Source organism: Aegilops tauschii, chromosome 2, assembly GCF_002575655.3.
Source record: "Aegilops tauschii subsp. strangulata cultivar AL8/78 chromosome 2, Aet v6.0, whole genome shotgun sequence".
In the NCBI taxonomy this organism is placed as follows: Eukaryota; Viridiplantae; Streptophyta; class Magnoliopsida; order Poales; family Poaceae; genus Aegilops; species Aegilops tauschii.
The window spans coordinates 575427807-575488751 of NC_053036.3; the positions used below are offsets into that span (position 1 = coordinate 575427807).

Genomic DNA, 60945 nt, shown 5'->3' on the forward strand with positions numbered 1-60945 from the left:
ATCCATTTGGTGCCAATGACATTGTGCTTACGAGGATCAGGACGCTTGACCAATTCCCATACATTGTTCAACTCAAACTGTTGAAGCTCTTCCTGCATAGCTTGAATCCATTCAGGTTCCATGAAGGCTTCAGCAACTTTCTTGGGTTCAGATATAGAGACAAATGCAAAGTGCCCACAGAAATTTGCCAGTTGCGTTGCTCTTGAATGAGTGAGTGGACCAGGTGCATTGATACTATCAATTATCTTCTCAATCTGTACTTCATTTGCAACACGAGGATGAACTGGATGAAGATTTTGCTCTTGCTGATCATTGTCTTCGTTTTGTGCATTGACTTCAGACTGAGCATTGTCTTCAGGTCGATCAGGTGCAGAAATGATAAGTTCCTCTTCAGCCTGTGCTTCAGACGGTATGATTTCTCTAGTTCCCATGAGCTTGATGGATTCACTAGGTGGAACTTCATCTAGCACATTTGGCAGGTGCTCTCTTTGCGAGCCGTTAGTCTCATCGAACCGCACATCTACAGTTTCAACCACTTTATAGTGAAAGAGGTTGAAGACTCTGTAGGAGTGCGAATCCTTTCTGTAACCAAGCATAAAACCTTCATGTGCTTTTGGTGCAAATTTTGAAGTGTGATGTGGCCTTGATCCAGCACCTAGCACCAAATACTCTGAAGTAACTGACGTTTGGCTTCTTACTAGTTAGGAGCTCATAGGATGTCTTCTTCAGAAGCTTGTGAAGATAAACACGGTTGATGACATGGCATGCAGTATCAATGGCTTCAGGCCAGAACTTCCTTGGTGTCTTATATTCGTCAAGCATCGTCTGAGCCATCTCAATGAGTGTCCTGTTCTTGCACTCCACGATGCCATTCTGCTGAGGTGTGTATGGAGCAGAGAACTCATGAGTGATACCCAGCATATCAAGATAAGTGTCAAGGCCTGTGTTCTTGAACTTTGTGTCATTGTCACTTCTGATGTGCTTGATCTTGATGCCATAGTTCATCATGGCACGATTTGCAAAGTGTCTGAAGACATCCTGCACTTCATTCTTGTAGAGGATTATATGCACCCATGTATATCTTGAATAATCATCAACAATGACGAAGCCATAGAGGCAAGCAGTGGTAGTAAGAGTAGAGTAGTGAGTAGGGCCAAATAAGTCCATGTGTAGCAGCTCGAAGGGTTGAGATGTCATCATGATTGTCTTCGAGGGATGCTTGGCCCTAGTCATCTTGCCAGCTTCGCAGGCACCACACAGATGATCTTTCTTGAACTTGACGCCCTCGATGTCTATGACATGTTTCTTCTTCGCAAGAGTGTATAGGTTCCTCATGCCAGCATGCCCTAGCCTCCGATGCCAGAGCCAGCACTCTGAAGCTTTTGCTAGAAGACATACGGCTAACTGTGGTCCTGCTGAGAAATCTACCATATATAGATCATCTTTCCGGTACCCTTCAAAGACTAGAGACTTGTCAGATTCCATTAGAACAAGGCAACGATATTTTCCAAATATCACAATCATGTTCAAGTCACAAAGCATTGAGACAGACATTAAGTTGAACCAAGGGATTCAACAAGCATAACTTTATCCATGTGCTGATCCGTTGAGATTGCAACTCTACCTAGACCCAATACCTTGCTTTTACCAGTGTCAGCAAATGTGATGTGACTCTTGTCAGATGGACGTAAGGTTGAGTCCATGAGAAGACTTTGATCACCAGTCATGTGATTAGTGCATCCACTATCCATAATCCATTCTGAAACATATGGTGTCATACCCTACAGTACAGTTAGGGGGATAGGCTTCACCAAGAGTATTGTGAAGCATAAACATTTGACGGACAAGAGGATTATCAAAGCTCAGATCAAGGTTAGGGCTGATAGGATGATTGGCAAGTGATTCAGGAACAAAATACATAGTAAGACCATTTGGGCATTTTATCTTGTGCCCCACAAGATGTTTTAGGTCCCCAGCATAAGCATCGGAGGCCTTTGATTTCCAGCTGGAGACCTTTCCCTACAAAGGAAAGTTAATTTTTCTTAACCACCCACATCTTCAGGGGTGGCTTAGAAGCAATGAGTCTAAGTGCAGCATCTGAGAACTTTGGCTTTGGAGCCCTAGCAAATAGCCTTGCAGGAGCTGAATAATACTCATATGAATAAGCAGAATAGTTCTTAGTCTTATGAACATAGCGGTTTGATGATATGCGCTCATATTCATAAGATTGAGTATGATTTCCCTGCAAAACATTGGCGTTAGGGTGACTCTTGTGAGTCCCCTGTCTGTATGAAGCCTTTGGACCATATGAAGCCTTTGGTCTGGGGTTTGTCTTCTTCCCTTGCGGTGTCATGATGACATTCACAGGAAGATTCTCAAGACACCTTTTGGGCACCCAGATCTTCTTCATAGGTGGTCCATTCCTGCAGTTAGTACCAATATACCTGGCAAACACTTCACCGTTCTGATTCTTAAACAGTTTATAGTTTGCATCAAAGGATTCATCAATGACAATCGGGTTAGCACAGGTGAAGCCAGATAAGGTGGATGGGTCCACTGAAGGTCCCTTTGCAGCAACCCATGTGGTTTTGGGGTACTGCTCAGGCTTCCAGTAAGAACCATCAACATTCATTTTCCTCTCGAACCCGACACCCTCTTTTCTAGGGTTTCGGTTGAGAATCTGCTTTTTGAGGACATCACATAGTGTCTGATGCCCTTTGAGACTTTTGTACATCCCAGTCTCAAGCAATGTCTTCAACCTAGCATTTTCATCAGCAATAGTAGTGGTATCCTCAGCGGAGGGGTTAATTACCACATCAGCAGTTGAAGATATTGTGACAGCAGTAGCAGTAGAACATTCAGCAACAGAAGTAGCGTTATCACGCTCAAGGAATTTTAGACATGGTGGTTCAAATCCTTCCTGAGCGGGACTGATCTATTGAGCGCGAAGTGACTCGTTCTCTTTTTGAAGATCTTCATGAACTGCTCTCAATTTCTTGCTTCCTTTGAAGATAATCATAGGAAAGCTTTTCATGAGTTGTTGAGAGCGTTTCATGACGACTTTCTAGTTCCTCATACTTAACATGAAGATTTTTTATGTCTTCAATTAAGGACTGAGATCGGGTCATTTCCGCGTCCAACAGGTCATCGCTTTTGTCTAACAGTTTTTGAATATGTTCCATACCTTTCTGTTGTTCAGTTGCAATTTTAGCAAGTGTTTTGTAGCTGGGTTTGGATTCACAATCAGAGTCATCTTCACTTGATGTTTGAAAGTAAGCATCGCGTGAGTTTACCTTGGCACCACGTGCCATGAAGTAGTAGGTGGGGGCAGAGTCGTCCTTGTCATTAGCATCAGCGTTGGTGAAGGAGCCATTGTCTTCAGTGTTGAAGATGGACTTGGCAACATAGGCTATGGCTAGAGCCAGACTTGCAACACCAGAGTCGGACTCCTCCTCAGACTCCACCTCTGCCTCTTCAGAAGCAGACTCCTCCTCTGAATCCATTTCCTTGCCAACAAAAGCACGAGCCTTGCTAGATGAGCTCTTCTTATGTGATGAAGACTTGGAGGAAGACTTGGAAGAAGACTCTGAGGATATCGTCTTCTTCTTGTCATCAGAATCATATTCCTTGCTCTTCTTCTTCTTGTTGTTCTCATTGTCCCACTGAGGACACTCAGAGATAGTGACCAGGTTTCTTGCACTTGTGGCATGTTCTCTTCTTGTGGTCATGAGTGGAAGCTTCATCATTTCTTGAGCTGGATCTTGAAGACCTTCTGAAGCCTTTCTTCTTGGTGAATTTCTTGAACTTCTTCACAAGCATAGCAAGCTCCTTTCCAATGTCTTCAGGATCCCCAGAACTGCAGTCAGATTCTTCTTCAGATGAGGAAAAACTTTTGCCTTCAAAGCGCGAGTACGTCCATAGCTAGAACCATAGATCTCTCTTTTCTCAGATAACTGTAACTCATGTGTGTTGAGGCTCTCAAGTATGTCAGACGGATCGAGAGTCTTGAAGTCAGGGCGTTCTTGGATCATTAAGGCTAGGGTGTCAAACGAGCTGTCAAGTGATCTCAGGAGTGTCTTGACGATTTCATGCTTGGTGATCTCTGTGGCGCCAAGAGCATGAAGCTCATTTGTGATGTCAGTGAGGCGATCAAACGTGAGCTCGACATTCTCATTGTCGTTTCTCTTGAAGCGGTTGAAGAGGTTGCGAAGAACACTGATCCTTGAGTCTCTCTGGGTTGAGACGCCTTCGTTGACCTTGGACAGCCAGTCCCAGACTACTCCCTCCGTTCCAAATTATTGGTCAAAGAAATGGATGTATTTAGAACTAAAATACATCTAGATACATCCATACATGCGACAAGTAATTCGGAACGGAGGGAGTAGCTTCCAAGTTTCCAGAGCACTCACACGGCCATACTGTCCTTTGGTCAGATGACCATAGATGATGTTCTTGGCAGTAGAGTCCAGTTGAATGAACTTCTTGACATCGGCAGGGGCGACACCTTCACCGCCCTTGGGAACGCCATTCTTGACGACGTACCAGAGGTCGACATCAATGGCTTCAAGATGCATACGCATCTTATTCTTCCAATAGGGGCAATCAGTGCCATCGAAGACAGGGCACGCAGCGGAGACTTTGATTATCCCTGCAGTCGACATAGCTAAAACTCCATGTGGTTAAACTGAATCACACAGAACAAGGGAGTACCTTGCTCTGATACCAATTGAAAGTGCTAGTATCGACTAGAGGGGGTGAATAGGCGATTTTTATGAAAGTCTTCAAAACATGGGAGTTTCGAAAACAAATGATAGAAATGAACCTATAGACATGCAGCGGAAGGTAGACTACCCTAGACAAGCCATAGTCAAGCAAGTAATGAAGCTAAAGCATGAAGACTATTAGCAACTAGGTAGTATGGATCAAGATGGAAGATAGTGTGAAGCCAAACAACAATAGTCGTCACACAGTGAAGTCAAACAGATAAGTCAACCAAGCAAAAGACTTCACGAAGACAAACTGTAAATAAGTGAAGGAAGAGATAGAACTAGTTGCTTGATGAAGACACGTGATTTGTTGGACCAGTTCCAGTTGTGTGACAACTGTACGTCTGGTTAGGGAGGCTGAGCTTTAACTCAGAAGACCGCGTCTTCACCTTATTCCCCTTGAGCTAAGGACACTTAGTCCTTGCCCAATCACTCTGGTAAGTCTTCAAGGTAGACTTCCAAACCTTCATAGAGTTCGTTCACCGGCAATCCACAATGACTCTTGGATGCTCAGAACGCGACGCCTAACCGGCTGGAGGATTCACAGTTCTCAAGTGTAACAAGTCTTCAGGTCACGCGGACAGAAAGACTTCAGTGATGCCTAACACTCTTTCGCTCTGGGTGTTTTGGGCTTTGTCCTCGCAAGGATCTTTCTCTCAAAGGCTTCGAGGTGGGTTGCTCTCAAACAACAAAAGCCGTGCACTAACTCTGAGCAGCCACCAATTTATGGTGTAGGGGGTGGGCTATTTATAGCCACTAGGCAACCCGACCTAATTTGTTCGAAATGACCCTGGGTCACTACGGAACTGACACGTGTTCCAACGGTCAGATTTCAAACACACGCGGCAGCTTAACTTGGGCTACAAGTAAGGCTGACTCATCCAGCTTTGGATAAGATTTGCTCTCATTGTCTTCGCTCGAAGACTTAGGATTTGGTTGAGCATCACTTCAGTCACTCTGACTTTGTTCACTTGGACCCCACTTAACAGTACGGTGGTTCCTATGACTCAACAAAGAAGAAAGGAAACTACGAAACAGCTACGTCTTCGCACTCCATAGTCTTCACGTGAATGTCTTCTCGAGTCATAATCTTCATTGTGAATATCTTCACATACCATCATTGTCTTCAATGTCTTCATACATTTTTAGGGGTCATCTCCGGTAGGTAAACCGAATCAATGAGGGACTACTACCTGTGTTATCCTGCAATTCTCACAAACACATTAGTCCCTCAACCAGGTTTGTCGTCAATACTCCAAAACCAACTAGGGGTGGCACTAGATGCACTTACAATTTGTCATCAAGAAAGCAATAGCAATAAACTGAATGATTAATATGCTAAGCTAACGGATGGGTCTTGTCCATCACATCATTCTCCTAATGATGTGATCCCGTTATCAAATGACAACACATGTCTATGGTTAGGAAACCTTAACCATTTTTTATCAGCGAGCTAGTCTAGTAGAGGCTTAGTAGGGACACGGTATTTGTTTATGTATTCACACATGTATTTAAGTTTTTGATCAATACAATTCTAGCATGAATAATAAACCTTTATCATGCATAAGTAAATATAAAATAACAACTTTATTATTGCCTCTAGGGCATTTTTTTTAGTTTCCCACTTGCACTAGAGTCAATAATCTAGATTACATTGTAATGAATCTAACACCCATGGAGTCTTGGTGCTGATCATGTTTTGCTCGCGGATGAGGCTTAGTCAACGGGTCTGCTACATTCAGATCCGTATGTGTTTTGCAGACTTCTATGTCTCCATCCTTGACCTTTTCATGAATGGAGTCGAAGCGTCTCTTGATGTGTTTGGTTCTCTTGTGAAATCTGGATTCTTTCGCTCTAGTGTTGTCACAAAATGATTTTCATTGGACCCGATGCACTGGGTATCACACCCAGATCGGATATGAACTCCTTCATCCAGACTACGTCATCAAGTTCTACTTTCCTCCCACTCACTTCTTTCGAGAGAAACTCCTTCTTTAGAAAGGATCCATTCTTGGCAACAAAGATCTTGCCGTCGGATCTGTGGTATAAGGTGTACCCAATTGTTTTCTTAGAGTATTCTATGAAGACGCACTTCTCTGATTTGGGTTCGAGCTTATCAGGCTGAAGCCTTTTGACATAAGTGTCGCAACCCCAAACTTTAAGAAACAACAACTTAGGTTTCTTGCCAAACCATAGTTCATACGATGTCATCTCAATGGATTTAGATGGTGCCCTATTTAACGTGAATGCAGCTGTCTCTAATGCACAACCCCAAAACGATTGTGGTAAATCGATAAGAGACATCATAGAACGCACCATATCGAATAAAGTATGGTTACGACGTTCAGACACACCATTACGCTGTGGTGTTCTAGGTAGCATGAGTTGTGAAACTATTTCACATTGTTTTAATGTAGGCCAAACTCGTAACTCAAATATTCGCCTCCGCGATCAGATCGTAAGAACTTTATTTTTTTTGTTACAATGATTCTCCACATTGCTCTGAAATTCTTTGTTTCGGTCAATTTGTGAAGGCTAGCGATAGGCACCGGGCGCCCTGCCGAAGTTTCGGTGACGGACGGTCACCTGTGCCCGTGAGGGGTAGGAGGTGAAGGAGGAGGCGACCATGCATGGCGGCGAGCATTGGGGAAAGGAGGCGCCATGGTGGCAAGCGTCAAGGGAGTTCGCAGCAGAGGGGAAAGAGATAAGAACGAAGAGAAGAGATGTGTGTGGGGCCACATGGACGATGTGTTGCCCTAGCATTGGTGGGTACAGCTGCGCGTGGGCCGCTTCGGTACCCCCCCCCCCCCCCCCCCCCAACACATTAACGGATGAGATCTTTCTATACCCCTTCATAACAAAGGGTATGATGGTCTTTACGCTGGTGACAATTTTCTTTTGAGACAGCCCGCGAAAATAAACAGTGGCTAACAATAGCCTGGCCCGGCCCAACAGCAAGTCGTCTATCTGAAACACTGGAAAATCCTAAAAAGATATGCATGCGACAGGTATTTTGAACACAAGACCTTGCACTCTCAGGCATATGAGCCAACTACTACACTGACCCAACTATAATGACAAAAGAGCAGCGCGGTGTCTTAAGACTATTAACAGCGACATAGCTGAACAATTTTTTAGAAATTTGAACGTGACTTTTTTGAACACAAAAGAAATTGAAAATTGATTTTTTTTTTGCGAACGACAAAATTGATTTTTTTAACATGCATACAAATTTTCCGAAAAGTAGAACTGATTTTAAACTCTGAATAAATTTTGAAAACCGAGATTTTTTTCGAAATTCTGAATAATATTTGAAAACACAAACAATTAAAAAAACTGATTTTTTTCTGAAAATGCGACCATTTTTTGATACTTTCAAACTTTTTGAAAAATATGAATAAATAAATAAATATGCTGGACATTTTGTAACATTGCGATTTTGAAAAAAAAAACCGAGTAACCTTCTAAAAGGTTCCAGACTGGAAAACTGGCCTGGTATGAACAGTTAGGGAATTCTTTTCAAATCATAGTTCTCGCCACCCTTTATGCCATCAGGTGTGTGCACGTCATCGTAAGGGAAATCTTTTTTAGGAAATCTATCATCGCACGTCATCGTGAGGGATTTTTTTTAGGAAATCTATCAACACATTCTCTTCTTCTTCTTCTTCTTCTTTCATGTTACCGGGTTTGTACGACACACCGTCTTTATTCAATCTCTTTATTACTCTCTACGTTGTTGAATGTGTAAAAAAGTGTTATGGGACGGACTCTTCCGACTTAACCAAAAACTCTATGTTGTACATGACGTACTTGTGGACTTTCCTTAAATATACTCAAATTTTGCAGGCAACTGGGCATTGTCATCCTAGCACTCGTCGCAAAATTTGAATGAATTCGGACACCAAACACACGTTGGGTCACGTTCGATCAGTATTTTAGGCATTATTCACCGGGAAAACCCTAGAAAATGTGCGAAATGTCAAAAATAGATGAAACTTGGTTTGGATGCTTTCCATGAAGATAGAATGATGTGAAAAAAATTGGGTCCATTTGATGAATATGTAACAAAAAGTGCTATGGGACGGACTCTTTTGACTTAACCGAAACCCCTATGTTGTACATGATGTACTTGTGGACTTCCATAAAATATACCCAAATTTTTTAGGTTGCTGGGCATGGTCATCCTAGTACCCCACACAAAATTTGGACGAATTCGTACACAAAACACACGTTGCGTCATGTCTGGTCAGCATTTTAGGAATTTTTCATGCAGAAACTGTAGAAATTGCATGAAATCTAGAAAATAGATGAAATGTGGCGTGGACGCTTGCCATGATGATAGTATTCTGTGGAAAAAAATTGGGTCCATTTGATGAATATGTAAAAAAAGGTGCTATGGGACGGACTCTTCCAACTTAACCGAAACCCCTATGTTGTATATGATGTACTTGTGGACTTTAATAAAATATACCCAAATTTTGCAAGTAGCTGGTGGGCATGGTCATCCTAGTACTTCACGCAAAATTTGAACGGATTCAGACACCATACACACGTTGTGTCACATCTGGTCGGTATTTTACGGATTTTTCACCAGGAAAACCCTAAAAATGCATTAAATGTAAAAAGTCGATGAAACTTGGCATGGATGGTTGCCATGATGATAGAATGTTGTGGAAATTTTTTGGGTCTATTGGATGAATGTGTAAAAAAAGTGCTATGGGACGGACTCTTCTGACTTAACCGAAACCCCTACCTTGTACATGATGTACTTGTGGACTTTCACAACATACACCCAAATTTTGCACGCAGCTGGGCATGGTCACCCTAGTACTCCATGCAAAAATTGAACGAATTGGTAAACATACGCTGCGTCACGTCCGGTAAGTATTTTAGGGATTTTTCACTGAGAAAACCCTAGAAAATGCATAAAATAACAAAAAATAATAAAACTTGACATGGATGCTTGCCATGATGATAGAATACTACGAAAAAAATGGATCCACTTGATGGATGTGAAAAAAATGCTACGTGACAAAAAATGCGTCACGGGACGAATAATACAAGAACCAAAAAAGGCTTAATTTTAAAACAATACAACAGTCATGAATGCTCTCATTTTGAAGAATATGAACTGTTTGTATGAACCATCCTAGTTCGGACTAGTGAATATTCATGGTAGCAGTCCATATCCTAAACAAATAGTACATTGAAGACCGACGCTTATGACAAGCAGAGGAAATGACTATTTTCTTCTGGTTCGTCTTTCCTCTCGCTCGGACATAGATTGTTCACATGAGTTTTTGGAAAAAGTCACGGGTTTTAGAAAAAGTTTGTAAAAATTGAGACACGTTCGTGGATCTGAAAATCGTTCATGTATTTTAAAAAAAAAACACTGATTTGAGAAAAAGTTCACAAGTTTAAGATATTAGACACGGACTTGAAACACAGTTCACAAATTTATGAAAATTTCAGGATTTTAGAAAAATTTCATGAATTTTAGAAAGGAAAAGAAAAAAAAATGAAAAAAAGAGAAGGAGATCGAGAAAATTAAAAAATATATTAATGGGCCGACCCTCATACGTACGGCCTGTGCGGACGAAAATGGATATGATGAGTGAAAAGACTATATTGCCCTTTATACGTTTTTTTTTGGGGGGGGGGGGGGGGGGGGGGGGTGTACCGAAGCGGGACAGTTGCGAAGGGCCAGTGACGATGCGAGTGCTGTAAAAAGTAACGGGTGAATACTATAGCATTTAGATTGATCAGCACCCGAAAAAACAAAATGCACAGCCAGTAGCACCAAAGCAGCAAACCATATACATACATGCAAGCAAAACAAGCCCTCGGCCATGAGCTGGTTTTACAGTGACCGTACAAAACAAGTTTCTCCAATACAGGCGGGGACCTACAGCCGCTACATCAGCTCACCTCTTGAAACAACCTTTGTGCGGTTGTTTGGGCTTCTTCTTGCTCTTCTTCATCCGAGCCGCCTTTTGTGCCGCCGCTTCCTCCTCCTTCACCCATTCCGCCTCCTTGTCTGAGCATCCAGTCCATTCGTCGTGTTCGTCAGTCTGCGACTGGACATCGGTCTCGTTGTCTGAGCATCCAGTCCATTCGTCTGTCTGCGACTGGACTTCGTTCGTCCTGTCGTCTTCCTTGGTGGACGCCCTTTTGGAACACAGGAAGCTGATGATCATCTGCAGTTTGTTCTCGCCATCTTGCCACATTGAGTACAGATCCTCCAGAGTCAGACAAGCTGTCTTCTCCATCCTGCGCAAATGGCACAAGAATTAGGGATCACCTAAGTCATGCATGTTTTACACTAGAAGGTACTCCCTTAGTTGCATATTAATCGCTGATTTAGTACAGTACATACCATGCAGAAAAAAAGAGGATGCTATTACAAAGATGTCAGCCATACCTGACTATCAATTGCACTACTGTATTTACACAACAAGATCAGAGCTGGTGCTGATTCGACATCAGCTTACCTGGTAGAACGTTCTTCAAAGTGACTGCTGATGTGCCTGACCTCTTCCAACAATTGTGCATCAATCTTTTCTTGGAAGCCTGTCTGCGCCAGCCATGAAAGGGTAGTCCTAAGGAACTGGACAATTAATCTTGCATCTTTCTGCAGAAGATCAGCTTTTAGAATAACTTGGCAGTTGCAAAGCAATGCGACAAAGTGGAAAATAACAAAACAAGCATTGTAACATATGAAGCTCACCTGGCCTTGCTTGTTGACTTGAAACCTCTCAAACATATCCCAGAAGGGAGCATTCTCATCACTTAAAGATATTTCACCTGTACTCTCCACCTTATTAGTATCTTGTACAGCCCTAGGAACTTATGAGAGTTAAGACAGCCTTTTTTAATAAAACAAAGTTTATAGTCGGCGATGGTAATGATACTCGCTTCTGGGAGGACACCTGGCTTGGTGAGACTCCGTTGGCGTTACAGTACCCAACTTTGTATCGTATTGTGCATCGTCGTGATGCGCTTGTGGCAACGATTATGCAGGCCACACCCCTTAATATTCAGTTTAGAAGGGTGCTTGTCGGTAATAGATGGGAAGCTTGGCTTCATCTGGTGCGTAGACTGATGGAGGTTCAGCTACAACATCAGCCCGATCAGTTGTGTTGGAAGCTTACTAGGTCTGGACATTTTACCGTTAAATCGATGTACATCGATGTTATCAACTCGAGTGTCATTCCTAACTCCAAACATGTTTGGAAAGTTAAAGTTCCTTTGAAAATCAAAGTGTTTATGTGGTTTGTCCATAAACAGGTCATTTTAACAAAGGATAACTTGGTTAAGCGCAATTGGATAGGATCTACTAGGTGTAGTTTCTGTGATCGGGATGAAACCATTAAGCATCTATTCTTTGAGTGCCCGTTGGCAAAAAATTTGTGGCGCTCCGTGCAAATTGCTTTTAACATTACTACTCCGAGTTCGGTCGGGTCGTTATTTGGAACGTGGCTGGATGGGATAGAGTCCGGTACAGCTAGACATATTCTTGTAGGAGTTTGTGCGTTGTTATGGGCAATTTGGAACTGCAGAAATGATTTGGCTTTTAACAGAATAACTACTATTCATGTTTTGCAGGTTGTATTCCGAGCTACGGCGTTGATCCGTATGTGGTCCCTACTCACTCCGACGGAGGCCAGGGAGCGTTTGGTTACTGGATCTGTCCGGTGGGAGATGGTAGCGCGGGATATATTCAACCGGTTTGGATGGCGGTCATGTAATAGGATTGGCAATTAGTTTCCATACCTAGTTTTCTGCCAGCCGGTTGTGGCTTTATGGCCTTTTTTTTTATCTTCCTGACGAGGTCTATGTGAGCTCAACGTAGTTTTCTTTTACGACTTTTTGACATTGTGAAACCTATTTTATTTATCAAAGTGGCCGTATGCATCCTCCTGATGCAGAGGCCGGGGTATCACCCCTTCTCCAAAAAAAAGGAATGTTTTCGTTACCATCAGATTTTTCTGGCAGTGCAGCCTTTTGCTTTACACAGCCTGGCTCTTCAGAACGAAGAAGAGCCATTATCTTCGGAACATGCAATTCCTCCTTGCTAATCATGTAGGCATTTAAGTTTGGACAGACTGCTCGGGCTTTGCGTGAGCCCACTATAACTACCATAGGATCTCCGACTGCGTCCAGTGCGTCAGCAAGCACTCTTGTGAAGTTGCTCGGCGTGCGAGGCCTTATTTGCAAAGCACGGACCATCTTCTCAGAAAACTCCAAAGGTAAATCCACAAAGATTCTGCGCCGCTGAAGAGTGCTTGTGAGATCATAGCAATTCTGCAGATCATGAGCCAGGGTTCCTTTTTTGAACACAAGCTCATGAGTTAGGATCAGAGGATAAAGTGTGACCACTAGTCTCCGGAGGACGTCGGAGTATGAACTAGGACTTGACGTCTTCTGTACCCATTCCCAGAGCATATCCTTCTCTGTCAACAGAGTCATAATTGCCTCAAATATGAAACGCCCTGATGAGAGTGCCAAGTGATTAAGATCGTAATCTGGGCTCAAATTAGATGCCAGGCAGGTGTCAAGGTAAACCTTGCTGGTACGGCACTCCAGCATATTCACCAACAGAGACTTGGTGCAGTATACACAACCTTTCTGTAGAAGGTATGATGAAGCCATGAAACCAAGGCACTCCATCAGACCCACATAGCATAGTGGGGATATATAGTCCCGTTCATCCCTCCGCATCACACGACTGAAGGTGAACTCAAGAGCACGCTTAAAGTTCAATATCAAGGGGGGTCTATCAACACCGGTACCAAGAAATCTCTTCAAAGAACGATAAAAATCTGCCCACCTGGGATTTTTGTCCAGGTAATGTACTAGTCTTGAAAGTAGCGCATCATCCAGTTGTGCTGTATGAAGCAGAAGCATGGTTGTTCTCCCAAGATGCCCATGAGTCAAATTTTTATCTGTTCGCCGAAGGTGTGCACTAAGAGAATCAGCAATCAACCCATATGCAGCGGGTGAGTCAAGTATACGCAAGAGGCTCCTTGTTGTCCCATCTCTCCACGCAAGAAAAATTAACTCAAAGAAGCGACGCTCACAGAGAATAAAGAAGTTTCTTAGCTTCATTTTTGGCATACTGAACTGTGGTTCTTCCAAAAACTTTTCTATCTCATTTATAATAACGTTTGTTCTCACCAGGGTATACAAAGATTCTGGCTTTGGAGAAATTTGAACAAATGACTCCAACTTCTTGAGTACACTGAAACCAACAGAAGACATCTCATTCATCCAGAAATACTGAGCACACGAGTGACACCGAGGGGCATCCAGCAAACATCTGTTGCCATCTTGCTGCAAAGAACTGATGCCAGCATTAGAAAGCCAACTTGCATTCATGTTAAGTACAACATATCTGTCAACTTCATCATCATTTCTCAATCCAAAGTACTTGGCGAAAAGATCTTCATACATAACTGCGTAGTCATTTAATTCTGGACCATCAGTGTGGCGAGAGTTATTTACCCAAAACCATCACACTTGGGGCTAGGGTAACAGGTCAGGACCAGATTTGAGCCAGGTCACAAAAAACCACCAGTTCTGAGCCTAACCTGTAACGCGGAGCACTGACGGGCTGATTTGGCCGCGAAAACAGCAAAACCGACAGGTTGGGCCCACCTGTCGAGCTGACATGGCATGCCTATGTGGACAAATACGTCGAGGTGGAGATGGGACCCACATGTCATTGACTCAGCGCCTCCTTTTTCATTTTTCTTTTTTATTTACACCTCCTTTTTCGTACGGGCATTTCATCAAATAGGTTCTGGACGGCGACGCCATGGAGAAGCTCCGTGCCGGTCAACCGGAGTCGCCAGCCGCGGCGGCGCCGCCGCACGCTTCGCGCCGTTCAAGGTCAGCTGTGCCCGTCAACGTGGTCCTTCCCCCTCTGCTGCAGCGACCTTGCCGCAGTCACCATCCTGCCACCGGCCATCGTCGTGCGCCCACGCACCCGAGCTCCGGGAGGTGTGGTGTCGGGGGTCATGGGGAGCGGCGGAAGCTCGTGCACCTCCCCATGGAGCACCGGCGGGGCAGGCGTGGAGCAGCCATGGAGCGCTCTTGCGCCGGGATAGGAGGAGGCCCGCAAATCCGCCGGCGATGGCAACGACGACGCGAGGTCGCCCGCGCCCAGAGCGAGCTCGCCGTCAGGATGCTTGCCTCCGTATGGTCCACCTCAATCCGCCGCAGCGACCTTGCCGCGGTCAACGCGCCACCGGCCATTATTGTGAGCCCGCACGCCCCACTGCCGCAGCGCAGCTCAGCGCCGCTGCCCCATCGCGGCACGTCCGGCCGCCGCATCGCAGATCAGCGGGGCCGGCCCCATCCCCCGCGGCACGTCCGGCCGCCGCCGCGCAACTCAGCGCCGCCGCATCCCTCCACCATCTCCCCGCTCGACAATCAACGCCTCCGCCGTGCGCATTGACGGCAACAGCCGCAGCTTGTCTGCCTCTCCATGGAGTGCCGGCAAGGGAGGGGGAGATAGGTGGCCGCCGCCGCTAGGGCCAGGAGAGAGGGGGGAGAGGAGGACGGCGGCGTGCTCGCCGGAGCAAAGGAAGAGGTGCCGTGGAAGAGAAAGTCAGAGATGAGGAATAAAACAAAAGGGGGGGAAATATGTGACGCTGACAGGTGGGTCCCCCGTCCACGTCAGATTTTTTGTCCACATAGGCATGCCAACTCAGCCTGACAGGTGGGCCCAACCGGTCAGTTTTGCTGTTTCCTCGAGCAAATCAAACAATCAGTGCTCTTCGTTACAGATTAGACACAATTTCGGTGGTTTTTTTTGACCTGGCTCAAATCTGGTACTGACCTGTTATCCTAGCCCCAAGTGTGGTTGTTTTGGGTAAATAACTCGTGTGGCGAAGATGAGATAGTGCGTTGAGTATGATCGACTTCCAGCGATTCCAGGCATTAAACAGAGTCTGGGGTGACATCTGATTAGAAGCCAGCATATTATTACAACTATTTTCATCTTCAGATCCTGGCCCTATCTCTAAATTGTATCCAGAGGTTCGAGACTGAAGATGAACATCAATAATTGAACGGGAAGCAATAAATTCAACAAACAAGTTCCCACATTTTCTGCCCTCAAGCAAAGTGCAAGTTAAATCGGGAAGAGACTTAATCACATCTGACAGTGCATCAGCTTCCAGGCAAACGAAACCGTAGAAGCAATCACATACCTTCTTCGCCATCTCTTTGGCTTCTGCAAGCAACTCTTCCTTCTCTGGATTTCTTTTGGGAGGGCACCCTTTATTATTTAAAAACCACAAAGAATTTACAATGATGTGGAGGAGGAGAAGCCGCGTTGCATCCTCAAACAAATCTGCCTTCTCAAGCATTTTCACCTCCAGTAAGACATCTCCTTTATGCTTTGCTATCCCTGCAGCTTCAACGAAATTACCCTTTTTCATCTCTATACTAAACAGTTCCTCAAGAAGATTCCTAGACTTCAAGAATGCCTGTACATTATCCATAGAACTGAAAGCCTTAACAAAAGGCATCATACGCTTTATGTCACCACACTCAAAATAATGTTGAGCACAATTATCTAGATACTCTGATCTAATTGCAGAAACCTCCAAGGATTTTGAATCCTCAAGCAAATGTTCCTCTTCCAACTGTTGCAGAAACTGCAAGCCCCGATTGAATAATTGTTTTCCTTTTGAGCACATGGAGAAACACTTGGTGTAACATTTAGCTTTGAAGAACACTTCAGCTGCCTCCGACCAGCATTCAGCCCTAGCAAAGCAGTCACCAGCATCCTCAAGTCTAGAAGTACCACAGTTTTGCATGTAAAGCATACCTAAGGCAATGCAAGGAACACAATGTTTAGTCAGACAGAGTTTTCTAGAGCGTGAGGTAACACTCCATATGAAAGGTAAGAATTGGCGTATCTGCAATTTAAGTAGGGGTACCATTTCAAAACAATATTTTGAGATTTGATGGCATTTACTTATAAGGCAACTCTTTTAGAACAACTTGCCATCCGTAGACCGTTACGATATGATGAAATCTCAAATGGACATAGCTTGGAAATTACGAAGAGTTGTCCGACCTGCTCTTTTGTAGTCGCCTAATTTGATATAACACGTAGCAGCTCTCTCATGCATTCCTATGGACTCGTAAATCTCTGACGCTGTTTGCAATGAAGCCTTGCCTAACTCCAAATTTGTGGAGATGGCATGGTCAGCAGTCACCACAAGTCCAGCAGCTCTTGCCCATTTCTCTCTGTGTGCATCACCAGCCTTTCCGAAACACATAGTAGCCATCTCGAATTGCTCCTCATTGAATAACTACAAAAAAAGAGAGAACTTGTGACATGGAATAAGAATGGTAAAAGACAAGTACAGAAAAACTATAAGTGGCCATGACCCGCCTAACAAAAAATACGTGTGCATACAACAACTGTGAGAAACAAAAACCCCATGAATTTAACAAGATTAAGAACACTCACTAGGCAACATAATGCATGGCATGATAAACTAAAATTGGCTTTGCAGACCAAACAAGTAAAGATCACTAACCTTGGTTCCCCGTAGCCTCCAATCATCAATGCTGCTCCCTGTTTGCATGGCTTGAATGAGGGAAGAATCAAGTAATCTAACTTCTACAGGGCACAACTTCTTCCAGTAGTCAAACATTGGTCGGCAGTAATCATCTGTATTTTCGCATATCCACAATCTTTGCCTAGTGCGTGTTTTTTTTAGAAAAGGAGGATGACCCCCGGCCTCTGCATCTGGGCGATGCATACGGCCACTTTATTAATTATTCTCACAAGACCTTACAAAGTCATACAACAGTAAGACTAAAGCCGCCGTCTAAGCAACAAACTGTCGCTACACCTATCAAGTTGATGAAGGGGCGCAGATAGCCTGGGCCTAATACCAAACAGACATCGCAGCCAAGCCTAACATCTAAGACCCGAGACCCCAACCTAGCCACTTGCCGGGTCTGGGACACACACTGGTCCGGCGTGCTCTCAGAGGCCGCCGCCGCCAACTGCCACCGCTCCATCTTCAGAACTGTACTGATGCATCAACCATGCTCGGTGCAGCTATCGTCGACGCCACCACGGCGCCCAACGGCACCTCCTCCCTGCGCGCAAACAGCTGAACACGTCGCGGTCGCCACTGATACAACTCAGCGCCATGCTGCCAAGTACCACCAGCCGACACAGCTTGAAGTCCTTGGAGGATCTGTCGTGCGTAGCACCTGCCGACCAGGCATGACCAAGCGTAGCACCCGTCGATCAGGCATGACTTGACATCTCCACCGAAGCTCCGTGCAAGACGAAGCCGCTCCACCTCCTGCCTCTGACTTTCAGCACTGCTCCACAAACGATGCTCCCAAGAGAGAAACGACACCGCAGTGCCACCATCATCCGGTCTGGAACACCAGATCCTAGGGTTTCCCCCGGAGCAGTACGAGTGGGTCGATGGTAGTCACATGACGATGCCTTCATCAAGGTAACGACATGGAACGCCGCCATCGCCCGCCATCGGCTCGGTTTTCACCGGAAACTACGTCTCTCCGACTCGCAGCTGGTGCTAGATGACGGATCCCAAGATTCGAACACCCAGCCTCAGGTCGACCACCTCTGACGAAAGAGATGACCACCACCGCCGGCTGCACCGGTCAGAACAGATCTGAACGAAGGTGCCACCGACGAGACCACCAGGCCCTCCACGCCGCCATCGCCGATCTGAAGGCAGCACGCACGCCACCGCAGCCAAGCCGGCCGCCGCCGACCGCAGCTGCCGCCGCCGCCCGAAGGGCCATCCGCAGCGCCCGCAGCCCTGGCCGCCGCCCGCGACTGGGCCGCCCGCAGCCAGGACGGGCCGGCCTCCCGCCGCCTGCTACAGCCATCCGCCGCGCCGCAGATCCCAGATCGGTCGCGCCACCACACGCCTTGGGGTCCGCCCCACCCCGGAGACGCGCGCGAGAGGAGATCCCCCGCCACCGCCGTCGGCCCCCGGGCTTAGCCCGGCGGCATCCTCCGGCGGCGGCGGAGGGAGAGGAGGAGGGAGTTTGCGGCGGCGGCGACTAGGTTTCTGGCTCCGCCCGAGTCGCCCTAGGGGGAGGACGACGCGGGGGCTAGGGTGAATCTCCTTTGCGGCGCGGCGGATGGCTGCGTGTGATTGCAACATAGAGTTGCTTCAGCTCTGAACAGAGTAGATAATGCTTGCTTCTGTCAAAACCTGGGTGAGAGGTCTCCTCGGAGTGTGCTATAATAGATTTATGTTTCATGTAGCCATACAGAACTCTCCATTTATTTCTTAAAGGCGACGAACAAAAAAGTTGTACAACAGCACATCCTACAAAATACCTCTGAAGTAAGTACACTCAACATTCTGAAACAGCGCATTTTACAACTGAAATATTTTGCAAAATGAACAAAGACGAAACTGAATTTATAGGCCCATACCTGAAACTCAAGGCCCTTACATTCAACAATAGTCAGAACAAGAGCTTGTTTACCAACAACATCAATAATTTGTTTTTTGGTAGCATCATCACGAACTAATATGACTTGCTGAGCACCAAACCCATGCAAATTACCATGTTGACTTTTGTTTTCTCCAAAAATTCTCATAATAGCATTTTCATCGTTATCAGACTCCAGCAGCACAGGAGCTTCTCCGTATACCAGTCCATTCTCTGGATTAAGCTTGTCAACACTTGATGGGAAAAAGAAGCACAGAGGCCTCATGATACTTTGTGCCATACGGAGGATGCCACAGTGTGTGCGGGAATTTTGAGACAATTGGAACATATCAGAGAGATGGGATTTCTCCCCATGTTTAAGTCCTTGTTTAGACGCCTCAGTTTCTGTGAGGAATGCAGTATAAAAAAGTGAACGGATATCTTCAAACCTGAAATCGATACCTCTTGCTATAGTCTGAGCAGTGTCACCAGCAAAAAGGAAGCCTTCCTTGATGTTCCTGCAGACATACTTAAGAAGTGCTATTTGTGTCATGGTCAGATCCTGTACCTCATCTATGTAAACAAAATCCACCAAATCTCCATTGTAGCCATCAGATACAAAACTAGTGTGAAGACTACTGACAAAATCTGACAAATCAAACTCCCTGGCAGAGCATTTCATACTTTCATATTCAAGGAATATATCATAAATTTTATTTCTTTTCTCTTTGCTCAAAGACGAAATTCTTTTATCTGAGAGCATCACATAATCTTGTCTTCCCAGTTTGCCAGTATAAGGCCCCCTTGCTTGATATGTGCCCTTAATGTGAGAGACTATTTCAGTGAAAACAGTGGACACATCAAATTTCTTTGTCAGGTCTTTATTAAAACGAGACCAGTAGAAAGTAGCAAATTTTTCATAGGTAACTTCATTCAATTCAATAAAAGTCTGCACTGCACGAGATCTTGAACGGCCTCTCTCAAAGCTAGACTTCATTTCACCATAAAATACATCCAAAAATGATGTCCGGCATGTTCCATCAAGCATCATCAAAAACTTACGATATGTTATAGTAAGAGGATAGTGCTCATGAGGTAGATCACAAAAATTGTCAGGAATTTCTGTAAACTCTTCCAGGTCATCCATGACGTCATGCATGCGAAGAATGCTTGGCTGTTCAGAGACATCACCAGTGCCAAATCTATATAGGGTTGAAATAAATAAAAACATAAAATAAGCAAAGTGAATATCTTTCACAGAAATCACTGAACCAGCTTGCAATATATATTTTCATAAAAGAGCCCCAAGCATGGCTCAATTTTTTTAGTTATGTGAGTGCACGCCCAGCCCAGCATAGCCTGCGAATGGGGGAGGAGCCCCATGGCATTTTTTGGTTAAGAAGAAGGTGTGGGACATCAGGTTTTAATCCGTGAAATAAATTCCGCCAACAGGAATCGAACTTTGGTCTGCCAAGGCGCACAGCCACGCTCTTGCCACTGGGCTATACGCCCATCCACAAAATCGTATCTTAAAGAGAAAATGCACTTCAAATGACCCTTAAAGGTACAGTGAAAAAAGTTGAGCCAACTCATGCACACATTTCTGTCCACTTTAAATGGATGTATCAAAATCATTTCCAAAATGGTGTAAACATATGTAGTACTTTTAAACAGGGGCCCGATTCAACAGACTTACCTTTTAAGTCTGTAGATGTAATCTTTTATGGCTGAACATAACTTTGGGCTCACAGTGATAAATATTTGTTTCACAGAACATTCTCCTCCATTCTTTAGTGGCATAAGTTTATTGTCATCTGCCGCAGACACGGCTCCATCCAAATTTAGACCTTGGGATGCGATCGATGACAGTTTCTCTTTTTGAATCATTTTCATTGTCAATACAGTGGTTTTTCCGATGCCCGACCTCCCAAGTATAAAACTAGTGAGCGGGAATTGGATAATCACCTGCTCTTCATCACTCAGTTCAAAGGGGATGTTGATTTCAGACCCATCAGTAGCTGTCAGCAAATGCTTTGCCATTCCAGATGATAAAGAGTAGAATTTCATCAGCAAGAAGCTTTCGCTTACTTTTGAATTTTCCATGGCATATGATGTATACACGAGACCATGTTCTTCATGAGCATCCACTTTGCAATCCATGTTATAGCGAATAATAGCATGTCCAACATCCCAAACCATAGGAACTTCCAGTTTCCTGTTATCCACGACAAAAAGGAGGGCAAAAATTAGAAGAATGCCTACATGCATTTCATTTCTAGGCACGATATTTACAAAGAAGTTGATCAAGCATCAAAGGATAATGAAAAATTGAAGAGGCCAGAGTATAGCCCATTAACAACAAAATACTCATACCCCTGTGTCTGCACTCTCCTGCAGTGATCCAGGTAATCATCCGTGTACATGGAAAACAAATTCTGGAAACGTTGAACAGTTCTTGCAACATTTTGCTGTGACAGTAGGTCCCAAATTTTTATTATCTGGAAATACTTTCTCTCGGTTTTCTCCATGTCAATACTCCATACGAGATACAGGTCTCTAACCTTGTATACTTTTGCAAGATGAGAAGCACCTGGTATGTCAAGGTTCTTAACTGTTGTCCTCCAACCAGCTCCAAGTTTGATAAGCTTTTGGAGTATTTCCCTCCTGAGCTGTGGTGATTTGAGTTTGGTGAAGGACTTCCTAAACTCATCGCTAAGAATGACCTGTTGAATGTACAAATACAAAAAGCGCAACCTGAGAAAAATGAAGGAACAGTATATTCTTCAAGAAAACTAGGAGGTTCACAAGATGGTATGTACTCTATAGAGAAGAACCATATAACTGAGAAAGCATCTTACAAAATAGCACATGTCCCTGAAAGCATCGTACAGAGGAAACAGCCTAGCAGAGACAAGCGAACCACATACATGATTCCAGAAAGTGAGACATGTCTGTTCATGAACACACACAAAATCACACTATGAAGTAAGTGTATATTCAGTAAAACCTAACTCCGTGACAACAAGAATGAGTCTCACAAGACACATGTACATACATGTGGTTCGCATTCTGGGTAAAGTAAGTGCAGTGACATATTAGAAAATATGAAAGTATGTTTAAAGCCAAACTGGCTAAAACCATGGTACTTACCTTCCATCTGGTATTGGTGAAAACCACCGAATCAGCATTAAGAAGATCATCAAGTTCATCAAGCTCTTGCTTTACTTGCAAAACCAACCTACAGATGGTTGCGTCATTAGTGGCACTGAAAACACATTTACGTCTTTCTGCATCAGCAACAAGGTCTGTCCATTCGGTCCCACTTTTATACAGTGTACGAGCATTCCCAACAATCCAAAGACAGTGCCTGCATGAAATAGAACATCAGATATATATCATCAGTCTTACATACTTTGAACATTAATAAAAACAAGGGAACGCAAAAAAATTGATGCACACCTTGCTCTAGTAAGAGCAACATTTGTTCTTTGGTTATCAGCAAGAAATCCAAGAACTCCTCTCCCATTGGATCTAACAGTTGATAGTATTATTATATCATCCTCTTCTCCTTGGAAACCCTCAATGGACTTCAGCCGCACATGAAAGCCATCACATTTATCGTACTTTTTGCCAAGTCTAGTTTTAATTGCATCAACTTGAGCATTATATGGAGAGACCACGCCGATGCTGAAACATTGGCCTGTCTTTTTCCAAGCTGCAGAATAATCTTAAGTGGTCAAATTTTGGACAAGGCTACTGAAAGAATTTTCTTCAGCAAACTTAAGTTGATTCTGCATCACCAAGTCATTGAAATGTCACTGTTTTCCACTCTGATAATAATAAAAAGTTGCTTAAGTGGGACCATGCAGTGGATAACAACTCTAATAGAGCATAGTATTTAAGCCTTCATGTTATCTACTAAATGTACTCCTTTTTAAAATAAAAATGTATGCAGTACAAGAAAGGAAGACCATGTATGCTTCAAAATATCCCGTGTTATATTAGCCTTTTTTTTGTGGGTACCATGTTATACTAGCCAAGTAACTTCATAAAAAAATTAATAACTACAAATGATATTAAGGTTAAGCAAATGATATATTTCAGCTTAGACATACATTTAAAGATGGTATGGATTAGGTGAAAAACAATAGCAACTTCAACCATGTTTCTCCGACTGTTTCCTGTGCCCTCTTTGTCTTCCCTTCCATCAGCGACATTTATTAACGTGTAGCTGCCAAAAGGGAGGCATGTGAAATCCTTATTATAGCTAGAAGACAGGACATTGGAACCATCTAACATTTTCCTCTCATAAAATTGAGCATTTGGAAATAAGCTGATACAAGGATTCATGCGATACTGCATATTCAGCAAATGTTTTTCAAATTTTAGCTTAACCAGTCTCTTAAAAAGACTTGTTCCAAGTCCAGCTTCTTTACATACCTAGAGACAAACAATTAAAGGTAAGAATTGGGACTATCAAAAACAGATCAATGACAAACGGAACATAAAAGGAAGATACACCCTTCACAATTTTTTCAAGAAAAAAGTGTTGGGTCATTTCAGTATCACAATTTTATCTTGTTGATAAATGCACCAGTGACTAAGAAATGAAACAAACAATATAAAGTGGGTGAGGCAAAACCTTACTTTGCTTTTAACCATCGCACTCAGCTGACAGTCATCCCTGACCAAAACAACATATTTTAGCCAATGTAGCCGTAGTGAGATCACCAATTCACACTCCCGCACTTGAGCAGCCTCATTAACAATTAATACATCGAGCGGTGCAATATCCATGTGATGTAACTGATAAGAGCTAGAGGTGGTACAGAAAAGAAGTGTTGCATTACATATGCAGTAGTTCTTGACCCAGTTTTTGTCTACTCCAGTGGGTAAGTTAAGCAAGTGTAGCAGATCTTTAAGCAACTTTATGCATGTGTACCTTGCTTCATCCAGTTCCTTCTCAATAGAAGATATAGGCTTTGCACAAACAGAGTTTGCAGTTGACAGACAACCAAGGCCCCTTTTCAAGCCCTCATCGGTCAAGTCTACGTCACTAAGAAGGGCGCCAAATTTTTCCAGCATCTTAAGCAACATAGATATATTTATGACACTATCATGAGAAAAGCACCTTCCAGGAAGATGAGCCCACAAATTCATTATGCATCTTTTCAGAGCTATTGCTGTCGCATCCAATTGCTTCTTTGTGAAGTCCAGAAAGCACACTGGATCAATTTTTCCATCATCCTCGAGAAGCATATCATACCGTGAAGCGCAGTCTTCTAAAAAGGATACCATTGAAGCTATTATGTAGTTCCATCCTGACGACGATGAAAAGCTTTCAACAAGTTCGTCGACACGAAAATCCAAGAAAACTTCCTGAAGATCATCGGTGATGTCCATGTTAGACCTGCTCCCAAATAGCAAGCTATCTCCAAGAGAAAAAGGTAGACCATTTTCATCAATGTGCTCATTGAAATCCTTCAATTTTTTAAGGAAACGAGTGCAAACTCCAACGACAGCAACATTAGTGGGAGCACAAGTAAGAGTTCTGCATTTCAAACATGCCAAAACCCACAATAAAGCGCTAACCATCTTGGTCTTTCCAGTACCTGGTGGACCCCATATAAGCTTCATGAGGTTCACATGCCCACATTGTACAGTTGAGATGATAGATTTGATAGCATCCACCTGTGATTCATTCAGCTTAATCGAAAGTAGTTGCTCTGTGAAAGAAGCCAAACAGCCCTAATCCTGTTTAATACGGACACCACAAACATCCTCACCCTGCAACAGAGCCAACAAAGAGGAACTCAAAAAGTTAGGTCCCATACCAATTTATAATGGTAATGAAAATAGCTAGTAAAACTAAAATGCAAGTATTCATGTGATATTACCAGATTTGTGGGGGCTAAGAGGGACTTGATTACTGTGAAATTGTTATCCATGTGGCAATCAAAGGTAAGTGCTTTCCATATCCGCATGTTTGTCGTGATATTGTTGAGAAATATTGCATGCTTCAGTTTGTTTAAGTCTTCTTGCAAACCAACATTCTTTGCAACTTTGACTCTGAAGCCCTTCTGGTATTCATCATCCATAAAAACCTCAGTAACCATTGCCAAGCAGTATGTCATGCCATGGTGGTTTAAGTCCTCTACAGATTCAGGTTTTATGCTAGACAAAATAAATATGTCACCATTCCTCATAGTATAATTCCCAGTAGAAAACCCATCATCATTATCCCAAAAGTCCACATCCATAAAGTATAATCCCGATTTCCCTGCTACCTCCATGGAACGTATTCTCGACGAGGGTGCTTCACTGATGAGTTAAAGGCGTGAGCATAGATCTGACCTTGTTTCTTCAATCAGAGGCACACGAAACGATACGAGATAGTGATCAAGTGATTTGAAGTTGCAGGGAATGGTCACAACCTGAACACAAATGAGATCATAATTGATAAATAAGAAAGACATGATTATAGCTAGCAAAAGATTCTCCAACAGTTCCTTGAGTAGAGAATGCAATTAATGCTAGCAGAGTCGATTTCAATTTCATATAATGAAGAAGCAGCGATGATCAATACAGGGCTGAAGCTGCTCATATCTCAAGGAGGTTACCGCAGTCAATCATAGACACAATGTTTTTCATAGCAATACAAGTTATAACTTGTGCCACCAAATGGTACAACATTGCGGCATGTCTCTCTCTCACTAGGATACAACATAAGTTGCACGCCTACCATCATGCTCCCAACAGCTAGCAATTTAAAGCTTATGGCACATCATGGTCACAAAAAATTAGTGTGTCATTCTTGCCAGCAGCAGTGAGCACCTACACTACACTCAGCCAGTAACGTAAGAATCATGCATGACATCTGGTTAGCCCAGAAATGGCAATGTGCCTACACTACACTACACTACACTACACTCAGCGTGCAAGTGTGCAACAATCATGTTAATACAGTCCAGAAATGGCAATCAACACTTATAGCAAACCAAAAGGCATTGAATTTGCGTTGGTAAGCACATGAAAATCGCGCTTCCATGACACGTGGACAGAAACCCCCTCTAAACCCGAGCGCTGCGCACGGGCAACACACAGACAGAGCAGAGCAGAGCAGCATCAATCAGTTGGAGCTTCAGACAACAGACCCAACTTGGATTACGCATAAGAGGCAGCGAACAACAGCCCGCTAACGGAAAAAAAAAATCACCGGATTTAAGCACGAGTAGTCGGAGTAGAAACCTAGCTAGCGCACATCCGCGCGCGCACACACGCTTCGGCGGTCCGTACGACGTACGCGCAGATTCGGGGGAAAAATGCTCAAGCTTGCAAAACCGCGCGCCCGCTCGCAGAAATCATCGTCAGGAACTAGTAGCAGCGGCAACCGCGGGGTGGATGGATGGCGCAGGCGTACCTTGTCCCTGTAGAGGTCGTCGTCGGTGATTTCCTGGGCCGACCAGGAGAGCACCACGTCCTCCAAATCCACCTCCCCCATGCCGCCACCGGGGCTGCCGCGTGCTGTCTCCCCCCTCTTGGTCTCGCTCTCGCCCTAACCCGAGCAAGATGGCGGCACTTGCGAGGAGGGGGGAAGGAAGGGGGTCGGTTTCTTGGTGGTCTTGGCTGTCTTGGAGGAGGAGTCGCTTGCTGTGTGCAGAAAAGCAGAGCAGGAGCGATCAATGGGAGAAGGGGAACTGGGGGAAGGTGGGTCTGAGACGATCAGTACAGTGTACTGCGCAGAAATCTTTGGGATGGGAGAGGGAGAATGCTTTTGGGTCTTAGGATTCGGGCCCTTTTTCACGGGGCGGGGCAGGTGGAGGAGGAAGGGAGGCCGGCGCGATGACCGGCAGCGCGACAGTACAGCACCGGTAGAACTTGTTCTCGGTTTGGTCCTGAGACCATCTCTGCCACACCCCTTAAAAGTGGTCAAGTCCTTATAACTTTTGCGTTCTAACGTTTTGATAAAAAAATGTTCATAACAGAAATCGTAAAAGTGGTCCAACCCGTAATTTTTTAAAAGGGCAACGTAAAAGCGGCTGAGCTGGGCTGGAGGAAGAAGCTCATATCCGAGTTTTAAAGTTTGTTTTTACCGTATCTATTCGGCCGTAACTAAAATAAACCCTAAAAATACCCTTTTTTACCTTTATCTCAGTTTTACAATTTGTAGTTTTAAGGGGTCTGCTAGAGATGCTCTAATACTCCTAAAACAGTCGTTTTTGTAACCCGTCACGACGCAGCTATCCAGACCTCATTGATTTGCGGAGCAGTTTGGACTTTCCGTAAATTGAAACCAAACAAGAAGGGGCTTTGGGGGAATTTGATATGAGTCATAGGACTCCGACACCCTTGACCCACCCAAAACTAAGACGGAGCCCGCGCTTTTGTAGCTGGTCGTACTGTTTCCACGGCAAAATCCTCCACTCTCCCCTTTCACCCTGCCGCTCTCCATCAAATTATCACCCTTTTTCGTCGTCGCAGACGCATCCTAGCTATGTAGAGACATGATGTGTGCTCATTATGTTTGTATCCTTTTGATGCTTCATTTTGAGCTAACAAAAGTCCACCTTTTGTCAAAAAGAAAAGAAGGTTGCTTCAGGTGTATCAATGTTTTTCCTTATAAGGCTTTTTTGAATAATATAATGTAATGATTGTGTGCATCTTTATGATGCAAAGGCCGGGGGTTCAACCTCCTATCCTAAAAGAAATCACATACATCGTCACTGTTCCTCCCCACATTTAGGAAACAACAATAGGGATTAAGGGTCCCTCCTTGGACGCGGCTTAAAGGAGGTCTTCGGTAATTCCCCAATAGAATGTCAAGGAAGGAGGGAGATAAGTACTTTCGCTACAATGCCTCCTTAACCCACCATCACGATGATAGTAACAACCTTCCGTCCATAAATGCAAATGTTTAGGGGTCGACCTTACAAAACATCGAGAGAACATTAACTCAAACATACTAAGTAGGTATTGCATCTCGGGTAGGCGTTTGGTTCTAATACATACTAGACTTCATCCTTACTCCCCGAGAGCTAATTGAATTACTCAAACATATGGATGGAAAACATAGAGGGGAGAAACAAGTTACAACCCAACATGGTGTTGGGGGGAAAGAGAAGAATGGTGGTGTCGATGAAGATGGCACCGGCCCTTTTGTTAGCATCGGGCGTCAACATAGTCTCCTCCTACCTTCTTCCATGTCTTGGCCCTTCCTCTAAGGTGGAGATAACTCTTCTACAACAATGGAGGTATGACAACACGTGATGAACTTGCTGAACATGAATGTCGGTGGCTAGGGTTGGAGATGAATATATAGGAGGTCTCCATGGATCTCCTCCGTAGATATGACTCCTCCCACGTCATCTAGGGCTCCAGGGGAGCCAAATCCTCTCCCCGTAGCTCCCTTGGTCACCAATGATCGCTTATGAATCGCAGAAGTTAATGAAGAATCGCAGAAGTTATGGGTGATTTCACAACCTCGGGTGTTGGTAAGAGAGCTGGTACGACCATACCACACGTCGTCTTCTTTTTGTGGAACTGCACATGCAGTTTCATGGTTTGGTCGTCATTTCTTCATACAAACTCCATTTTGGCGTTCTTGGGCTCATTGGATTCGTCCCGGAAAGCCTGATTCGCCCAGTATATTGAATCTTCAATTTGGAGACTACTGAAAATGCCAAAAATATCAAAATCTCCATAGGACCAGAATCTGATGCCTCAAACTCCTCCGTTTTGGCACCAACTTGCTCTTTTTCTATGCGGCAACTCCATGAAAATGCCAATACACGTACAAAGAAAACAAAACTAAGTGAAACTAAGAACAACTAAAAATTGTGCAATGAACTTGATAAAAACGGCTAAAGATCAGAAACTATGCATGCATATAATACGAGGGATTTTTTTTGGTACTAGAATAAGCCGTGGTTGTTTGGATACCAAGAATTGGATGTGAGAATTGTGACGCCCCCGATTTGACCGTACACTAATCATGCACGCAAATGTGTACGATCAAGATCAGGGACTCACGGGAAGATATCAAAACACAACTCTACAACATAAATAAGTCATACAAGCATCATAATACAAGCCAGGGGCCTCGAGGGCTCGAATACAATTGCTCGATCATAGACGAGTCAGCGGAAGCAACAATATCTGAGTACAGACATAAGTTAAACAAGTTTGCCTTAAGAAGGCTAGCACAAAAGTAGCAACGATCGAAAAGGCAAGGCCTCCTGCCTGGGACCTCCTAACTACTCCTCGAAGCCGAACTCCATGTAGAATCATCCTCGGGATCTCTAGCTCCTGGACTCCAGCATCTGGTTGCGACAATCAGGTATAGAAAGGGGAAAAGAGGGAGAAAAGCAACCGTGAGTACTCATCCAAAGTACTCGCAAGCAAGGAGCTACACTACATATGCATGGGTATATGTGTAAAGGGCCATATTAGTGGACTGAACTGCAGAATGCCAGAATAAGGGGGGATAGCTAGTCCTGTCGAAGACTACGCTTCTGGCCACCTCCACCTTGCAGCATGTAGAAGAGAGTAGATGGTAAGTTCACCAAGTAGCATCGCATAGCATAATCCTACCCGGCGATTCCCTCCTCGTCGCCCTGTTAGAGAGCGATCACCGGGTTGTATCTGGCACTTGGAAGGGTGTGTTTTATTAAGTATCCAGTTCTAGTTGCCATAAGGTCAAGGTACAACTCCGGGTCATCCTTTTACCGAGGGACACGGCTATTCGAATAGATAAACTTCCCTGCAGGGGTGCACCACATAACCCAACACGCTCGATCCCATTTGGCCGGACACACTTCTCTGGGTCATGCCCGGCCTCGTAAGATCAACACGTCGCAGCCCCACCTAGGCTCAACAGAGAGGTCAGCACGCCGGTCTAAACCCTATGCGCGCAGAGGTCTGGGCCCATTGCCCTATGCACACCTGCACGTTGCGTACGCGGCCGGAAGCAGACCTAGCCCCCTTAATACAAGCGCGAGCTTACGGTCCAATGCGGCGCGCGCCACTCAGTCGCTGACGTCAAAAGAGCTTCGGCTGATACCACGACGCCGGGATACCCATAACTACTCCCGCGTAGATGGTTAGTGCGTATATACCAAATGGCCAGACTCAGATCAAATACCAAGATCTCGTTAAGCGTGTTAAGTATCTGCGAACGCCGACCAGGGCCAGGCCCACCTCTCTCCTAGGTGGTCTCAACCTGCCCTGTCGCTTCGCCACAAAGTAACAGTCGGGGGCCGTCAGGAACCCAGGCCCACCTCTACCGGGGTGGAGCCACCTGTCCTTTCAGCCCCCTCATCAGAATCACTTGCGGGTACTCAACGAGCCAACCCGACTTTAGTCACCACATGTGTCATGTATATAATGTATATAGTATATACCCGTGATCACCTCCCGAAGTGATCACGGCCCAGTAGTATAGCATGGCAGACGGACAGGAGTGTAGGGCCACTGATGGAACACTAGCATCCTATACTAAGCAGTAGGATAGCAGGTAAGGGTAACAACTGTAGCAACAATGACAGGCTATGCATTAGGATAGGATTAACGGAAAGCAGTAACATGCTACACTATTCTAATGCAAGCGGTAGAGAGTAGAGTAGGCGATATCTGGTGATCAAGGGGGGGCTTGCCTGGTTGCTCAGACAAGAAGGAGGGGTCGTCGGCGACGTAGTCGACCACAGGGGCATCAGCATCGTCACGGGGTCTACCGAAGAGAAGAGGGGGGAGAAACAGTAAATACATAGCAAGCAAGTGCATAACAGGACAACAGGCAGAGCTAGACGTGTTCTAACGCGGTATCAGGTGATACCGGTGAAGGGGAGAAACATCCGGGAAAGTATCCCCGGTGTTTCACGTTTTCGGACAGATGAACCGGAGGTGAAATGTTACAGGTTTGCTATGCTACGGATGCGTGGCGGACGAACTTTCATGTACAAAGTTTTAAAGATTTAAATCCGGATTCGTCTCGTCGTTCTGAGCAACTTTCATGTACAAAGTTTTCCCATCCCAGCTACGGTTTATTTTATATTAAATTTTAAAGATTTAAATCATTTTTAGAATTTAATAAATTAATTTAATTCGAAATTTAATTTATGTATCAGCATGACATCAGCAGTCAACGTTGACCGTTGACCTGGTCAACCTGACAGGTGGGTCCCACCTGTCAGGGGCTGTTAGCTAATTAACAGTAGTTAATTAGATTAATTAATCTTAATTAGTTAATATTAACAGGATTAAGTACGTTAATTAATTCACTAATTAATTAATTAATAACTTCATTAATTCATTTTTATTTTATTTCCTTTTTCTCTTTTTTTTAAAGTTCTGGGGCGGGGGGGCCCACTGTCATTGGCCCGGAGGGCCATAGCGGGCGCGGCCGTAGCCCGAACGGGCGCTGGCCTGCGGGGGCGCACCCGACAGGGCGCTCGGGCGATCTAGGCAGTGGCGAGCCGGGGCGCGCACTCGCTGGAGACAGCGATGGGCGCTGCCGCAGGGGGTCTGCGGCGCGGCCGTGGCGGATCAGCGGAGTGCAGGGGACAGCGTGGGCGCGGGCGGAGGCCGCTAGGACGCTAGGATTGTGCGGAGCAGCAGCGGGAACGCAGTCCGGCGTTGAGCGTGCACAGGGGAGTAGAGGGAAACTGGGGGTAGGGGTTCTCACGATCATTGGTGAGAAGGGGGCGTCGTGGCTCGAGGTAGTCCGGCGGGGAGGCGGCCGGGGACGTTCGGCGCGGCGGCACCGGCGACGGGGTCAGAGCGGGTGGCGACCGGCGGATGCATCCGAGGAAGAAGGTCGAGGGCGACGGCGTTGAGGCTCCCCCGACTCGGTCCAGTGCGGTGATGAGGCGGCCGGAATGGGCGACGACCACGAGCGCCAAGGCTGCGAGCCTGGCCCCGACGCGGTCAGGCGCACGGGCAAGGAGGAGGCCGGGGCGCAAGGCGATGGCTAGCCGTGAGGAGGCAACTGGTCTCCGGCAAGGTCGGCCGGTGCGGGGTGCAGCGGAGGAGGTTGGCGAGATCGCCGACGGGAGCTAGGAGGCGCACGGGGCGTGGCCGGGCGCTGCCCGCCGTGAGCGTGGGTGTGTGCCGGCGCTGGTGGAGCGAGGGGATCGATGCTCGATCCAGATCCAGCGTGGGGGGACGAGAGAAACGTGTGGGGAGTGGGGTGTTGCTAGGTTTTCGGGGTATGGGGGGTTAGGTCATAGGCTAGTGGGGAGCAGGCGGGCTGACGGGCTGGTTGGGTGGGATGGGCCGAGGCCCATGGTGAGCCCGGGGGGGGGGGGGGGGGTTCCTTTTCTCTTTCTATTGTTTTCTGTTTGTCTTTTTCTTTTCTATTTATTTTCTTTTCTCTATAGTTTCAATATACCTTTAACTTTTAAAAATACAAAAATAGCTCCTAGGTCAGTATTGCTAAATATACTACCGCCACCTTTAATTATGGCACCCAAATAAAATAGCCTAACATTTACTAATTATAAAAGGTAATAATTAATTGATTAAGCCACTATTTTATTTATCTTAGTGCATTTAACTATTTCATAAAAACTTGGTTTCTTCATCAATATTACTTATGAATTATTTGACACATCTAGAACATTTTAGTTTTAATAATTGAAAACTTTTATTGTTTGCTTGATTTTGAATTTGAATCCGAACCGGTTTCGAACTAACGCGAGATTAACAACAGTAATCGAGGTGACGTGGCATCATTAGTAGAAAGTTACTGTAGCTTAATTATCCGGGCGTCACAATTCTCCTCCACTACAAGAAATCTCGTCTCGAGATTTAAGAGGGGAAGTGACGGGGAAGGGATTTGGTTACGAAGTTCTAACGAGTCATCTCGGTCTTGGTTGCTCTTCTCGAAGAGGTCGATCCATTACGTGGGTGTCTTCATTTCTCTGCTTCGGTCATCATGACGATGTTAGCATCCTTTCTTCGGGGGTTCCTTCGTACTTACGAATAGGTAACGGGGCAGATCGGTAATGACAGAATGCTATAAGGGTAATAATCTGGGATAATCCCATGAATGAGCATATGAGTACCTCTCGGGTTGAACAATTAAAACACATCGAGAGTAAGGTTCGAAGGTACCATAAGAAGTTTCAAGCTGATAGACAATCGTTCATTGTCGGAAACAGAGTGTGAAAGGGGTTTAGAGCAACGGGAATAATTATTGTGTTTCATACCAGAATTGATGATCTCTCGGAAGGTAGCTCTTGAATTGCATACGAGGCCACACGCGAGGAACAATCTTGGGAACAAGGAGTGCAAGAGAGTCAGGTTTTGATCCTGTGGAACTGTGGGTTATGGGCCCACCATGTGGTTAAAGTAGGAAGGGCGGTGACATCTTGCACGATCATGATAGCAAGGCATGTCAGAGGATAGCCTGTCAGTTATATGTCAGCAACATCGTCGGTACCAAGGGCGAGGAACGAAGAGAACCATTTTCCTGCTCGTTGAAACGAGGCGGACCAATAGGCAAAGTTCTCGTCCATCGGTGGTTACCGGAATGTCACCACAATAGTAACAGGGTCTTACTGACAGAGTTGTACACCGAGGTGTTTGCACAAGCAGGGAATTAATACTGCTTAGATCATAATGATCACCAGAAACGTTAAACCAACCAATGGAAGGAAAATATGATTATCAGATTAAACAGAACAATGGAAAGGAAAATGTGCTTAAACACATATTTCAGGGGTATATCCTTCCCAAGGACAATGGTTAGAAGAGAACCATTTAGGTTAGGGAAGAGGAAGTTCATGACATTACCCAAACAACGGTGTTTGAATAATTGATAATGAAAATTTAGCATTGTGCTTCAAATGTTTTTATTGAAGATCGGAGTACCTTAGACATGCTTCGAGATAGCATTGACATGGTCATCAGGTGAAGATCAGACTTTGAAAACACACAGGATCCATCAGGAATAACTTGTAGAATAAGTCTTACAATTTCCTCATGGAAGAATGGATAACCTTGCTGAAAAGGAATCTATAACAATAGGGCCATCCGGCCAGGTGTGCTAGGCATGACATCACCTTACCGGGTCATAAATAGACCAATGTTATAACTCTTGGAAATATGTTCCAACCATCATATCTGACCGAGATTCAGATCTGATTGGTGTCAGGATAACTCAGACTCAGGATGCCTGAGAAGAAAGGTGCAACACAAATTGTCGAAACGACATCGAAGATTCTCGGGAGATGAACTATGGAAGCGAGTTCCGAACAAGGGTTCATCGTTAAATCCAGGAGAGGTGAGGAGGTGACCGATTGACTCAGCGACAATCCATTGAGATTTCCAAAAGATGGATTTCCACAACTATGTGAACAAGGAGATAACATTAGCCAGATCAAATGATATAATGATGTATGCTCGAGGAAAAACATACACAGTTATACATTGGTTGAAATGTGCACCCGAAATATGGGCTAGGTAGCACGATCAATGTTCGAAAGATGATTCATCAAGCCATAGACGTAGAATGAAACTATAGACCAATAACTTCAAAGCAATAGGGTTGCTAGAAGTTTAGAATTTACACATCACAGACCATTTGTCGGTATTTCGTTTAGAAACAACACGGGGACCAAGAAAGAATGGTGATGGCGAGAAGTATCATTGTACCAAGAATTCTTAAGAGGTGGAGTAATGCTCACGACATTCTTGACATCAAAGATGGTAATACTCCACGGTAGAACATAACATAAGTTGGATAGCAGGGAAATCAAGATACAACACAAAATATGAACAAGTTTGTGTTGGGGGGGAGGCAAGAATGTTGTCGATGATAACACAATTCATCGAGGGGCAAGGATGGTATTTCTCATCCTGAATTTCCACTGATATCCTGGAAGAGCTCAAAATGTTGGTGCTGATCACGGCACATTTGTCGAGAGATTTCATGAAGATGTAATCTATCGGCGATGACATCAAGTCAGAGGAATGATGAAAGCGAAAGGTTATTGGAACCACGAGTAGGACACAAACTCGAAATCAAGTTTGCTGTTCAAGGAGAAGTGATATGACGAGGAAGGTCGACGCAAGATTAGCTCACTGTCAAAATTGGTGCGCTGGGAAGGTCCAGGTAGCACAGTTAAAATCGACACGATAATGACATAGCCGAGTAGGCTAGGAATGACGTGATCGAGTTCAAACTCGTAAGTAATGAAGGTTACCAAGAGTTGTTGAATCGCAGTGCGGACTCAATTCAGTTGTCGGTGTCCTTGAGGGGTTCTAACAACTCAGAACCCGTTGGAAAAATGGAATCGGCAAGAATACTAGTTGATGAAGAACTCATAAGAAGTTATGTTGCTCGTGATAATCTCGAGATACCAGGGGGTAATACTTGATGACAGATCAAAGTAGAGGTTAGATTGGGTTTTGCTCTGCAGAAGTCAAGTGCTTAAACTTGCACGAGAAATGGTGTTTAAAGGAGAACATGGTCGGAAACACGATTGGAAAAGGCCAGATCCCAGATATAAGATGAACTTATACCAAGGGAATAATTAATTTAAGAAAAGCTTTAATGATAAGATCTACATCGTGTCCATGGGCATGAACGCAAAGTTCAAGGTCGACTCCCACTTCTTCAATGCATAACCTTTCATTCACTTCTCGCGTTTGATGAAGTTGCAGTGTTGAAATTTTTTATCTAGCAAAATACCAGAAGAGTATGACTCATGAAAACTTTCGAGTTCACACATATTATGGAAGGCATAGGTTCAACCCATCGGGGTATTGTAGGGACATATAACACAACCTTCAGGAGTAATAAACACAGGCTCGAAAGTAGAGCATGGTTGAAAAAGCAGAGGATACAATTTACCAAAGGCATGATATATCCGTGGAAAGGCTCACAAGGATATTGAATATGAAGGACATTGTCGGATAAAATCCAATAACGGATCTGGTGGTCCATAAAGGATCTGATGTGAGTATCGGCACAAAACCAGAGCAAGAAACAATGCAAAGACATTGAATTATAGAAACAACTGAGTAACTCAGAGCTCAATTGCAAAGGAATTATGATTTCCAAATCAAGGGATCACAAGCAAACGCTCTGTTTAAGGATGGATAAGTTGAATAGCCTTAGGGGTACAATCGACGGCAATTTGATTGGTCGAGGACCAACTCATGTTTAATATGACATATGAGCTGGAAGGATGAATTCTAGGCTCTGATTGAGGATTGCGAGCATTCGCAACAAACTGAATCAACGGACTCAAAATGATAATGACAAGAGATGCCAATAAGATTACGAGACTTAAGATTAATCATAATGCAAGTAAGTAAGAATTTCAAGAGCAAAAAGGCTCCTGAGGATTTTCGGAAGATCAAATGGTATTTTGAACACTTTTGTGGAATACTTGAATCAACTGGGGATGAGCGGATACTCAGTAAGTGCGAGAATTATCCGTAGGGGAATTCAGGTGACAAAGAACAGCAAGGTAGTAAGCTCAAAGGATTCTCGGAACAACAGAGAGAATTTCGGGGTATCTTGTAATAACAAGATCAACTGGGAAACATTGTATGAATGGCGAGTATACGTGATTATCCATAGGAGTTTATCGATGAAAGGTAATTGCAAAAGCAATGAACACAAGTTCTCTTGTTATCAGCGGAGAGTATCTTCAGGGTCTTCGCGTGCAGCAGACGATCATCAGCAATAAGGGGCTCTCCGGGTGAAAGTGATAACGAGATCCTAATGTTAGATTTAGCAAAATTCACTTAACCCGAATAGAAGAGAGATCAGAGTCCTAGGGTATAGACAAGGAGTAAAAGATCCTAATACCACCCAATGGCGACGTGGGCCTGTAAGACACACAGCCATGTTAGTAAAAGTTTTTGCAATGTCTAGACTCGACTTCGGCCAAGGAGTTGGAAAGGGGGAATCCTACAGGCAGTCGGCTCTGATACCAACTTGTGACGCCCCCGATTTGACCGTACACTAATCATGCACGCAAATCTGTACGATCAAGATCAGGGACTCACGGGAAGATATCACAACACAACTCTACAACATAAATAAGTCATACAAGCATCATAATACAAGCCAGGGGCCTCGAGGGCTCGAATACAATTGCTCGATCATAGACGAGTCAGCGGAAGCAACAATATCTGAGTACAAACATAAGTTAAACAAGTTTGCCTTAAGAAGGCTAGCACAAAAGTAGCAATGATCGAAAAGGCAAGGCCTTCTGCCTGGGACCTCCTAACTACTCCTCGAAGCCGAACTCCATGTAGAATCATCCTCGGGATCTCTAGCTCCTGGACTCTAGCATCTGGTTGCGACAATCAGGTATAGAAAGGGGAAAAGAGGGAGAAAAGCAACCGTGAGTACTCATCCAAAGTACTCGCAAGCAAGGAGCTACACTACATATGCATGGGTATATGTGTAAAGGGCCATATCAGTGGACTGAACTGCAGAATGCCAGAATAAGGGGGGATAGCTAGTCCTGTCGAAGACTACGCTTCTGGCCACCTCCATCTTGCAGCATGTAGAAGAGAGTAGATGGTAAGTTCACCAAGTAGCATCGCATAGCATAATCCTACCCGGCGATCCCCTCCTTGTCGCCCTGTTAGAGAGCGATCACCGGGTTGTATCTGGCACTTGGAAGGGTGTGTTTTTATTAAGTATCCAGTTCTAGTTGTCATAAGGTCAAGGTACAACTCCGGGTCGTCCTTTTACCGAGGGACACGGCTATTCGAATAGATAAACTTCCCTGCAGGGGTGCACCACATAACCCAACACGCTCGATCCCATTTGGCCGGACACACTTCTCTGGGTCATGCCCGGCCTCGTAAGATCAACACGTCGCAACCCCACCTAGGCTCAACAGAGAGGTCAGCACGCCGGTCTAAACCCTATGCGCGTAGGGGTCTGGGCCCATCGCCCTATGCACACCTGCACGTTGCGTACGCGGCCGGAAGCAGACCTAGCCCCCTTAATACAAGCGCGAGCTTACGGTCCAATGCGGCGCGCGCCACTCAGTAGCTGACGTCAAAAGAGCTTCGGCTAATACCACGACGCCGGGATACCCATAACTACTCCCGCGTAGATGGTTAGTGCGTATAGACCAAATGGCCAGACTCAGATCAAATACCAAGATCTCGTTAAGCGTGTTAAGTATCTGCGAACGCCGACCAGGGCCAGGCCCACCTCTCTCCTAGGTGGTCTCAACCTGCCCTGTCGCTCCGCCACAAAGTGACAGTCGGGGGCCGTCAGGAACCGAGGCCCACCTCTACCGGGGTGGAGCCACCTATCCCTTCAGCCCCCTCATCAGAATCATTTGCGGGTACTCAACGAGTCGACCCGACTTTAGTCACCACATGTGTCATGTATATAATGTATATAGTATATACCCGTGATCACCTCCCGAAGTGATCACGGCCCAGTAGTATAGCATGGCAGACGGACAAGAGTGTAGGGCCACTGATGGAACACTAGCATCCTATACTAAGCAGTAGGATAGCAGGTAAGGGTAACAACTGTAGCAACAATGACAGGCTATGCATCAGGATAGGATTAACGGAAAGGAGTAACATGCTACACTATTCTAATGCAAGCGGTAGAGAGTAGAGTAGGCGATATCTGGTGATCAAGGGGGGGCTTGCCTGGTTACTCAGACAAGAAGGAGGGGTCGTCGGCGACGTAGTCGACCACAGGGGCATCAGCATCGTCACGGGGTCTACCGAAGAGAAGAGGGGGGAGAAAGAGTAAATTCATAGCAAGCAAGTGCATAACAGGACAACAGGCAGAGCTAGACGTGTTCTAACGTGGTATGAGGTGATACCGGTGAAGGGGGGAACATCCGGGAAAGTATCCCCGGTGTTTCACGTTTTCGGACAGATGAACCGGAGGTGAAATGTTACAGGTTTTCTATGCTACGGATGCGTGGCGGATGAACGGGCTGCGAAACCGGATTCGTCTCGTCGTTCTGAGCAACTTTCATGTACAAAGTTTTTCCATCCGAGCTACGGTTTATTTTATATTAAATTTTAAAAATTTAAATCATTTTTAGAATTTAATAAATTAATTTAATTCGAAATTTAATTTATGTATCAGCATGACGCCAGCATGACGTCAGCAGTCAACGTTGACCGTTGACCTGGTCAATCTGACAGGTGGGTCCCACCTGTCAGGGGCTGTTAGCTAATTAACAGTAGTTAATTAGATTAATTAATCTTAATTAGTTAATATTAACAGGATGAAGTACGTTCATTAATTCACTAATTAATAATTTCATTAATTCATTTTTATTTTATTTCCTTTTTCTCTTTTTTTTAAAGTTCTGGGGCGGGGGGCCCACTGTCATTGGCCCGGAGGGCCATAGCGGGCGCGGGCGTAGCCCGAACGGGCGCTGGCCTGCGGGGGCGCACCCGACAGGGCGCTGGCCTGCGGGGGCGCACCCGACAGGGCGCCCGGGCGATCTAGGCAGCGGCGAGCCGGGGCGCGCACTCGCCGGAGGCAGCGACGGGCGCTGCCGCTGGGGGGTCTGCGGCGCGGCCGTGGCGGATCAGCGGAGTGCAGGGGATAGCGTGGGCGCGGGCGGAGGCCGCTAGGACGCTAGGATTATGCAGAGCAGCAGTGGAAACGCTGTCCGGCGGTGAGCGTGCACAGGGGAGTAGAGGGAAACTGGGGGTGGGGGTTCTCACGATCGTTGGTGAGAAGGGGGCGTCGTGGCTCGAGGTAGTCCGGCGGGGAGGCGGCCGGGGAGGTTCGGCGCGGCGGCACCGGCGACGGGGTCAGAGCGGGCCGCGACCGGTGGATGCATCCGAGGAAGAAGGTCGAGGGCGACGGCGTTGAGGCTCCCCCGACTCGGTCCAGTGCAGTGGTGAGGCGGCCGGAATGGGCGACGACGACGAGCGTCAAGGCTGCGAGCCTGGCCCCGACGCGGTCAGGCGCACGGGCAAGGAGGAGGCCGGGACGCAAGGCGATGGCTAGCCGTGAGGAGGCAACTGGTCTCCGGCAAGGTCGGCCGGTGCGGGGTGCGGCGGAGGAGGTTGGCGAGATCGCCGGCGGGAGCTAGGAGGCGCACGGGGTGTGGCGGGGCGCTGCCCGCCGTGAGCGTGGGTGTGTGCCGGCGCTGGTGGAGCGAGGGGATCGATGCTCGATCCAGATCCAGCGGGGGGGGGGGGGGGGGGGGGGGACGAGAGAAACGTGTGGGGAGTGGGGTGTTGCTAGGTTTTCGGGGTATGGGGGGTTAGGTCATAGGCTAGTGGGGAGCAGGCGGGCTGACGGGCTGGTTGGGTGGGATGGGCCGAGGCCCATGGTGAGCGGGGGGGGGGGGGGTTCCTTTTCCCTTTCTATTGTTTTCTGTTTGTCTTTTTCTTTTCTATTTATTTTCTTTTCTCTATAGTTTCAATATACCTTTAACTTTTAAAAATACAAAAATAGCTCCTAGGTGAGTATTGCTAAATATACTACTGCCACCTTTAATTATGGCACCCAAATAAAATAGCCTAACATTTTACTAATTATAAAAGGTAATAATTAATTGATTAAGCCACTATTTTATTTATCTTAGTGCATTTAACTATTTCATAAAAACTTGGTTTCTTCATCAATATTACTTATGAATTATTTGACACATCTAGAACATTTTAGTTTTAATAATTGAAAACTTTTATTGTTTGCTTGATTTTGAATTTGAATCCGAACCGGTTTCGAACTAACGCGAGATTAACAACAGTAATCGAGGTGATGTGGCATCATTAGTAGAAAGTTACTGTAGCTTAATTATCCGGGCGTCAAATTTAGAAAACCCGTTTTTAGATGATTTGTAGGAAAACCAGTTTTAGTTAGTTTTTCTGTTAATGTATATATAAAGCACTGACCACAACAACCATCCAGATACAAACGCGACACCACACACACCCTAGGCTAGATACATAGCTGCTGAAGATCAGCTACATCGAGATACAACCAAGCAAACGAATGATAAGCAACAAAGCACCACTTGAGGCAGACGGGCATAGCTGAAAATCGACGAGTCGAGGCCTCCAAAGTGGTACCTTCAAGAAGGGCACGACACCGGAGGCCGCAACCGCCCGATCGAAGTGATCTGGGATTTCACCCGGAGTGTCTTGGATCGAGAGGATAGAGTAGCCGCGACTGTGCCTTTGGGAAGGAGGCGATGGCCACGGGCGCCGTCACCGACGGCCCGCCCAAAGGCAGGCAGGGTTTTCACCCCAACTCGCATGATCCAAGCTCGAAACATGGTACAGGCACTGCCATACCACCACCACCGACCGCCGATCGCCAGCCACCACGCAGCCCACACGGCCATGATAGCTGGCCAGCATCCGAGCCATGGCCTCCGCCTATAAGCACCGTGGCTACCACCACCAAGGCTGTTGCCCCGTCATCCGCAGCCAACCCCCCATCCTCGACATGAACCACCGCGCTGCCGCCTGGCAAAGGGGAAAGGCCGCTCCTTTCCCGCCCATGGCAAGGCCGGAGATCTTCCGAGCAGAGGAATAGCGAGAATCGCACCACCGTCGCTGTGCCGCCCCCTCCACTAGCCGAGGGACCACGGTAGAGGAAGGCGCCCGCAACCCAAGCCAACCGCGGCCTGCGTCGCTGTAAGGTCCAGCCAGGGCTAACGCCCCTGAACCGGTCACCCCCCGCGCCGGCACCTCCCAGCACGCAACCTGCACCGCCATCACCACGCCACTTGCTCCACCAGCCCATGCCACGGCAGAGCGGGGCACCCTTGACCCAGGCCGGACGCAGACCCCATCGCATGACGGGCCGCCGGCACCAGATCGGCCAGATCTGACCGGGACCGTCCCGCATGGCGGCACTGAAGAAGACGTCACCCACAACCGCCGCACCGCCTGCGGGCTCCCAGAGTGCCACCGCGCCGCCAACAGAGGGTCGTGCCGCTGCCCCGGCCCCCTGCCGCCGCGCCGCTAGGCCCCGCGTGAGCCCAGTACCTCCGCATGCCAAGCCGTCCCGCGCCAGCTTCGGGGCCGAGCAAAAGGGGAAAGAGCGGCCCTGTCGCCGCCGCCGGTCGGACTTGCCCGGCGGTGCCTCCTTGCGGCGGCGGCGGGGGGGGGGACTAGAAGAGGAAGTGGGTGAGAGGCAGCTAGGGTTCCCCCCCCCCCCGGACGCTCGCGGGAGGGAGCGGGGCGGAGGGTCCTAAAGTATTCTATGTTTGGACGGGGAAAATATGAAAGGATATATATATACGCCATTCAAGGACAAAGCGGCTTCGTCAAAATTCCCTCTAGTCGTGAATCAACCTGTGGTTGAGTTGGTTAGGTGGACAGTGGTATCCCCAACCCACCAGGGTTCAAATCCTGGTGCTCGCATTATTCCTGGATTTATTTCAGGATTTCCGGCGATGCGCTTTCAGTGGGAGGAGACGTTCCCGTCGACGACGAGGCGCCTACGGTGACTTTGTAAATCTGATATGCCAGATCAGTCTCTCGGAGGTGCTCATAGGATTAGGATGTGCGTGTGTGTTCATAGGGGTGAGTGTATGCGCGTGTATATGAGCGCTTGTGTCTGTACTGATGCTCAAAAAAATTTCCCTCTAGTCAATCTGGATGTGTAGGGTTCGTGCCCCGACCATGAGGGTTGAGCCAATGAAACATGCGCTCCGGGGTTGCTCCTTCCTCCACACTGGTAGAAAAAAGGCCTTTAGTCCCGGTTCGCAAAGGCCTTTAGTCCCGGCTGTGCAACCGGGACTAAATATGCGCGACTAAAGACCCCCCCTTTAGTCGCGCCTCTTACGAACCGCGACTAAAGGCTTTAGTCCCGGTTCTCGTGGCTAACCGGGACTAAAGGCCCGTCCACGTGGGCGCCAGGGGTCCGTCGGGGCGGAGGACCTTTAGTCCCGGTTCTCGTGGCTAACCGGGACTAAAGGCCTCCTCCGCAGGTTTAGGGTTTTAGCCCCCCTAAACCTGGTTTCTTTATAATTTGTAGTGTTTTATTTCTTTTATATTTTATTTTGTGTTTTATTTTAATTTTGATGAAGTTTCAGTACACATATTCTACGCTACTATATACATGCTTATGAAATTTCAAACAAGAAGAATTCAAGAGGAATATATAATATATATTCAATCTCGGGTGACCATATACAACTTCGAACAAGTTTCCATACACAATTAGGATGGATGACCATATACAACTTCGAACAAGTTTCAATCTCGGGTATGCATATAAATTTCTTCGTCCTCGGTATAGTGTTCTCCTTTAGGATTGATGACTTCCCTCATGAAAAATCCTGCTAATTCATCTTGAATTGGTCGGAAGCGAGCTTCTGGACTAAGCCTCCTCCGCAAGTTATCCGTCGCGTTGCGCACGCTATCCGATGCCTTCCGCTCAGAGGTGTGTCTCCGGATGTTCTCACAAACATAGTATCCACATAGATTGGTCCCCGGTGGCTGCTTATCCACATTAACTAACCTTCTAAAATCCAGCTCATGTTTGAATTCACCGACAATTTCTTCTGAGAACCGTCTCCAAACCCTACAGGGCAAAGAAAATTAAATGAACAAGGGAGTTATTAGTTACTTGATATTAGGAAATGAACGAAAGAGACCGATCGATATAGAGCTCAAATGATTGAAAATAATTACTTTTGCAGCATTTTTCTCATGTCGGCCCAACGCTTTGGATCCGAATCCATAGAGTCCATGATTAGAACTCTGGAGGTGTGAAGTTCAATATTTAGCAGAATCCAGTGGAACCCGCGGACACGTTACATGCACAGTCATGCATAACTCATCGATTAGACATACCATGCATGGAGTAAACAAAAGAGAATGGGCACAAGAGAGAAACACTCACCCAAAATGGTAAGGAAATAGAATATGACTTTTGAGTTGATGCTTTCTAAGAAACTTGTACAAGTCTTTCTCCACGTCTTCGGGGTGATGTTGTAACACATGTCCATTAACGATATGTGGGTCAATGAACCCAACATCATGGATGTTTCTTATTTTGCATTCCCAAATCTTCAATCTGCATAATAGCGTACGCAACAATATAGTTAGGACAATATATATATATATAGTGCGGGCAATGAAGAACGAGATGAGGTAGAAATAAATCACTTACAGAACGTAGCAACTCAGCATAGATTTGTCGAGGTCGCGCAGATTGAACAGCTGGAACAATTTACTCATATGAACTTGTACAGAGTACCGTTTGGTGTGATGCTCCTCTGTAACATCCGCATAAACATATTCTTTGTCGGCCCATGTTATGAATTGCTTGTACCAACGTAGCAGATTTCGCATTTGTGGTGGTAGACTCTTTTCCCGCGCAGGCTCGACGAGAGGCCCATTCCGCACATATTGTAATGCTATCTCACATACTGGCGCATCCTCAAGGCCTAAGAAGGCACGAAGAGTCAAACCCATCTCGGACGCTTGTTTCATGGCACTCGCTACAGTCAATCCAAGTGCTGCCGCAGCTGCTATGATCTCGGGGTCCTCTTCCGGACCGGCTTTCACTATGAGCGGGGGGATCGATTGTTTCTTCTGCATCCCGAGCTGGTCAACTTGTTTCCCGCTTTTTTTACTTTCTTCTTTCTCCTCCTTCAATATTTTTGCTTGCCTACGAAGTTCATCAGGCATATTCAGCTCGGCTTGGGACGGTGTCGTCAAAAATCCTTAGCCCACTTCTTTTGCTTCTCAGTGAATACTTGCTTGGGCTCAGGCTCTTTTATCGCCTTCATATCCGCCTTCCATTTCTCATAATCAGCAGACGCGGCCAATTTGGTTTCAGCTTCACTAAGTTCCCAAGGCCTTGGGAGGAGAGGCTTTAGTGATGGCTCCGGTACCCTTGTGGTCTTAGGTACATAAGGGTCCGGGTTAATAGTCCAGGAGCGGGTTTCCTTGCTGTCCGCCTGCTTTTGCTTCTTCGCCGGAGGTGGATTGGGGGGCGTCGTACCCGCCGGAGGAGGATTGGGGGGCGTCGTACCCGCCGGAGGTTGTGGATCGGGGGACGGCGTCGAATGGCGTGAAGGAGGTGTAGGTGAACCACCACGACCACCACCACCGCCACCACCACCACCATCGGAGGGGGGTGGACTTGCTAGCCTTGGCGCCTCGCCTGGAAACACTATGTACTTCTTTTTCCATAGAATGATCTGGCGCTTGACATCTCCAAGTCTTCTCTCCCCTTCGGGTGTAGCTTTGTCAAAGTCCAGGTCCTCAAACCCTTGGACTATGTCTTCCACCGTGACACGAGCATAGCCATATGCAATGGGGTTGTTGTGGTGGAGTGCTCCAGGTGTACAGGGTAAAGCACTGTCGCTAGCTACCTTCATGGAAACGTTCCCCACGGGATAATGCAGATCACATTCTTTCATCTCCTTGACATCATCCACGGGGTAGTGAGGCTCCGGTGCACGAATCTCGATCATCGGTGCACTAGCACCAGGCGGGGCATCCGTGGAAGCCACGCTGCTTCTCCGCTGCTGGCTTCCGCGATCCGCTTCATGATCTTCATGCGGCCCTGCAGCCGATTTTTCTTTTACTCGTTCATGCACGGTCTGCTTCAACTCATGGAGTTCCGATGCAAACTTCGCCATAAGATCTGCATCCCGGTCCGTCTTTCTCTTACGGCTTCTGTAACAGTACGGGTCATTGTCCTGGGAAAACCCTACTTTCCACGGAACTTTGCCTTTGCCTCGTACACGTCCTCCGTGTTCATCATTCCCGAGGGCTGTTGTCAGTGCGTCTTTCTCTCTGTTGAACTTGATCAAGCCCTCTTGAGCTTGGGTCATTGCGTCAATAAGGGCTTGGGTGGGAGCAAACTTTTTCTGCCGGTGAACACACACCCCTGTCTCCGGGTCTAGCGATCCCCCATGCCCGTACCACCAGCTTTTGGCCCTTGGGTCCCATCCCTCTGTACCTAGAGGGATTCCTCGCACCCTCAGGTCCTCCTCCATCTTCTGCCACCTAGGCTCCGAAAGGCGGTATCCTCCTGGCCCCATAATATGATCGAACTTTTTCTTACTCGCATTATCCTTATTTTTTTTATATTTCCTTGAAATGCTCCGATTGCTTTTGCCTCACAAATTCTGGCCAATCATCTTTCAGTTTCTCATGTTGTCCATTGAAATCCGGAGTCTTGCCCTTGTTGACATAGTCACGGGTTAAATTTTTCTTGAAGTTTCGGAATGCTTCGCCCATCTTCTGAAGAGCGAACTCTTTAACTAGCCTCCTCCTCTCACGTCCACCCGGAACCTCGTTACCGAATTCATCGACTTTGTTGTATTCCGGAGGTAGAATGAAATGTTCCATAAGCTTTCTCCAGCAATCCTTTTTTGTTCTCTTGTCGACAAAACTGAAACCAAGACGTGCCTTCTTTGGCTCCTTCCATTCCTGGACGGTGATCGGGACGTTGTCTCTAACAACGACTCTGCATTGGTTGATAAACTTTGAGGTGTGCTGTAGGGGCTTGCCGGTTTCACTGACAAACTCAATGGCATATGTTTCTCCTATTTTCATCGCCTTGGATTTGCCACGCTTTGTCGTACTCGATCCGGCCGAGGGCTAAAAAAAGAAAGAGAGTCGCGCGCGTTAATACATATGTATTCACATTTCAGTAAGTTTGTATCACGAGAGGCTCAATGTATATATATACCTCGCCGGAGGTGGTTGCTACTTGCAATTCGAGATGTCTGTTTGTTGACGGTTGACCTCCGTCGACAATGTCCGTTCCTTCACCTTCTTGATCATCGACAATGTCTGTTTCACCGTCAAGGTTCAGAAAAGAAGAGACTACATCCTCTTCTTGCTCATATTCTGAGCCCGGCACATAAGGAATCTCGTTGTTGACGATGCCCATTAAATAACGTTCAGCCTCCGGATCCCTAAGCGGCTCGGCTCTATCGTCCGCCATATGTCACTCCTGCATGTAGTAAAAATTCTTTAAGTATAAAGGAATTAAAAAATAAGATTAAGGGGACATAGAGGAGGAGGAATTAAAAAATAAGATTATTGAGCACTGCCAAGTATTTTGTTTTTCCTTTTCTTCTTCCTTTTCTTCTTCCTTTTCTTTTTCCTTTTCTTATTTTCTTTTTCCTTTTCTTTTGTTTTGTTTTGTTTTGTTTTTGTTTTGTTTTGTTTTGTTTTGTTTTGTTTAGTTTTCTTTGTTTTTCTTTGTTTTTCTTTGTTTTTCTTTGTTTTGTTTTCTTTGTTTTGTTTTGTTTTCTTTTCTTTTGTTTTCTATGTTTTCTTTGTTTTTCTTTTTGTTTTGTTTTGTTTTCTTTGTTTTTCTTTTGTTTTTCTTTGTTTTCTTTGTTTTTCTTTTGTGTTTCTTTGTTTTTCTTTCTTTGTTTTTCTTTGTTTTGTTTTCTTTGTTTTTCTTCTGTTTTTCTTTTGTTTTCTTTTATTTTTCTTTTGTTTTTCTTTTGTTTTTCTTTTGTTTTCTTCTGTTTTCTTTTGTTTTCTTTGTTTTTCTTCTGTTTTTCTTTTGTTTTTGTTTTGTTTTCTTTGGTTTTCTTTTGTTTTTCTTTGTTTTTCTTTGTTTTGTTTTCTTTGTTTTTCTTTTGTTTTTCTTTGTTTTCTTTGTTTTTCTTTTGTTTTTGTTTTGTTTTCTTTGTTTTTCTTCTGTTTTTCTTTTGTTTTGTTTTTCTTTGTTTTCTTCTGTTTTTCTTTTGTTTTTCTTTGTTTTCTCTGTTTTTCTTTTCTTTTGTTTTTTCCTTCGTTTCTGGCGGCGGCGGCGGGAGGCGGAGGACGGCAGGCGGCGGGGGGAGGCAGAGGACGGCAGGCGGCGGCGGGAGGCGGAGGACGGCAGGCAGGCGGCGGCGGGCGGCGGGCAGGGCAGGGGCAGGGGCAGCGGGCGGCGGGCAGGGGCAGGGGCAACGCGTCGGGCGGCGGGCAGGGGCAGGGCAGGGCAGGGGCGGCGGCGAGGCGCAGGGGCAGGGCGGGGGCGGCGGTGGAGCTCACTGGGGCAGGGCAGGGGCGGCGGCGAGGCGCAGGGGCAGTGCAGGGGCGGCGGCGGAGCTCACTGGGGCAGGGGCGGCGGCGTCGGGGCAACAGCCTGGCGGCGGCGGGCGGCGATCGGTGTCGGGGCAGGGCTTCGGCGTCGAGAGGAGAATGGGAGGTGGCGGAAACTGCTAAGTGCTCTATATATAGACAGAGCTTTAGTCCCGGTTGGGGAGGCGGACCGCGACTAAAGGTACCCTTTAGTCGCGGTTGGGGACCTTTAGTCGCGGTCCGCCTCCCCAACCGGGACTAAAGGGTTTTGGCGCCGCTTTCGTTCCCGCGCAGAAAGAGCCTTTAGTCGCGGTTGGGGACACCAACCGCGACTAAAGGGTACCTTTAGTCGCGGTCCGCCTCCCCAACCGCGACTAAAGGTCCTTTTTCATATAAAATAAAACTAGTTCATTTTAAAATCTTAAAAATACAATTATATATCAAAAAATCAGAAAAATAAAACTAATTCATTTTAAAATCTTGAAAATACAAATAATATATCAAAAAAATCAGAAAAATAAAACTAATTCATTTTAAAATCTTAAAAATACAATCATATATCAAAAAAATCAGAAAAATAAAACTAATTCATTTTAAAATCTTAAAAATACAATTATATATCAAAAAATCAGAAAAATAAAACTAATTCATTTTAAAATCTTAAAAATACAATTATATATCATAAAAATCAGAAAAATAAAACTAATTCATCTTAAAATCTTGAAAATACAAATAATATATCAAAAAAATCACAAAAATAAAACTAATTCATTTTAAAATCTTAACAATACAATTATATATCAAAAAAATCAGAAAAATAAAACTAATTCATTTTAAAATCTTGAAAATATAAATAATATATCAAAAAATCAGAAAAATAAAACTAATTCATTTTAAAATCTTAAAAATACAATTATATATCAAAAAAATCAGAAAAATAAAACTAATTCATTTTAAAATCTTAAAAATACAAATAATATATCAAAAAAATTCACATGATCCATTCAACAAAGTTTGGTACAATAAATTATTACACATCAATTCTTCCCTTGTGTCCCTGCTTGCTTACGATTGTGCCGTATCCATGGAGCATCCTCATCATTTAACTTAATGCTTGGGTCAGTGTTCACTTTGAAGGGCGGAATTTCACCAAACATATTATAATCTTCTGACGTGTCTGTCTTGTCCTCCACTCCCACGATGTTTCTTTTCCCTGAAAGAACAATGTGGCGCTTTGGATCATCGCATGATGTACTGATCGTTTTCTTATCTTTCCGTTTCCTCGGTTTGCTACTCATGTCCTTTAAATAAAAAACCTGAGCGACATCTTTGGCAAGGACGAATGGTTCGTCAAGGTAACCAAGATTGTTGAAATCAACCATTGTCATTCCGTATTGCTCGTCCACCTTTACCCCACCTCCTGTTAGCTTGAACCATTTGCACCGGAACAAAGGGACCTTAAAGGAGGGTCCATAGTCAAGTTCCCATATCTCCTCTATGTAACCATAATATGTGACCTTTTGCCCATTCTCGGTTGCTGCATCAAAGCGGACACCACTGTTTTGGTTGGTGCTCTTTTTATCTTGGGCGATGGTGTAAAATGTATTCCCATTTATCTCGTACCCTTGGAAAGTCGTTATAGTCGAAGATGGTTTCTTGGCCAACATGTATAGCTGATCTCCAACATCATTGTCATTCATTAAATGTTTTCGCAACCAACTGCCGAAAGTATCCATGTGGGCCTTTCTAATCCACGATTCAGGCTTCCCCGGGTTGTCCGAGCGTAAAATATTCTTGTGTTGCTCGAAGTACGGAGCCACCAAGCTGGAATTTTGCAGAACTGTGTGGTGTGCTTCAGTCATAGAATGACCGTCCATACATATCGTTGATTTCCTTCCGATTGTGCCTTTTCCACTTAGTCTCCCCTCGTGCCGCGATTGAGGAATACCAATCGGCTTAAGGTCAGGAACATAGTCAATACAGAACTCAATTACCTCCTCATTTCCATAGCCCTTGACGATGCTTCCTTCTGGCCTAGCACGGTTACGAACATATTTCTTTAATACTCCCATGAACCTCTCAAAGGGGAACATATTGTGTAGAAATACAGGACCGAGAATGGAAATCTCTTCGACTAGGTGGAGCAGGAGGTGCGTCATAATATCGAAGAAGGATGGTGGGAACACCAACTCGAAACTGACAAGGCATTGGACCACATCGTTCTATAACCGTGGTAGATCTTCTGGATTGATTACCTTCTGAGAGATTGCATTGAGGAATGCACATAGCTTCACAATGGCTACTCGAACATTTTCCGGTAGGAGCCCCCTCAAAGCAATCGGAAGTAATTGCGTCATAATCACGTGGCAGTCGTGAGACTTCAGGTTTTGGAACTTTTTCTCCACCATGTTTATTATTCCCTTTATATTCGACGAGAAGCCAGACGGGACCCTCATACTGCTCAGGCATTCAAAAAAAATGACCTTCTCTTCTTTGGTAAGAGCGTAGCTGGCACGACCTTGAAACCATTCTGGATGCCGGTCATCTGGGTCTTTCAAAAGTTGCTGGTCCTGTCGTGCTTCCTTTGTATCATTTGTCTTCCCATACACGCCCAAGAAGCTTAGCAGGTTCACGCAAATATTCTTCGTAACATGCATCACGTCGATTGCAGAGCGGACATCTAGGACTTTCCAATATTCTAGCTCCCAAAATATAGATTTCTTCTTCCACATGGGTGCGTGCCCGTCAACTCCCCGCGGAACTGATTGTCCGCCAGGACCCTTTCCAAAGATGACTTTCAAATCCTTGACCATATCAAATATCTCAGCACCAGTACGTTCCGCAGGCTTCAGCCGGTGATCTGCCTTGCCGTTGAAATGCTTGCCTTTCTTTCTTACGTTATGATTTCGGGGAAGAAATCAACGATGACCCAGGTACACGTTCTTCTTACAATTAACCAAACATACACTTTCAGTCTCATGTAAGCAGTGCGTGCATGCATTGTATCCCTTATTTGTCTGTCCCGAAAGGTTACTGAGAGCAGGCCAATCGTTGATGGTTACAAAAAGCAACGCTCATAGGTCAAATTCCTCTCCTTTGTGCTCATCCCAGACACGTACACCAGGTCTGGCCCACAACTGTAAAAGTTCATCAACTAATGGCCTTAGGTACACATCGATGTCGTTCCCGGGTTGCTTTGGACCTTGGATGAGCACTGGCATCATAATGAACTTCCGCTTCATGCACAACCAAGGTGGAAGGTTGTAGATGCATAGAGTCACGGGCCAGGTGCTATGGCTGGAGCTCTGCTCGCCAAAAGGATTCATGCCATCAGTACTTAGACCAAATCTTATGTTCCTTGCGTCAGCTGCAAAATCTTTGAACACTCTGTCGATCTTTCTCCATTGCGTTCCATCAGCGGTGTGTCTCAACTCCCCGTCGGACTTACGGTCCTCTTTGTGCCATCGCAACGACTTGGCATGCTTTTTGTTCCTGAACAGACGTTTCAACCGTGGTATTATAGGAGCATACCACATCACCTTGGCGGGAACCCTCTTCCTGGGTTTCTCGCCCTCAACATCGTCACCAGGGTCATCGCCTCTGATCTTATAATGCAATGCAGTGCATACAGGGCATTCATTCAAATTCTCGTATTCACCGTGGTAGAGGATGCAGTCGTTAATGCATGCATGTATCTTCAGAACCTCTAAACCTAGAGGGCAGACAACCTTCTTTGCTTCGTACGTACTGGCGGGCAACTCTTTATTCTTCGGAAACATATTCTTCAACATTTTCAGCAAATTTTCAAATGATGAGTCACCTACACCTTCCCGTGCCTTCCATTTTAGCAAATCCAGTGTGCAGCCCAGCTTTTTCAGACTATTATCGCATCCTGGATACAACGACTTTTTGTGATCCTCTAACATGCGATCCAAATTCTCCCTATCCTTGTCAGTTTCGCAGCGTCTCCGTGCATCAACAATGGTCTGACCAAGATCATCAACGGGCTCATCATGTGCCTCTTCTTCACCTTCACCTAACCCTTCCCCACCTTCAGCATCGTCCTCCATGAAAGTATCACCGAAATGATCATGATAGTTGTCATCGATATCATCCCCTTCTTCATCTTCTTCCATTCTAACCCCTCTTTCTCCATGCTTGGTCCAACAATTATAGCTTCGCATGAAACCGTGCCGAAGCAGGTGCATGTGAACGTCTCTTGAGGAGGAGTAACCCTTCTGATTCTTACAGACAACACATGGACAGATAATAAAACCTTGCTGCTTGTTCGCATTTGCCACTACGAGGAAATCTTTCAAACCCGTAGTGAACTCGCCGGAGAGTCGGGGACCGTACATCCATTGCCGATTCATCTGCATTATTATTATATAAAGTACATAATTAACCATCATGCATTTGTTAAACTAACTAGCTAGAAATAATACAAATTAAACAATGAACTACACACATGCATATTTTATCAATGACACATGAAAGGTTCAAGTTGCTAACCGCGATCGCGGAGGAAAAATAAATGAGAAAGCTCAAGTGTGGCTCGGACACTTCATATCATGTTTGTTTCAGGCTCTCGGGCATTTCATCGAACACCTTGTGTGCATAGGAGGAGCCAAAAGCAAACCCACCACCCCCTTCTGAATATTGTGAAGTGAGCTGAGTGAAGTGAAGTGAGCTGAGTCCTATATATAGGGATGGGCCTTTAGTCCCGGTTGGCCTGGCCAACCACGACTAAAGGCCTTCGGGGACCTTTAGTCCCGGTTGGCCAGGCCAACCGGGACTAAAGCCCCTCCCGTCCGCCAGCTAGATGGGCCTTTAGTCCCGGTTGGCCTGGCCAACCGCGACTAAAGGCCTTCGGGGACCTTTAGTCCCGGTTGGCCAGGCCAACCGGGACTAAAGCCCCTCCCGTCCGCCAGCTGTCGACCGAGCGCGCTGGGCCCAGATAGTTGGGCGCGGGTCTCCTCCCGAACCACGACTAAAGACCCCTTTTGTCGCGGTTCGATTATTTTGGGGACTAATGGGGGCGTATGGAAGCCTCTTTTTCTACTAGTGCCATGTGCCCATGCCACGGCGGCCGTCATGTCCAAGTCCAACCGACGAGCTCGCTCAGCCGCGCGGACTTCCGACGTCTCTTCACTCGTGCCCGCCGAGGACGCTCTGCTCGGGATGCGTCGCCATGCCACACGGCGACGGTCACATCCTGTCCCCGAGCGGCGAGCTCCTCGCCGACTTCCAGCGCGTCGTCTCGCTCGTGCGTGGATGTCCTGGTGCTCGTGATGTGTCGTCGTGCCACAAGAGGATGGCCACGTTCAGGCCACTTCTCCTGTTCAATGACCGTCGTCGTCGTGTTCTTAGAAAACTGGTTTACATAAACGTCAATGGTCGTTTTTCTATAAGCTGGGTTTTTGGGGTTTTGGAGAACTGTTTTCTATATCTATGATTCTGTTAGACAATCCAAATAGGATTTAGTTTGTTACACCAGAAATCAAGTTTATCTACCTAAAAAAAATCAAGTTTATCTAAAACTAATTCTCTATAAACTTGGTATCCAAACAACCTCAAAGTGATGCAAAACCCACTCATTAGCTTTCATGCGTTGCATCTCCGTTGTTTAAGGGAAATTTGGTTCGTGCCATTTCTGCAAGTTGCATATTTGAGTTCTGCCACTCAAACTTGCATGTTTTTGTTTGTGCCACTAACGCTTGAGAAGAAACTTGGTCTATGCCAATTGGCATTAGTTTGCCGTCAAGCATCGTTTCCTTACATCTGGAACTTGTCGCTTCACCACGTTAACCGGAGCGAGGAAAGACTCAGTTGACTCTTCTGGTCAATGTGGTCTCACCATTTAGGCCATAATTTCAAAGACCTTGACGCGAGAAATCCAACGATAAAAGCGGTTCAGAACATAGACGCGTTCAAGAGATAAAACATTTTGAATAATAAATATATAAAAAACACAGGTTGCGATAAGTGAGACATATGTGGTGCATTTTGTGCAATTTGTCAGCGCCTAAGTAGATGGGCTGACCTTTGCAAGGGGCACCCTTTAACTAGTGCTTTTGTTTTTTAGAAACTAGTGACGTCGTTTTTTAAGGCTACTATTTTTTTTACAGTTTTTAAGGCTACTAGGTTTTTTTAAGGCTATTAGTTTTTTTAGGGTAAAAGCCTGTTTTATTCATCAAAAACCACAGAGAGTGGGATGGAGTTTACATTATGCGGCTGGCCAAACCACACATGACGCCCATGAGCTAGCACTAGTGCAAAACCGGGATGTATCACCGGTTCGTAAGGGCCTTTAGTGCCGGTTCCGCAACCGGCACTAAAGAGTGGGGACTAAAGGTCCCCCCTTTAGTACCGGTTAGGCACGAACCGGCACTAAAGTGCACCCACGTGGCACGAGCCAGCGCCGGGGGCGGGGAGCTCTTTAGTACCGGTTGGTAACACCAACCGGTACTACAATATTTGAGGGGGTTTTGGTTTTATTTTTTATTTTTCCTTTAATTTTTTTACCATTTAATATTTTTTGTTTGCTGGTATTTTATGATACTACATATTGTACACGTTATACTACATAAATAGAATTTCTCGTAGAACCGGTCATATATATGGACAGTGATATTTGGCAACAGTGTGCCCGATAGGAAATTTACCTTACCATACCATACCTGCGGATCACCCGCCAGCTAACCAGGCCGACCACCCCGCCAGCTAACCAGGCCGATCACCCCGCCAGCTAGCAGATCGCAACTTTCCCCCACCTCCCTTACCTCCCACGCAAGTATACCCTCTCTCACCCTCCCCACCACCCACCCGCCCCTCCCCCCTACACAGCTGCTCAAAATCAACACCAAAGACCTACCCCTCCTCCAGATCTGGATCAAACAAGAGCAGATCATCAGGGAAACGGTGGAAATTACCAGGGATACGACAAAGAAATCACCAGGCAACATCACCTCACCCTGGTAAGAATCAAGACTCATCCAAAATCTCCAAAAAATTCTGCTTAATACAAAGACTTACCCCACCCCCACCCCACCCCCCTCCCAATCTGTGTAAAAATTACCATCCTTTCACCTATAGAAAAACAGAAAAAGCAGACTTCTCTCATAATTTTGCCTATTGCAGTGACTTACCAATCAACTAAGTGCAAAAATTACCGGCCCCTCGTAGTTTTTGTTACCAACTTTATGCAACAAAACAGAGTACCCAAAAAAATACCCCATTCCCTTGCTACACTAAACATAGATTTTGTGTCTACCATGCAAAAATAAAGACAAATAAAGGAAAGAGGAACCTTTATTGACCACAAAAATCATTCTCTCATACAATGGGAGATGCATTGCAAAAAAAGGTTCATTTTTCAGTCTACAAGAATGTTATACTGCATGAAGTAAACAAGTTATCAATCTGTACATAGCAAAAGTTATCATCCACTTTAGCTAAGTACTAACATTGGATAAAGAAAAGTGCTGCCTTTTAATGGAGATGCTCATGTTGTACTGTAATTGTCCTGTTTAGTGTTTCTTCCCAATCACCCCTGCGATTCTTGCCTTCAAACAACTGTGTAAAGAGTAAACAAAACAATGAGTTTCAAAAAAAGAGTGAACACGTGTAAATATATACTAACGTGCAAACGTAAAAACAAATCAAGCAGGAGTAGGTAAATGGATGCTAGCAAAGGGGATAATGCAGAAGATGGAGGAGGATGGAGAATGCATGAAGAGGACGATGCAGCGCGCACACCAAGCAGCAATTCAGCATACCAAAACATCATGGGGACAGGTAAAATTACCAACATTACTGTTTACATATCATCATGGAATGAAAAACCCAGTCTTATACTTTACTATTGAAGTGGGTTTGAAAATTACCAGTACTAGTGCACACATATTACCAGATCCAAAAATGCAAATTACCAGGGTTTTTTAGGCAGAAAGAATACTTTACTATTGAAGTAGGTTTGAAACTTACCAGCCTTGGTGCACACATATTACCAGGTTCAGAGGATGCAAATTACCAGGGTTTTTTAGGCAGGAAGAATGATTTATTGTTGAAGTGGGTTTGAAAATTACCAGTATTGGTGCACTCATAATACCAGGTTCAGAGTATGCAAATTACCAGGGTTGTTTAGGCAGAAAAGAAAGATACACTTCAGAAAACTACCATGATGGAAAACTGTTATTTATCATGTAATATTACACTAATCTACCAGGCCAAATTGCAGGTGCTGCGCAATCAGCGCAAACAACACCTTGCCCGGTGGTGGAACAAGTGCACATAGTGCTGGAACAAATGCAAGCACAAGGGCTGGGAGCCTTGGAGAGCACACAATAAGCGAACCAGCAACTCCAGAATCTGCTGGGATCGACGTTGATATGGAAGGCAGCAACATGGAGGCATATTCCACACCTAAGACACCTTTACAAGGGACAAAATTTGACACCCTGGAGAGCGCACGTGACCACTACAGCACCTACGCGCACAGGACTGGCTTTGCAATTAGGCAGCAATTCAAGAAAGAGAGAGTTGATGGAACTATAAGCAGGGTGCTACTAGTTTGTACAGAATATGGCAAACGATGCAAGGACAGGGATGAGCTGCAAGATGTGGAAAACCCAGCCAGCATTGTCAAGAAGAGGAAAAAAAAGAAAGTTGTTAGGACTGAATGTGAAGCGCACATGTACCTATCCCACGATGATGCATGGTGGACTGTTGACCGTTTCGAGGACACCCACAATCACCCCCTGATCAAAAAGCCATCCCTAACAAAATTCTTATCATCACATCGGTACATTTCGAAGGAGGAGCAGGACTTCTTAAGGGTTCTGCACGGATGCAACATTGAGACTGCGAGGAAGATGCAGCTGATGTCATGGTTCTATGGGAGCGCTAAAGACGTATCCTACACGACACAAGACATTGCTAATCAACGAGCTAAGTTCCGCTTAGAGCACCGCCACAAGGACGTTGGGAGCACAATTGCATACTTCCAAGAGATGAGGGCCAAAGATTCATATTTCTACTGGAGAATCAAACTTGATGATGAGGACAGGGTTGAGAACTTGTTCTGGATAGATGGCGCATCACGCAGGGCATACGCAAAGTATAATGACTGTTTGTCGTTTGACACAACATACATGACAAACATGTACAAGATGCCGTGTGCACCATTCATTGGAATTAATAACCATTGTCAATCCATCCAGTTTGGGTGTGGCTTCGTTCGAAACGAACTAAAGGAAAACTTTGTGTGGCTGTTTAACACATTCCTCCATGCAATGGGTGGTGTTGCCCCTAAAAACATCATCACAGACCAGGACTTTGCAATGAGGAGTGCGATCAACGAGGTCTTCTTGAACATAATACACAGAAATTGCCGCTGGCATATAATGAAGAAGGCGCAGGAGAAACTTGGAAAACTTATGGCTGATGATAAACCACTAAACAAAGCGTTCAAAGACTGTGTCGACAACAGCTTGACTGGTACGTACCTTATCTGTTGACACATTTTAATTACCATGCAACAAACTTGAGAAGCCATATGAATATATGTGATGCACAAGTTACCATGTGTGGGTCTACACAAGTTACCATGATCTTGATGGCTATATTACCAGGGGCAGTTACATATGTTGATACCAAATTGTGGATTAGAAAAGTTACCAGATCTAGAAAAAACTGTTCAATAAAGTTACCATCTAACAACTAAGAAAAGTTACCAGCATACTTGTACTTTAATTATCAATGATTGTGTATGATGTTGTAATTGTCTCATGTTTTGTGTATCACAGAGGAAGAGTTTGAAAACAAATGGCGGGCAATGATGGATCAATATGGCCAGATCGACAACGAACATTTTCAATGGCTATGGGAAAATAGGAAATGTTGGGCCCTAGTGTACTACATGAAGCATTTCTTCCCATTCTTGCAGACAACTGCAAGAAGCGAGGGATTCAATGCTGTGCTCAAGAAGTACGTGAACCCCAACAACTCATTGATTGAATTCGCAACTCAATACACTGCAATCCAGGAGAAAGTAATGGTGGCTGTGGCGAAAGAGCAAGTGGACACAATTTACAAAGAGGCAGACATGTATTCATTGAACCCAATCGAGTTACAGATGCCAGGGATATACACACAAAATCTGTTCTCCAAGTTCCAGGTTGAGATGAAGCTAAAGACTGCTTACGGATGCGACACTTTGCAAGATGGAACCTTCAGGATGTGGTCGCTCCGAGGCATACTACCAAAGTATGGGGATAGGGACTACCATGTGCAGGCGAACAAGGATGAAGGGGTATACTCATGCACTTGCTGCAAGTTTGATCACGATGGGCTATTGTGCGTACACATACTACGAGTAATGGAACAGATCGGAGTCTACGAGATATCGAGGAGGTATATCCTGGATAGGTGGACATGGGATCCAGAAGAGGATCTTGTTGAGCCTGATTACCAACAGCCAACAGTTAAGAAGGGTATGACAGAGGAAGGAAAAAATATCATGAGATATACATCCATTCTGAATGATTTCAAGGAACAAGCAAAAGACGCTTGCACTACTGATGAAGGGATGGCATTGGCAAGGAAACATGTTAATGCTTTCAGAGACGACATGGATGCACTAAAAAAGAGGCAGCTAAAGAAAGCAAGAAAGGAAAAAGACGAGGGCAAAGAAGCACAAATGTCTTCTTCACCACCAGGGACTAGTGCCAGTGAAGGTGTCCCAGTAGCGCATCAAGGAAGCATTCCTGTCACGCATGTGTCTGGCAATATTTTCCAGTTCCAGGGCTCACATGTCGAGGGATCCCAATCATCAAACACAAGAGTGATACTAGACCCACCGAAGTCTACTACGAAAGGGCGTCTGAGAGAGAAAAGATTCCAGCACCCATTTGACATTGCAAAACCAAAAAAAGAGAGGAATTGTAGAGTCTGCGGGTCGACAGATCATGATAAACGCAAATCTACCTCACCCACCCCGCACTGAGAAATGCAAGTTAGATGGGCATTGAAATGCAAGTTAGAGATTTTACTTATCAATTTTACCCATTTTATTGTGTAAAACGGTGTCGAGACACCATGTAATGAAAAGTTATCAGCACTGGAACATGTAAGTTATCGTCCAGAATGTAATGAGGATTTTCAGAAATGAGAATGAGATTAGTTATCGTTCTTTGTTTGTGAGCAAAATGTTATGACGCCATGAAAAAGAAAGTTATCAACACCTGTTATAGTATGTTATCAGCATTGACTATCATAAGTTATCAGCAAAAATGTATAAAAAAGATAGTAATCAGCCCAGAAAAAAATGTATAAAACTATCATCGTTCTTAAACATAAAATCAAAACTTATATTGGTGCAAATTTCTCACATCAATTACTCCTTATTGAACAAGTGATAGCGTCATTGCGTGCATTTGTTAAGAGGATGGTCCAGCCACATGCTTGTCAATATCTTCCTCAGCGTCGGGATCTGCTCCTTCTTTATTGTCGGGATATTTTTACCATCCCAGAACTCCAAGATCTTGAACGCGAAGAAACTGCAATCAGTGCTGTAAGGAAAAAAATAAAAATGTGTTAAAAAGCAAAATAAGATAAGCAAAAAGGTGAACGAACTTTTAAAATGCTACACTACTAAGTTACCGGGTATTTAGATGATAAAAAATAATGGAGTACTAGCCAAAAAAACTAACCCATTGTCCTGTTTGAACACATCGATGTACACAAGATCATAGTCTTGGATCTGCTTACTCGAGTCCTTGTACGCAATCAACCAGGCTTTTTTAATGCCATTCATAAGGTTCGTCGCATGTGTGATGAGCGAAGGGCTATCTTGTGGACGAAGAGAATCAAGAACTTCAAATCGTTTTGCCTTGAGATTAAGGCACAAGACATACCAATGTCCGTCCTTTGGTAGAGGTCCCAACTTTTGCAGTGTTGGAAACAGTAGCTGTTAAAAAAATGTGAACACATGAACACAAGAAGTTATGAATGCATTTACAGTTAAAAAGGCAAAGTTATCAGGACACTGACAACATATGTTACCAGTAGGCATACATGAAAGTTACCACAGAAAGGAAAAATGTGAACACATGAACACAAGAAGTTATCAATGCATTTACAGTTAAAAAGGCAAAGTTATCAGGACACTGACAACATATGTTACCAGTAGGCATACATGAAAGTTACCACATAAAAGTAACATAACTAGGTACCAGCTAAAATTCTTTAATGGTACGATGTCTGACAAAACCAAAATAAGAACCTGATAAAATTGCCTGTTATACCAACTAAAAAATAGCTTGTACGATTTAAAAGAAGAAAAGTATGTAGTTTACGTAAAAAATTGTACCTGATTTTTGTGACTAAGTATGTAGTTTGCATCACGACGGAAATGTTTGATTAGGAACTTTCTCGTCATATCATGTATGAGAAGATATACTGACAGCAACCATGGAAAGATGATCTTCCCTGGGGGTACAGAATCAGAAAGAGTTCGGATGTGGAGCTCTGCAATATTATTCGAAACTTGACCACCTTCTACACACTATTAGCGAGCTCCTCCAATGTGACCCACCGCCCATCGATGTCAATAACCCTAATACTGAAAAGCAAACAAAGAAAAAAATAGTATATAAGCCAATGTTTTGCCAGTGAGGGGTCAAAATACTAGAGAAAAGGAAAACAGTAAATGTCATTATTGTTTTATCTTGGAGTCAACTGAATC

General features: G+C 45.2%; 2 protein-coding genes across 2 annotated transcripts; both read right to left on the reverse strand.

Moving 5' to 3' along the window:
* Window positions 1-10585: 10585 nt before the first annotated feature.
* Window positions 10586-14219, reverse strand: LOC120974186 (uncharacterized). Its single transcript, XM_040400612.2, has 4 exons — window positions 14084-14219; window positions 11494-11594; window positions 11258-11397; window positions 10586-11036 (listed from the first exon to the last, which is right to left on the reverse strand). The coding sequence occupies exons 1-4, from the start codon at window positions 14217-14219 to the stop codon at window positions 10691-10693; spliced, it is 723 nt and encodes a 240-aa protein (XP_040256546.1). The 3' UTR covers window positions 10586-10690.
* Window positions 14220-15857: 1638 nt separating this feature from the next.
* On the reverse strand, window positions 15858-26727 carry LOC141041286 (uncharacterized). Its single transcript, XM_073507419.1, has 21 exons — window positions 26647-26727; window positions 25581-25660; window positions 25124-25400; window positions 25005-25013; window positions 24819-24917; window positions 24169-24707; window positions 22686-22913; window positions 22558-22593; window positions 22377-22464; window positions 22282-22295; window positions 22061-22127; window positions 21788-21949; window positions 21600-21694; window positions 20923-21441; window positions 19228-19891; window positions 19129-19153; window positions 17327-17460; window positions 17193-17207; window positions 16960-17095; window positions 15983-16605; window positions 15858-15881 (listed from the first exon to the last, which is right to left on the reverse strand). Exons 1-21 carry the CDS (start codon window positions 26725-26727, stop codon window positions 15858-15860), a joined length of 3915 nt encoding a protein of 1304 aa, XP_073363520.1.
* Window positions 26728-60945: the final 34218 nt, after the last annotated feature.

Excerpts from the sequence above, each read along its gene's own strand:
- LOC141041286 (XM_073507419.1), bottom strand. The coding sequence starts at position 26,727 with ATGGGGGAGGTGGATTTGGAGGACGTGGTGCTCTCCTGGTCGGCCCAG. Across the intron at positions 22,914-24,168 it reads AAGGAACTGGATGAAGCAAG|CATCGGCGTGGTCTCTCCAT; the intron begins GTACACATGCAT and ends CCAATGTTTCAG. Across the intron at positions 21,442-21,599 it reads AGGAGAGTGCAGACACAGGG|GAAACTGGAAGTTCCTATGG; the intron begins GTATGAGTATTT and ends CGTGGATAACAG.
- LOC120974186 (XM_040400612.2), bottom strand. The coding sequence starts at position 14,219 with ATGTATGAAGATCTTTTCGCCAAGTACTTTGGATTGAGAAATGATGAT. Across the intron at positions 11,595-14,083 it reads GCAGCAAGATGGCAACAGAT|ATACTAATAAGGTGGAGAGT; the intron begins GTTTGCTGGATG and ends GGGCTGTACAAG. Across the intron at positions 11,398-11,493 it reads AAGTCAACAAGCAAGGCCAG|AAAGATGCAAGATTAATTGT; the intron begins GTGAGCTTCATA and ends GATCTTCTGCAG.